The sequence below is a fragment of the Triticum aestivum genome, chromosome 5A (assembly GCF_018294505.1).
Source record: "Triticum aestivum cultivar Chinese Spring chromosome 5A, IWGSC CS RefSeq v2.1, whole genome shotgun sequence".
Taxonomy (NCBI): Eukaryota; Viridiplantae; Streptophyta; class Magnoliopsida; order Poales; family Poaceae; genus Triticum; species Triticum aestivum.
This window is the reverse complement of record NC_057806.1, coordinates 655,325,720-655,395,896: the sequence shown is the minus strand read 5'-3', so window position 1 is coordinate 655,395,896 and position 70,177 is coordinate 655,325,720. Positions and strand designations below refer to the sequence as shown.

Below are 70,177 nucleotides of genomic sequence, written 5' to 3'. Positions count from 1 at the left end.
CGTCACTCCTAGCCTGATCGGCTAAATCATTATCATGCTAATTTTAACTATGCTACCTGGTCCTTAATCCCGGAGCACAACTTTTGATGATGAGCTAAGCTTACGTCGATTTACTTGTCCTATCGTTCCACCTCGAACAACAAGTTTGATTCCAAGTTGGTGTCGTACCCAGGGTTCCAATAACCTTTCGCTTCATCATTCCTTTGACTTGATGTCATCGCCGACCGATTACATATTCATGAAACCTCTCGACAAAATTTGTCATGATCATCATCAACATTCTGAGTTCTTCCATGATATCAATGGAATTCTTGATGATAAGTGCCATCCTCGTTCCTTGGTAATTTGAGTTACCATCAACAACATCCTTACCTTCCTTTCATCACAAACTTTTTCATGTTATGGGTGCAACTTGCTATCCAGCTCGTATTATGATCTACCTTGAAGTATTGCTGCCTTTTTTTCAAGGATGTTGTGAGAATTGCTCCACCTCTTGAGGATTCTCGATATAGTAATACTTCTCGCCATCTCCATTCGTTTTCTGATCCCCGTGTTGTTTCTACCCTGAATACCGACAATTGAACTATGATGCGTGAATTCAAAACTTCTAGCAATCCTATTGCTTTGGAGTTAATGGTCGATAGTTCATTCTTAGACTATTGATTATTGAATCACCATTCTAACATTGATCATGCTACCTAAGCCCTTATTTTGGGTGCACTTTTCAACCGATGTTTAACTGTGTATGTTTTCCTTGAGCATACCTCATTATATCAGTTGATCTGACAAGTGTTACCTCCTTGTTCATATAATTGTAGAAATCCATCCTTTGGAAATCTCGATGATATGTCGCCGAGTCCATCAGCCACCTCCTCATCCTCTCCTTGGCTTAATGATGAACCCTTGTTCGGAACTCGTTTCCATAGTTCATTTTCCGAGAATCCTATAATGACATCTCGTCAATTTGTGTTGCACCTTTTCTCCTCAGGCATACTGAGTCTGAGTTATCCTGACACCAATCAGATTTGAATCTCGGTCAGATATAATGGTTGGAACATATTTCCAATAGTTATAACATTGGTATTTATGTGACCCGGTAAGGGGATGTCGTGCCTAACACACCTGGCCGGAGGCCCTATGGTTATAGATTCCTTGTCAGCAAGGTTATCCATTCTTCCATGAGGAAATTGTAAGACTTATTCTACAAGTTATTCCTGATAGATCCTTTGTGTTTCCAAAGTCTGACCTTTGCCTGAAGACCATGTCAATGCTATCTCAAAGCATATATATGTTACTCCAATTTTCAACAAGAACATTTAAAGCCTAATGTTAAATGTTTCCTGCTCAATTATCCAAACACCGATGTATGGGTAATGTCTTGAAATTTCTCTCCCCTTACCTAAAGAGTTTTCTACATTATATCCTGTCATGGGTATCGTGCTCTGTTTGTCCTTGAGAAGGTATACCCTGAAATATGTGTCAAACACATTTTCCTTTCCATTGTTCTGTTTGATCTGATGATCATATTTTCCTTTCCATTGATTTGTTTAACCTTCCTTGTGATCCATATGATCTAAGCAGTAATATTCTTCTGCTTATGTAAACACCTTGGTGTACAACCGTGTCACTAAGACCCTATTGCATTTGTCGATAGCATTCCGGTAACCACCGATGGACGAGAACTTTGCCTATTGGTCTGCCTCGTTCAACGAGCAAGAAAATTGTTCTCTTCGTCCCTCTCCCTTGGTACCGATGTTGACGTCGACATAACTAACAGGCTTTTCTCTGACCTGCATTGCTATCATGATCGTGCATGATCACAACGCCCTCCTTAATTTTTTTAAACCCACGTGGTGGGCCCATAACCCTCAGCTCCATAGGATCGTAACCTGACTCTCCTGTACACCCCTGTTGCTAAAGTTATTTCTCGCGTTGACTTCGTATGTAATTCACGGGTTAGCTTCCTAGAGATGATCTATTCTGGTATCGGTCGCAATACTTATTCTCGTTGCTCTGGACCCCTTTCACACTTTGTTTCAGGCATCGAACGATTGCCTGCCCGCTCAAAAACTTCCCATGATACCTCCTTACTTTGCTCTCGATATTTTCTTAAGTTTCAAATTCGAGAGTTACTTTCCACCACCTTCCTTGATATTATTATCCAGATAAGCAACCTTATAGAGGTCTGTTCTTTCATAGATACCCTTATCCCTTTCATAGGTACGATGGAGTTCCTGAAGAAAGGATGACGACTTCATCATGAGGAACTGAAGCACAGAAATGGAGACATCAACGTAATGGATCGATCTCTTCGAGGAGAGCAACCAAGACCGAGAAGAACCGTTAGAATTTCACAACCACAACTTCCCCCCTTACACCACCTCTTAAATCTCGGGACGAGATTTCTTATAGTGGAGGAGAATTGTGACGCCCGGATAATTAGGCTACATTAATCACACGTTAATGATGCCACGTCACCTCGGTTACTGTTGTTAATCTCGCGATGGTTCAAAAATGATTCAAATTCAAATTTAAAATAAAGGAAAACCTCAAAAGTTTTCAAAAATGTTAAAACCAAAATGTTTGGGTTGTGCCAGATAATGCATACGTGATTATGATGAAGAATCCACATTATTATATAATGTATAAATGTACTAAAATGATTTAAACGGTAGCCAAAAACATTATTTAAATGCCTTTGGTATTTTTTCAAATACTAAACTATTTTATTTTGGGTTAAAACCTTTTGTGGTAGTGGGTTATTCTGAAACATTATTCTAGGAGCTATCATCATATTTTACTAAACCAAAATAAAATTAAACCAGTAAAAGGAAAATAAGGAAAAGTAAATTGAAAAGTCAAAGCAAGGTAAAAAAGGAAACAACAGCCCCCTATAGTCAACTGGACCTCAGCCCAGTCGGCCGGCCCAGCTGACCAGCCGGCCCACCCTGTGCCTGGCCTACATGCCCCCACCCCCACGAACCCTAGCGCACACCCCCCACTCACCCCGCATGATCCCCCCCATTCTCTCCCACGTCTCTCTCCCTCCCTCCCTCGATCCTGATCGGGATCGGGGTGCTCACGCCCGCCCTCGACACGTCCCCGGTGCCATCGCACTCGCCCCCAACGCCGCCGCCTGGTGACGCCCTGGCCTCGTCGCCGGACCTCGCCGAATGCCTCGTCCTCGCCGCCCTCTCCCGGCCTGCTTCCTCACCCTCCGGCACCGCGCCCGTCTTCCCCGAGCTCCGCAGGACGTCGCGCTCGTCGCACCGACGCCAACCGCCGCCGCTGCATCACCGCCTCGTCCCACCAACACCTCGCGGACGCCATCTCTCTCCTGGAAGCCACCGCGTCGAGCCCTAAACCATGTTCTTCGTCTGCCTCGTCGAGCTTCGCCGTCGATTCCGGCACCTTCGAGCCTTCCCCGAGCCCACTAAGCACATCTGCAGGCTCAATGTGAGCTCCACCACTTCCCCGTTTATTCCCGAGCTCGGATTCGAGATCGAGCACCCTCGCCGCCGTTTCGTAGTTGTCATCACCGCCGCGACCGAAGCCGCAGTCGCCCTCCTCCCATGCCCATGGCCGCCATCGCCCGGGCGCTCCCCTGCCCCCCCCCCCCCCCCGCGCAGCCTCCCTGGTCGCAGCTCCCCGCAACCGCGCATGCCCACGCGCCGCCCGTGACCGCACCGTCCTGCTGCTGCGGCCCGCGCACTATCTGCGCCACACCCTCGCCTACCTCTGTCGCCAGTCCCACCTCGCCCCTCTGCGCCGCCTCCGGCCACTGGTCCCCCCCCCCACGGCTCCAGCCGCGCCGTGGCCGCCGGCGCTCGCCCTCCTGGGCGCGCGGTTGTTCCCCTCCCCTGGTGGCCTCGAGCACGAGCGCCCGCAACCAGCGCCCGCCCCGTTAACCGCTGCCCGAATCCACTATGGCCCTTGTGCCTATGGCACATGGGGCCCGCCCCTAGAACATTAAAAAAGAGATTAAAAAAAGAAGAAGAATAAAATTAATTAATTAAACAATTAACCTAATTAACTATTGTTAATTAATTAAACAATAATTAGATTAGTTAAACCTTAATTAGAATAACCAGAGTATGACATGCGGGACCCACATGTCAGATTGACCCAGTCAACGCCCTGTTGACTGCTGACGTCATGATGACGTCATCATACACTATTCTGGATAATGTTAGAATTAAATAGATAAATAAATTCAGAAAATTGATTAAATCTTTAAAAATTAATATAAAATAAACCGTAGCTCAGATGAAAATACTTTGTACATGAAAGTTGCTCAGAACGATGAGACGAATCCGAATACGTAGCCCGTTCGTCCGCCGCATATCCCTAGCATAGCGAACATGGAACTTTCCCCCTCTGGTTTGTCTGTCCGAAAACGTGAAACACCGGGGATAATTTCCCGGATGTTCCCCCCTGCACTGGTACCATCTCATACCGCGCTAGGGCACCCCTAGCACCACTACTTGTCATGTCATGCATCTCTATGCATCTGTTTGCTTAATATTTATTGTTTCTTCCTCCTCTTCTCTCGCTAGACACCGAGATCGACGCCGCTGCTACCTAGTACGACTATGGTGTTGACGACTCCTCTCTCTTGCCAGAGCAACCAGGCAAGCCCCCCCCCTTGATCACCAGATATTGCCTACTCTTCTCTATACTGCTTGCATTAGAGTAGTGTAGCATGTTACTGCTTTCCGTTAATCCTATCCTGATGCATAGACTGTCCTTGCTACTACTGTTGTTACCTTTTACCTGCAATCCTAATGCTTAGAATAGGATGCTAGTTTATCATCAGTGGCCCTACCTACTTGTTCGTCTGCCATGCTATACTATCGGGCCGTGATCACTCGGGAGGTGATCACGGGTATATACTATATACTTTATACATGATACATGTGGTGATTAAAGTCGGGTCGGCTCGTGGAGCACCCGCGAGTGATTCACGGATTGGGGGTTGAAAGGACCTTTGTCCCAATGGCCCTCTGTGTGGATCTTTGTGGGGAAGCGACAGGGCAGGTTGAAACCACCTAGGAGAGAGGTGGGCCTGGCCCTGGTCGGCGTTCGTTGTTATTTCAAGATAACACGTTTAACGAGATCTTGGTATTTGATCTGAGTCTGGCCACTGGCCTATATGCACTAACCATCTACGCGGGGACAGTTATGGGCACTCGACGTCGTGGTATCAGTCGAAGCCTTCGTGACATCAGCGACTGAGCGGCGCGCGCCGGGTTGGACCGCGTAATGCAACTTCCTTTGTAATGGAGGTTGCTAGGTCTGCTCTCCGGCCGCCCTCGCAACATGCAGGTGTGCAATGGGCGATGGGCCTAGACCACTGCGCCATAGGATATAGACCGGCATGCTGACCTCTCTGTTGTGCCTAGGTAGGGCTGCGACGTGTTGATCTTCCGAGGTCGGGCATGACCCAGAAAAGTGTGTCTGGACAAAGGGGATCGAGCGTGTTGGGAAATGTGGTGCACCCCTGCAGGGAAGTTGATCTATTCGAATAGCCGTGTCCCTCGGTAAAAGGACGACCCGGAGTTGTACCTTGACCTTATGACAACTAGAACCGGATACTTAATAAAACACACCCTTCCAAGTGCCAGATACAGCCGGTGGTCGCTCTCTCACAGGGCGACGAGGGGAGGATCATTGGTTAGGATTATGCTATGCGATGCTACTTGGTGAACTTACCATCTACTCTTTTCTCTTGCTGCAAGATGGAGGTTACCAGAAGCGTAGTCTTCGATAGGACTAGCTATCCCCCTCTTATTCCGGCATTTTGCAGTTCAGTCCACATATGATACCCTTATTCCATTTGATACCAATGCATACATATGTATTGTAGCTCCTTGCTTGCGAGTACTTTGGATGAGTACTCACGGTTGCTTTGCTCCCTCTTTTCCCCCTTTCTATACCCGATTGTTGCGACCAGACGTTGGAGCCCAAGAGCCAGACGCCACTGTCGATGACGACTACTACTACTCGGGAGGTGCCGACTACTACGTGCAGCCCGCTGACGGCGACCAGGAGTAGTTTAGGAGGATCCCAGGCAGGAGGCATGCACCTCTTTCGATCTGTATCCCAGTTTGTGCTAGCCTTCTTAAGGCAAACTTATTTAACTTATGTCTGTACTCAGATATTGTTGCTTCCGCTGACTCGTCTATGATCGAGCTCTTGTATTCGATCCTTCGAGGCCCCTGGCTTGTAATGTGATGCTTGTATGACTTATTTTATTTGTAGAGTTGTGTTGTAATATCTTCCCGTGAGTCCCTGATCTTGACCGTACATGTTTGCGTGTATGATTAGTGTACGATTGAATCGGGGGCATCACACAAGGCCTCTCAAATAGTGTATCATTTTCAATTGCTTTCTAATGATCATTTGTTACTAATAATAAAGTGGCTTAATTTTCACATAGAAAACATAAGCAAAATATGGTAGGACCCGATAAGTACTAGTTGGATTTAATACTTTTTATTGATATTTAGAATGATATGCCTTTTCTTATTTATCCCACAAACAATATTCAAAAATTGACAAAAATTAGATAAAGAATATAGAAAGATCTTCTATGGTACAAGAGATGGCATTTTTGTCTTATGACCTAAGTGTTTGAACTCATCTCGCTGGTCGCCCAGGTTGTCCTTGGGTCGGGATCTGACTGGTATGAAGACATCAACAAGTATATATGTTGTTGGCAATAACTAATTTAATAATAGAATACTCATGATCACACATCTTCAAATAAATAAGCCAGCATGACATATGTGGGTCGTGTCCATGTTGAAGGTGTGGGTTTGAAGTTTTTCTTTGGGGATGATAGTCCCAAGTTTAATCTTTCATTGGACTCCATCATGATCTACACACTTTTAGTGATCCATTCATATGGGAGTAGCATACTTCAAAAAACACTTCCCAATATTATTTAATTTAAAAAGGTTATCAGAATAATTCCTTACATCATATGCCACGCAGGGCGAAAAACCAACTGAATTTCGCAATCTCATGTGCCACCCCATTGGCCTAACGATTGATCTTGGTCAACTTAAAATTTGGAGAAGTTTTGATAGGCTTCGCGCTCCTTATTCATATAAACTAGATGAGATCTGTCAAGATTATCATCTGCTAAGAAGGAAGCCAAAAACAACAATCAATTTCCTAAAAGAAAAATCATCTTATGGAGGATGAATGAAGGATGATACCAATATAGCGATCGATGAGGCACATCCCAATAAAATCCCATGAAGATATGAGGACGTCGCCAAAAGAGTGCCCAACACAACCCTCACACTCGCAGCGCCAATGCTCTCCACATAATTAGTGTCGACATTGATCTTAATAAGACCAGAAGAGGATGGGTGCCACACTACATGTTTTCTACATGGAGTGGTGTGAGGCCTTAGCCTGGCCTCTAACCCCTTACTTTTGTTTTTTCAATCCATGGAGACGACAACTACATTCACTTTAAGTAGGGCACCATCTAAGTCCATGGAGACGACACCGTATGGATTGTGGTTTGGCAAGAGACCCAAGTTATCGTTTCTTAAGGTTTGGGGATGTGATGCTTATGTCAAAAGGCTTCAGCCAGAAAAGCGCGAACCCAAAGCAGACAAATGTGTCTTCATAGGATACCAAAAATAGACAGTTGGGCATACCTTCTATCTCAGATCCGAGGGCAAAGTGTTTGTCGCTAAGAATGAGTCCTTTCTCGAGAAAGAGTTTTCTCTCGAAAGAATTGAGTGGGAGGAAGATAGAACTTGATGAGGTTGTTGAACCTTTACTTCAACCAGAGAGTAACGCAACATAGAAATATGTTTCTGTGGCACCTACTTTAGTTGAAGAGGAACCTAATGATGATGATCATGAAGCTTTGGATCAAGTTACTGTCGAACCTCGTAGGTCGACAAGGGTATGTACAACTTCTGAGTGGTACGGTAACCCTGTCTTAGAGGTCATGTTGTTGGACAACGGTGAACCTACGAGCTATGGAGAAGCGATGGTGGGCCCAGATTCTGACAAATGGTTAGAGGCCATGAAATCCGAGATGGGATCCATGTATGAAACCAAAGTATGGACTTTGGAAGTATTACCTGAAGGGCAAAACGTCATTCAGAATAAATGGATCTTGAAGAAGACAGATGTTGATGGTAATGTAACCATTTATGAAGCTCAACTTGTCACAAAGAAGTTTCCGACAAGTTCAAGGAGTTCACTATGATGAGACTTTCTCACTCGTAGTGATACTAAAGTCTGTTGGGATTATGTTAGCAGTTGCTGCATTTTTTGATTACGAAATCTGGCGGATGGATGTCAAAACAGAGTGTCCTTAACGGTTTCCGTGAGGTAAGGTTGTATGTGATACAACCAGAAGGTTTTGTCAATCCTAAGGATGCTAATAGGCATGCAAGCTCCAGCGATCCTTCTATGAACTGGAGCAAGCATCTCGGAGTTGGAATATACACTTTGATGAGGTGATCAAAGCTTTTGGGTTTGTACAAAGTTTGCAAGAAACTTGTATTTACAAGAAAGTGAGTGGGAGCACTACAACATTTCTGATAAATATATGTGGATGACATATTGTTGATTGGAAATGATGTAGAATTTCTGGAAAGCATAAAAGATTGTTTGAAAGGAGTTTTTCAAAGGAAGACATGGGTAAAGCTGCTTACATATTGGGCAACAATATCTATAGAGTTAGATCAAGACGCCTCATAAGACTCACGGAGCACATACGTTGACATGATTTTGAAGGAGTTCAAAATGGATCAGTCAAAGAAGGAGTTTTTGCCTGAGTTGTAAGGTGTGAAGTTGAATAAGACTCAAAACTCAACCACGGCAGAAGAAAGAGAAAGGACGAAGGTCGTCCCCAATGCCATAGCCATAGACTCTATACGGTATGCCATGCTGTGTACCGCACCTGACGTGTACCTTGACACGTGTCTGGCAAGGGAGTACAAGAGTGATCCAAGAGTGGATCATTGGAGAGCGGACAAAATTATCCTTAGAAGAATAAGGAAATGTTTCTCGGTTATGGAGGTGATAAAGAGTCCGGCGTAAAGGGTTACGTCGATGCAAGCTTTAACACTAATTTGGATGACTCTGAGTAGAGTTTCTCGGTTATGGAGGTGATAAAGAGTTCGGCGTAAAGGGTTACGTCGATGCAAGCTTTAACACTAATCCGCATGACGACTCTGAGTAGAAAACCGGATACGTATGGTGGAGCAGCCGTTTGGAATAGCTCCAAGTGGAGCATGGTAGCAACATCCACAGTATGACATAAAATTTGCAAAGTACACGCGGATCTGAATGTTGCAGACCCATTGACTAAAACCTCTCTCATAAGCAAAACATGATCAAACCCAGAACTAATTGGGTGTTAATCACATGGTGATGTGAACTAGATTATTGACTCTAGTGCAAGTGAGAGACTGTTGGAAATATGCCCTAGAGGCAATAAAAAATTAGGGAAGGGGGGCGGCGCCCCCCTTTGCTTCTCTTCTCTCCCTCTCCTTCCTTCCCCCTTCCTCCTCCTAGTAGGACTAGGAAAGGGGAGTCCTACTCCTACAAGGAGGAGGACTCCTCCTCTCGTGGCGCGCCCCAAGGGCTGGCCGGCCTCCCCCCTTACTCCTTTATATACGAGGGCGGGGGCACCCTAGAACACACAAGTTGATCATTGATACCTTAGTCGTGTGTGGTGCCCCCCTCCACCATAATCCACCTCGGTCATATCATCGTAGTGCTTAGGCGAAGCCCTGCGACGGTAGCATCATCATCGCCGTCATCACGCCGTCGTGCTAACGAAGCTCTCCCTCGACACTCAGCTGGATCGAGAGTTCGTGGGACGTCACCGAGCCGAACGTGTGCAGATCGCGGTGCTGCCGTACTTTCGGTACTAGGATCGGTCGGATCGTGAAGACGTACGACTACATCAACCGCGTTGTCATGACGCTTCCGCTTATGGTCTACGAGGGTACATGGACAACACCCATCCCTTCTCATTGCTATGCATCACCATGATAGATCTTGCGTGTGTGTAAGATTTTTTTTTTGAAATTACTGTGTTCCCCAACAATTAGGAGTAGAGATGATCATGCATCTTCGAATAGATAAGCTAGCACAACGTTTGTGGGTCATGCCCTTGTTAAAGGTGTTGGTTTGAAGTTTTTCTTTTGGGATGATACTCCCAGGTTTAACCTTTCATTGGATTCCGTCATCATCTACACACTTTTAATTATCCATTCATATGGGAGTAGCATACTCAAAAAACACTTCCTCATATATTATTAAATTAAAAAGGTTTTCGGAATTATTCCTTACAACATATGTCACGCAGGGCGGAATATTAACGGTATTGGCCTCACGGTTGATCTTGGACAACTAAAAATTTGGAGCAGTTTTGATAGACTTGACGCTTCCTTCTTCATATCAACGAGATGAGATCTCTCAAGATTATCATTTGCAAAGAAGGAAGCCACAAATGAACAATCAATTTCCTAGAAGACAAATCATCTTATGAAGGATGATACCAATATAGCAAGCGATGAGGCACATCCCAGTAAAATCCCATGAAGATATTTGGACGTCGCCAAAAGAGTTCCCCGCAACAACCCCCCCCCCCCCCCCCTCACTCGCAGCGCCAATAATCTCCACATAATTAGTGTCGACGTTGATCTTGATAAGATCAGAAAAGGGAGGTTGTTGTATTACATGTTTTCTAACCGGAATAGTGTCAGGCCTTAGCCCAGCCGGAACGAGATCCTCTAACATCACGAAGAGATGTTAGCGAAAGCTACAGTACCCTGACATCCCTTCTTCACATCTATATGATTAAGTCTAAAATGATTTGAATTAATTTACAAATTACAAATCTACTTTATACATTTACAATAATTACATACAAACAAAATTATGGTATAATAAAATTAATTTCGAATTTTATTTTCTATGAACAGTAATTACGCACATTGTCTTTGCTACCGTGCCCGTGACATCCCTTCTTCGTTTTGCACTAGGATTGCATTGTAGCTTCGTGACATCCCTTCATGATGTTAGAGGATCCGTTCCCAGCCCAGCCACTATCCCCTTACCTTTGTTTTTTCAATCCAACCCAGCATACTTTTCATTTGTCTGGCCTCCCATTGTTTTTGTTATGGTTTGTCCCCCGTGATAGGTTGTGGTATATGTCGGGGAGGTGGCAGTATCTAAACAATGCAACAAGAAATCAATTGCCCTGGTTGTCTCTGTTTTTATCACTGTTTAAGATATCTTCCTATATTCCGATAAATCAGCCGATTTATCGCTTACCGTTGTCTGGCCGATAAGATAAATTGGCCGATAAATCAACCGATATGGCGATAAATCGGCCGATATGCCGATAAACCGGCCGATTTACCCCTTATCATGGGTCGACCGATAAGTTCTCGATAAGTGATATCTCCAACATTGGTTTTTATTTAGTTTGCATATTAGATTTATCTAAAGTCAAACTTTATATACTTTCAATAACTTTATAGAAATAGATATTAATACATACACCACCAAATCAATACCACTGGATCATGATTGCATATATTTTCACATCATATAGATTTGTTGTTGTAAATGTTCATATTATTTTCTACAAATTGGTCAAACTTTATAAAGTCTGACTTCAGTCAAAAATAATATGTGAAGTAAATAAAAACAAGGGAAGTATGAAAAACAAAAATGCGGCCCGAGGCCAGCGAGCTAGTTTGCGGTCAACCACCCTTATCATCGCTGCTCGGCAACACGAAATCCGTCGCATGGCTAGTTAAGATAGTTGCAACCAGACCCAACAAGGAAGGTTCGGGTCTACTCCCTCCATTTCAAATTACTCGTCGCAGAAATATATCTAGATATATCCATTTTTGCGATGAGTAATTCGGAAGGGAGAGAATAGCTGTGACGAACAGAGTGCAGGAAGCACGTATGGTGATAGCCAAGAGGTAGCGGCAGATTTGAGCAAGGGTGGCAGTGGCAATGCAATGATTGATATCGTCAAGGGAAAAAGAATCGTACGGAAATTGAAGCTTGCTTTCATAGTTGACTTGTGTGTTCGTACATGTAAAAGGAGCTGCAGTGGGTTACGTAGGCAGCGTAGAGGTAGAGTAGAGCGCGTAGCCATCCATGCGTTTGACCTCGATCAGCTTCGAGACGGACAGCGGAAACGTAGAGGCGAAGAAGAAGCCGCCGTCCCACCCACCCACCGGAGTTAACACGCGCGCACGGAGGCGCCCGAGGAAACCGTTGTTTTAGGTGGCCGGCTGGCGATCCCCCCCTCGACGTACCGTACGTACGTGCCGATCACCCGGCCGCCACATGGCCAGCCATGCAGGCCGGAGCGTACGGCGCGGCGGTCTATCTAGCTGGGCTACTCTACTGTCTACCACAGCGCGCGCCCACCGCGTACGGCATGGCCCCGGCGGGCCGCTGTCGACCGCCGCCGCGTTCGCGACGATCGAGGGGCTCGGACACGCCCACAGACTTGAGCGAACATGGGGCGCATGCATGCATGTACGTGTGCATGGCGACGTGGCCGCGCGCACACCGATCCTCCCGGTGGACGCAGCCGTGAAGTTTCTCGTGCCTGTCGCGGCGGGGAGTGGGGGACGCCGAGCGCGAGTCACGCTCCGCGTTCGCCCCGCTCGTCACGCCGCGCAAACTGCCCGACGGCGACGGCGGCCGCGAATGCCGGCCTTCGTGGGCTGCCTTCTTCACTGCCCGTCAAGAAAACGAACGGGCACGGACGATGTGGCAAAATCAATTTCACTGCCCGTACGTACGCGCTCGTGGATTGCGCACGGACGAAGGCGTCCCGGCGCTACCGATCCTGTCACCGCTCACCAGTACTCCATCACGTATCCTCGCAGTACCAGTACGCGTATCTCCTCGGATCCAATTGAAGGCATCCCGTTCGAACCATGCCGTGCGAGATCGATACTCTCCTGACCCCATTTATGCGCGCAGGCGTGCGTCATGCACACGCAGTAAATAGGGGCGCACGGAACGGGTGCCATGTCCATGTGTGTGTGGTGCGATCGATCCATCCCCGTGGTGCGGCTACGAGGCGATCGGCCTGCGGTGGGGCATGCGTGGTCGAGGCGATCACGCAGGCCGCCCGGGGTGGACGTGGTGCGTATGTACACTCGTACGGACAATGCCGAGGTATCCTAGGGCGCGTACGTACGTACGTGCGCCTGCTGCGGCCTCCACTTTGCCGCATGCACCCTACCTAAGACGTGCTTGGCAAGGGCGCACCACCGACACCATGCAATTCCGTCTTACCAACAACAAAATGTACTGTCATTTTACTCACTGTGTGTATGAGCACATTTTTCCGCCCCAAGTGTGAAAACATGCTCTATTCGAAACTCAATTTATGATCAAATTTTTTTGAAAAAAAGAAACAAATGATGCACTATTTTTTTTTTTTTTTGGTTGAGACCCCGGGAGAGCGTACATATGCGTGTACCGGGCTCGCTCGATCGCAATCAAGTCTAAGCTCTACCTTTTTGGCACCACTCAATCGCGTGCCCCAAATGTACGTCTACCGCTACTGTTGGCATTGAACGGCTGCACGGGCATATTGGTTCATACGCCAACCTTATTTTGTTAACCAACCTGGTCCACGCTGCTGCTACCGCTACATGTCACGCGGCGCCACCCATGGCCGCTCGCTCACATTTGTCTGTCCACCGAGCAAACCATGATCAGTATGCATGTGTTGCCATCCACATTTGCACCCCTGCCAGCTACCCAATCATCGTCTTTTAGTCTATGTGTGTATCCTGTTCACGGCTGTTTTTTCTTCACCGCGGTTCCGTACACATGAATTGTGGACGCTGTCCGGCAAGAGCATCTCCAATACTACCATGCATATACACTGAAACATGTGAACTGAAATGAATGAATAAACACACTGAAACATGTGTGGTTATATCTGGCTCAGGAAAAAGTTAGAACATCTATTTGTGAGCGGAGAAATTATTTTTATCCCAAGACACAAAATCTAGAAATTTGGGTTTATCACACGGGGACCCAACAAATTTGGGTAGTCACTCACATTTTGCTAGCAAAGACCCATACCTGGGTCCAACCTATCACAATGCTCATCTGACACAAAATCAGTTGCACGAGAAGTTTCATCGATGTCGTGTCGTTCCACCCCGCCTCCGTGTCGGCCAATTTCGGCTGTGGGCCGCCGCTCCCAGTCTGTCAGCCACCTTGAGCCCCATCCCCCAATCCCATTGCTCAGGCTGCCCCCCCCCCCCCCCGCCCGCCCACCATGACCGCCATCGTTTCACGTTGATTTAGGCTCTCCACCAAACCCGTCGCCAACCAAGATGGTCACCCCCTCCCCCCTCCATATGGTCAAGTAGGTACTAAGAAGGATGTTGAGAGTGCATTTGAGATTTTGCGAATCTATTTTGCTATCGTGCGAGAAACCGGCTTGATTTTGGGACCAACATACGCTTTATATGATCATGACTGCTTGTGGGATTTTGCACAATATGCAAAATTTGGACTACTCCTACTATGTCTTCATGGGAAGGGTAGTGAATCCGTGTAGGGGAGACGTCGGTATTTGTTATTTTTTCAAGTTCACCATGAAATTCAAGATACAAATATTCATGGCAGTCTTCAACAAAATCTCATCGATGAGTGGTGGAAGTGGAATGGGCTACAAGGCCGCTATTCCTACTTCCATGTTCCGTGTTATGTTTAATGCACTATGTTTTATGTTTGATAAACAAGTGAGTTGAATTCAGGTTGTGGATTGATGAACTATCTAGTAATCAAGTATTAATCAAGTATTGTTCATGTTTTATTTGTGTTGGATCCACTTGACATGCGTTCGGTATTATCTGAAGCATCGCATATCTATAAATATAAATAAAAGTTGAAATATGGGTATGTAGATATGGATATGCTGTAAAGGCATAAATGTTTTTCCCTACCCAATCTTCTCTCCCCGGCCCGTGATGAATTTTGGCAGCTAAATTTTTGATGTGCTCTTTTTTAACAGCACGTGTAGGTGGGCAAAAAAAGAAAAACTCTGGGGCCGATCGAGGCGGCAAAGGTCCTTTGGTGCCACGGTGGCATTTCCTCTGGTTCCATGGGCTGCCGGGAACACGCTGCAGACTTTGCAGTCAGCACAAACGTACGCACGTACGTACGTACGTCCGACAATTATTTGGTGAAGATATTCGGGTGGAAGGACATCAACGTGCGTAGGTAAAAAAATACTAGTAAAAATTAAAGTTTCTACTGGATGAATGGCGTGATGATTGAGTAATACTACAAGCTCTTTTCCCTGCCAAAAAAAAAGGGAAAAGAATGGGCAGTGCTAAAATGATGGAATTCTTACGGGAGAGGATAAGATGGAGAAACGAATACCGCAGACAGCATGATGGCGTGGCGTGCTCATGGTTTTGCCCAAGCACACATGCATGCATGCCATCGCCATGCACTCGCCCGAGTAAAATCCTACTACTAGTATACGTACGTATCCGTATGACCACGCCACGCGATGAAGTACCGGCAGGCGCCGGTACGTACAGTACGCGCGGCGCGTGGCACGCGTGGCGCTGTCAAGCAGTACTGTTCTGAAATCTGAAGCCCAAACAGTGGCAGGTAGTAGCAGGGAGGAGGAAGAAAGAAAAAGGCAGAGGTCCCAACTGTGCTTTCCATGGTAGCACGGCGGCCACGAAGCAGCAGTAGCTGCGCCCGCCATCAATGGCTAAAACCAGCAATAATCACGCACTTCCGAACGGAGAAACGCCCGTCCAATTTCCCTTCGCCTCGCTTTGCTGGAGCGTGTGTGTACATTTTCTTTCCGAAACTCGTTTCTTTTCTTCGCCCGGCCCGGCCCGCCGCCGATGGGATTGGATTAGCCCCTCCCCCGGCTCGCCCGGCGCCATTATTCGGTCTCCCTCCCGCCCCTCCATAAGTACCCCGCCCCGCTCGCTCCCACTCCTCAACTTCAACCCCCCACACCACTCGCCAACGCCTCCGCCCGCCGTCCACTCGCCTTCTTGCTCTGCCCACCGCGAGCGCGCCCGGAGCGACGATGGCCGCCGCAATGCCACCGCCGCCGCTGCCCGCCCTCCTCGCGGCGCTGCTGCTGCTCCTGGTGGCGCTTCCGCCCGCCGCGGCGCGCGTCCCCGGCGTGTACACGGGCGGCGACTGGCAGAGCGCGCACGCCACCTTCTACGGCGGCAGCGACGCCTCCGGCACCATGGGTACCGTTTCCTTCCTCCCTCCACCGGCGGTTGGTTTCCGCCATCATGTCTTCTGATCTCGTGTTCTTGGTTCCCGCCATCTTGTCTTCTGATCTCGTGTTCTTGATCTGGCGTGGCAGGCGGCGCGTGCGGGTACGGGAACCTGTACAGCCAGGGGTACGGGGTGAACAACGCGGCGCTGAGCACGGCGCTGTTCAACGAGGGGGAGAGGTGCGGCGCGTGCTTCGAGATCCGGTGCGTGAACCAGCCCGGGTGGGCGTGGTGCCTGCCGGGGCGGCCGTCCATCGTGGTCACCGCCACCAACTTCTGCCCGCCCAACTACGCGCTGCCCTCGGACGACGGCGGCTGGTGCAACCCGCCCCGCCCCCACTTCGACCTCGCCATGCCCATGTTCCTCCACATGGCCCAGTACCGCGCCGGCATCGTCCCCGTCTCCTACCGCCGGTAACTTTCCCTCCATCCCTCCCTCCCAAATCTCCCGCCAACTTTCCTTCCTATCCTGTCACTTCCCAATTTTTTTACTGCTCCGGAGTCAAATGCGACGCTGTTTCTTGGTCGTAGTATAGTGAGAACGCGGCCAATGGGGAGAGCGCAGGCCCTGCAGCGCGCCCCACTTTACCCGGCGCAGAACAGCGACATTCCTTTTCTTCGCGTCTTTTAAGACGCCCGTCCTTCCATTCCACAGGAAAAAGGAAAAAGAAATGTGCCCTCCGTCCCGTCTGATAATTAATTTCTCTTATTATCCTCGCCGTCGCTTGCACAGTACTAGTACTAGCATGCGAGTAATAAAGTTCATTATATGGACAAAATCTCCTAGTAGTAGTAAGTTCAACTTTATGGGCAAGTATTATCCTCTACTGGTGAAATTGATACGGTAGTAGTAACATGGGCTGTCTCTATTCCCTCCCAAAAATAAAATAAATTGATGATACGGTAGATATGTATGGGTGGCACGGCATGGCGATAAATCTTGCCGCTTCTTCTACTAGTAGAATCGGTACTATGTATAGTGAGAACGTGGGCATGTCCGGCCGCCATTACTTGTGCGTGTCGTGGTACGAGTAAAAGCGGCCTTGGAAGCGGCGGGCCGCGCTGGTTCCAGCCAACGCCTCCGGCCGGCCGGCGTCATGTGCTTTGACGTCCCTTTCGTCGTCGTGTCAAAGCGGGCGTTAATGCCGCTCAGTCTTTGTCACGTTTAGCTTTAAATTTGTCAGCAGTAAGCTGGTGATCTCGACGCTGTTTTTGTCATGATCTCCGGTCGGTGGATCGACAGCTCCGGCGCTCATGCGTGTCCGTCGTGGTTGTGGCACGTATAGTAGCTGTGCAGGGCACAGGGCGCACACACCGAAACCTTTGACCTTTGGTTTCTGGCCGTCGATCGGGCTCCTGCTGCGAGGAGGGTGCGCCCCGTGACACTCTCCACTGCTCCCTCGTCCGGTCTGGTTTCACTGACAGTCTGACATGGAACGCCCAAGGCCAAGGCCATGCTTCGACTCACCCGGGGGCCGGGGCCATCTCGTCCTTTGGCCCTGTCGTCGACCACGCGTGAACCAGCTCGCCCTGCATTGCTCGGTCGGTGGGTCGGTCGTCCTCGCCTCTGCGACACTCCGCCGCACCGTCCCGGCCGCCCACTACCCTGCCCTGGCACCACCCCAAATTTACCATCCTACCCCCACGACCAGATTAACTATGTACTATATCTGTGTGTGTGATGTGCTGATGATTTGGCTAACGTGTGATGGATGTTGTTTGTGCGTGTGTGCGCAGGGTGGCGTGCCGGAAGTCGGGCGGGGTGCGGTTCACCATCAACGGGTTCAGGTACTTCAACCTGGTGCTGATCACCAACGTGGCGGGGGCCGGGGACCTGGTGCGGGCGAGCGTGAAGGGGTCCAGCACCGGGTGGATGCCCATGTCGCGCAACTGGGGCCAGAACTGGCAGTCCAACTCCGTCCTCGTCGGCCAGCCGCTCTCCTTCCGCGTCACCGCCAGCGACCGCCGCACCTCCACCTCCTGGAACGCCGCCCCCCACAACTGGCGCTTCGGCCAGACCTTCGAGGGCAACAACTTCAGGGTCTAGCTGCCCTTCTTCTCCTTCTCCGGCGCCGGCGATGGATGCGGCACATGGACGTCGTCTTATATACTACTACATACGAGTACTAGTGAGCGAGTAATTACTACAGTGAGTGGGCGAGGTTGGTGTGTGGCCTGCGAATGCAGATGCAAGGTGCAAGCAGGTTGATACTACTCGTAGTAGGAGTCTATCTATCTAGTCTTAATTAGGGTGAAGCTGGGAACTGAAGGGTGGTGGTTGTGTGGAGCGGCGGCTGAAGTGGCTGCAAAGCTGCAGCTGAAGATGGGAGCGGCGAGTGTAGCCCGCAGCTGCTGCTTCTCCGGTGTCCTGTGCCCCGTGTCGTGTCATCTTTGTCTCCATGGCACGCTGCTGGCTGTTACTAGTACTATTTATCATGTCAATCGATCAATCATGGACCTGATTTGTATATGTGTCTATCTATCAACCAGCTTGGTCGCTGGGGTTGCAAAGAAGGATAATACTATTACCTCTCTCTGACATGTGCGTGTGCACCAGTATGTATGTGTATGTTTGAGTCTGAGTCGGGCAAATTTGCAGCGCCGTGGCCATCACTCAGTCCTCCCGGGACAAACGCTGGATGGGAAAAAACGCGTGCAAAGTATGAAAACGGAGGTGAAAAGCGAAGGCACCACCCTGAGTTCCGAAAGCGAACCCTTCGCGCCTTCGCTTTTGCTCGGACGAGCACGGAATGGCGCCAAGGACGAGCCATGGCGCGCCACCGGCCAAGCATGCCGTTTTCACGATCGGCATCATGGCTTTGCAGCAACCACGTCCTGCTGCTGGCATTGCCGTTGCCTGTCTGGCCTGACCTCGTCGCCGGGAAAGGCAGGAGCAAGTTTGCAGATCGTCCACGTAGTATCCGAGTCAAACAAACAGGGACGCCGTTGCTCTCACCGGTGATATCTGCTGACGCCCAGCAGGATCACACATAACCATCCAGGAGTATGTGTCAAAGTCAAAATGCACGGCAGCAGCCAGTAGTGGACGACACATGCAAGACAGTGAGTACTCGGCAGCATGAGCTCCGCTGCCAAGAATTCAACGACACACAAATACATCCATGTAACTGGCGTACTCAGGACATTTTCAGACCATCACCCTAGCTAGCTACTTTCTCCGTCCCATAATATAAGACACTTTTTGACACTACACTAGTGTTAGTGTTGAAAAACATCTTACATTATGGGGCGGCGGGAGTAGATAGCACAGGTTCAGACTCTGGGTTGTTGTGAAGTACGCGTGCGTGTTCACGCTGGGCGGTGTCATTCTGCCGGCGGACTTGGGCTCTTGATGCTTCTCTGCTGCCGGCTTCTTGCCTGGGTCACTGGAGTCTTGAACCCCTTCCAGGACAGAGACCACGTAATCCATGGTCGGCCTCATATTACGTTCGACGTGCAAGCACGCGACAGCAAGGTTGCCGATTTTTCGCGCCCCGTTGAGCGGGTATTGGCCTCCTAGCTTTATATCAACGACACGAAAGATCTTGCGCTTGCTTGTGAGATACGGCCGGGCCCATTCAACAAGACTGCGCTCCGCCTGGGGACGGTTCGCGTCAAGTGCGCGACGACCACACATCATCTCTAGAAGCACAACCCCGAAGCCATATACGTCGCACTTTGCAGTAAGATGGCCTGAATATGGGTAAATTAGTTGAATGGATGTTAATCACATGCTGAATATGAGCTCCTGGTAATAATATAAAAAGTAGGTATATGTTCTTTGCCAAGAACGCAGCATTGCAACATTTGTTCGGTTAAAGTACATTCAGCTGAATTCAAAATGTAAGAAGATGAGCTGAAACTACTGACCGGTTAAATGAATGTTTACCACACGCTGAATATGAGCTCTAGGTAAATTTTACAAAAATGTCAATGTATACTTCTTTGCCAAAGGGTAGCTTGCAACATTTGAAAGCAAATTAAATTGAGTGTAATTCAAAACATGTCATTTGATGGAACAAATTATGGTTGAAGGTAAAAAACTCATAAAACATTTCCCGATATAGTCTGCGTATTCACACCATTGTACATAGTTCACAAAGAAAAGGTATGAATAAATCATAAATTTCATGATGGCACTGGGGCATTAGATATTCAGTATCAGATCCTGACACTGAATGCATTTCAACTGCATGCGTAGCAACTTCAAGAAAGTAATGTTGTTCCAAAAATGGTATCTGCGCAGCAGCAGATTGACAGAAGACGAAACAACTTGTACATTTTTAATTAACTTGTACTCCCTCTGTAAACTAAACTAATATAAGATCGACTGCTATTAACTAGTGCACTAAAAGCTCACTAACACTCAATTGTTCCAGTCATATGCCAGATGTTTTATATCCAAAAGACAAGCAAATGCGCAGAATACTGGCTTCATGAAACACAAAATTGCAAGTCAAAAGTTACCTGTTGACACATATTCTGGAGCTGCATAACCATATGTTCCCATTACCCTTGTGGTCACATGACTGTCTTCACCAACAGGACCATCCTTTGCCAATCCAAAATCAGAGAGTTTTGCAGTATAATCCTGGGCAGTACAATATGCATTCATTTAAGTAGAGAGATCAGATGGTCATAGAGGTTAACTATGCTATATTGACGATTCACTTTTACTTACGGTGTCAAGGAGAATATGAGATGGCTTAAAATCCCTACAGATAACGTTAACCTCCGCATTGTGAAGGTAGGCTAGTCCTTTTGCAGCTCCAAGTGCAACCTTCATCCTTATGTTCCATGAAAGAGGTTCAAAGCCTCCTACATCAAGGATTCATATATAACAAGTTATAAGTAGAAACAGTTTTACAGCGATGACATATGCAAAACGAATAAATGCTCCACGTCCAAGTGTAGCTTACTCCTGAAAAGATGATTGTCCAAGCTCCCACGTGGCATCCACTCAAACACCAGCACCCGATACTCATCATCTATGCAGTACCCGATTAACTTCAGAAGGTTGGGATGGCAAAGCCGACCTAGGTAATTAATTTCGGCCTATAAATGGACACATGAAAATGTGAGAAAATATCCATTTTTTTTATTAACACTCATGAAGCTGTGTGTAAATGAATGCAGAAACATCACATAAAGGACGGAGGTGCGAACCATGGGACTTATAAAGTTGCAAATAGGGAATTCAAATACATCACGTAACTATGGCCATATTCGAAAGTGAACTTCAAATAAACATGAATCAACCATGATATCGGCAATAGTAGCAGTATGGATAGTTGTATAGTTTCTTTGACTTCTTTAATTTTTGGCTTCCTTTTCTGCTTTTGTTTGTTGGCTGTAGTTTGACGTCATTTGGACATTTTCTTCTAATACAAAATGATGTACACTTAGGTGTGTATTCGAGAAAAAGAAAAACATGATATCAAGGACAACAGAATGAAATAGAATGCCCTTTATGCTCACCAACCACTCTCCGTGCCCTTGAAAGCCCTTCGGGTTGAGTTTTTTCACAGCAACAGGTATTCCTGTACCAGGTTGGCAAGCTGACAATGTACGCTCATCAAACCATCCTTTATAGACAGATCCGAACCCTCCTTCGCCGAGCATGCTGTCAGGAGAGAAGTTCCTCGTGGCAAACCTGAGAGCATTATAGCTGAAGGCCTTAACTTTGGCTGACTGCACGATTTCACATCCAGTGTTAGCACTTGAAGAAGTGTTCGCACTTGAAAAGGTGTTCACGCTTGAAGGTTTGGAAGCTGAAAAAGTTTGACTGCTGCCGCCAGTAAGCCTGGAAGCCAAAAAAGTTGGACCGCTGCTGGCAGTAAGACTACTCTCATGTTTACGACGACTCCTTGAGAACATTCCTGCAGATCATGTCTTCAGTACAGATTCTTCTGAATGATACTTGCATATAAAAGTTACAAAATCAAGACACTATTTTAAATGGAAGTATTATCTGATGAATAAGTTTTTGCATTGATCTATCCCAGGTACATGGTGTGATAATCATGCATTGCAGGTTCTGAATGGTTGACTCTACCTTTTTAAAGGAAATTTTGCACAACAGCTAGGGACTGGATGAAGAAAGCAATCGTTAGTTGCCCATTATCTGAACAATATGAGCCATGAGAATGCAAATCAGCCATTGCCATCTGTGCCACACAAATCTAGCAATTATTAGTTAACTGGTGTTCCAGAAGTTAATGTGAAGATTGTTTCAAACAGCATAACAAGCAACATAGCAGGAAGCCAGGAATGTTGATTCCTGCGAGTGGTGGTATGCTCCGGACCCAAAAGATAGATAATTATCTGCATCGAGCACTATGGCAAAACGAATATGGTTGAAAACAGAGGGGGTGCCCTCCAAGGTGAGCGGCTTCAGGGCAGCCGCGACGAAGGTGCCGGGGTAGACTCGACACAATGGTCCTCCTCGAGCAGATTGTTAGCTCGTATGACTGGCGGAGAGCTCACCAGTGTTGGATGGCGCAAGGTGGTGCCACCAGGGGAGGCTGTCGCTGCCTTCATAGGCAGCTTTCAAGGTGGTCTGGGGTCCGGTTTTCATGGTGGGCCTGGCCCTGGCCCACACAGAGAGGATTCTCCAGCCATATCGCCTATCAGGGGGTCTCCAAGGTGGCGCAGGCGGCGACTCCAGTAACGTAGAAATCCTGATTACGGCAACTGATTAGCGTCAAAGAAAGACAGGTTGAAGAATCAATCAACTGAAGGGAGGAAAAGTTCATACCCGCTATCAGGTTGCTGTCTGTTTTCATCTTCCCCTTCGTACTCATATTCTGTGTTTTCCTCCAGGATCTCACCTAGTTCTTCTATAATCGGTCCTGCATGCCTTGGTGGCGCCATAATTCTATCTTCGTCCTCAAAGAACTTCCAGTTCACCAGTTGATCGTTGATTTTCGGGTTTTTTGGATCATTCCTAACATAAATCCCCAAGGCAGACTCTGTGCCAGTAGCACCTGCACCCACAATTTTTGCGGAGATCTCTTTAAGCCCTGCCAGGTGCTCGATGCAGATAGGTGCAGCACCATGCTGCACTTCCTGGGCACTGAAGACTAGATTGAGCTTCTGAAGATTAGGCATTGCACCAGCCTCAAATTTCAGCAAAGGTTCACTGCACTTCAACGTGAAGTACTTGAGAGCTGAAAATCCTGCCTTGCCAAAGAAAATCCTCTCTGCAGGTGCTGCCTGGACATATAGCGAGAGAGCAGTGAGGGCAGGCAATCCTTTCACGATATCAATGTCACTGTTCGAGAATTCTCTAACTGCTACCTTTAGACTGCAGAGTTTGCTGAGTGTTTCCAACCACTTTGGGAGGCTCGGAAAGATGCAAATCCACGGCAGTAACTCAAGTCTCTCAAGATGGGCTGGAGCAGGGGACACGCTGCTCAAGCCATGGCAGGAAATACTCATCCTCGAAGTATTTACGGGGGATGAGCCTAAAGATGTCAGAGTTAGAGATTTGAGGTTGCTGAGTTTCTCGAGAACTGTGCCCAGGTATTTCATGTTGTCCTCCAGATTATCAACTTGGTGTACTGTAGAACAGGTGAGATGAAGATCCTGGAGGTTAACCAGCCCGCCAAGGTCCCTCACATTAGCCTGGCTTGGAAGGAGGAGGTGCCGTAATTTCTCCAGATTTCCAATATCTGATGGAACTGCAGATAGTCTTCCATCTACTTGCAGCGTCTCCAAGTATCGTAACCCTTGAATCTTGTCTGGCAAATTGACAGTGATATTACATTCAACCTGGATATATCTCAGTCGACAGAGTTCACCGATTCCAGTGAGGTCAAAGCTCATCTTGTCTTGATCAGCCCAAATATGAAGAATTAGAACTCGAAGAAGGCCATAATCCGGAATGGAAGGTACACATCCAGAGAATCCACAGAAGAAAAGCGATCGGACTTGGGACATTCTGATGCTTTCCGGTATCTTCGCACTTTTTGCACCTCCGAACTGGATGGACGATCGACGAGCCTTGTCAGGAAGCCCTATAGTTGATTCAAGATAGTTCACAGTAATGATGAAATTATCCTCCATGGATTTGTGCCTGATAAGATCCAGTACCATGTGGTTAACTGTACATGACAACACCTCACCGTGATAGTTAGTGTCTACCGGTTGGATCATGCCTCTTCTGAGAAGCTCGTTAAAGTAACCATGCTCGGCGTCACTGACAAAACTTTCAGCAACCCATTGCTTCTCCAAATCATCCTTATTGATCGTGTAGCCCTCTGGATACATACCAACATAGAGCAAGCATGTCTTCAAATGAAGTGGAAGCTTATCATATACAAGGATTATAACATCTTTCATCCCACTGGAAGTAGGATTTGTCCTCAAAGTGGAGGGTAGAGAACTTTCTACCTTCTCCCACTGCTGAAATGCAGGGTTTGGTTTGCTTGGGAGCAACAGGCTTGCTATATTTAGAGTTGATAAGGGTAAACCACCACATTTCCTGATAATCCTATCCACAACTACTTCGAACTCCTCAGGACAACCAGTTTCACTTTCAGAGCCAAAAACAGTATCGAAGAATAATTTCCGAGATTCACCATTATTAAGAGGTTGCAAGTTAAATATGTACTCTGACTCATAACCAGAACATGCCAGTGCTACATCTTCAATCTGTGTGGTTGTCAGTACTCTACTGCAACAATCACCATAAGGAAAAGCACGGCTAATAATATCCCATACTGATGCTGTCCATAAATCATCAACAACAATGAAGTACCTGAAAGATATTTTTGTTCATATTGAATATATTTAGTCAAGCTTACACACACAAAAAAAAGGGTAAGGAAACACAATCAATATTGATATGATTTATCTCTGAAAGGAATACATGAGAAGAAGGATACATAAAACTAAGAAAAGAGTAAATAGTGGTGTTTCTGCGAAAAACATCGGATCTCCTAACTTTTGCAGTTTTCCAAATAGAGAGGATAAGGTAATGTATCTCTCCGTCCGAAAATACTTGTCGGAGAAATGGATAAAAAATAATGTATCTAGAAATAAAATACGTCTAGATACATCCATCTCACCGACAAGTATTTTCGGACGGAGGGAGTATATGAAAAAGGTGGGTCCATGAGTTTAGATAAGATAATGTATGTGTATATCTCCAAAAAATGCCATACAATTTATAGGTATACATGTACACCTTTACAAGAAAAAGGGGACAAATAATGAGTTCTTTTTGTGGCCGCTGGTACTGGCTTGTCCATGGTCAGATTTGATGGCTGTCTCCGGAGCAAGCTGGAAAATTTTGCATCTTTCTCTGGCATCATCCACACGGGCCATTAAATGCGAGAAATCTTGCGCAATCTGGGGCAGGCGCCGCTTCCGCTTACTGGTAACTCCGAATATGGCACTAACAGGAGCACTTCTGCCGCCGCCGCCGCCGGACTGTATAACCTCGTCGAAGAAGTCCTCCGTGTCGTAAGCAAGTTCCCGGACCTCCTTGGCCCACCATTTGGGCGTGAAGCCAGGGTCCAGATCTGCCTCCGGCAAACCCTTGAGGTGGTCGCACAATCCTTCTAGGCCCTCTTTCAGAAGCCGGACCCCGTTCGCACTGAGCCCCTCCGGCAGAGGCTGTTGGGAAGCATCCAGCGAATGGAGTCGCCGGAAGAGGCGACCTATGGGGCCGAGCGAAGCAGTGACGGGATCCTCCATTTTCGCCTCAAGCGGAGCGGAATCAGGATCGTCCTCCGTCTTCACCGGAAGCCAGCAGTTGGCTTTGCATCCCCACCTGAAGTATGCATCTGCCTAACTAATTGTTGCCATGGATGAGAAGTTCCTCTTGTTCTGAGAACATGGATGAGAAGAATATCGAGAAGCACGAGAAAGCATGCCTGGCCGCGAGGAATCGTGACCAATGGTATGGAAATGGAAGTCTCAATCCCGACGAGCAGGATGTGGGGGTACTTCTCTGGTGGTTGGCCTGGGAAAACAAGCACCACACAACCCACAAAGAACAAGCATGTTGCATACGGCACTTGTTAACATCAAAAAAATATGGAAAAAGAAAAAAATATGGACATTTCTTATGCTGTACCTATAAAATCAATCCACAAATATTTGCACCACCTTAGGTTAGGTTAATGATGCAGACGGGTGACCGATTGCTCGCCCTCATCGCTCGTATCGGTCTCAGGCCACGCGTCCAGTGGAACTCACGCAAGTAGAGCCTTATCCTTCTCACGTCCACATGTTTTCCTCTCACGTGCCGCACTGCATCTTCTTATTTCACGCAGCACCGGTCCATGCGATGCGATGCACCCTAGTATCACATCCTCACGCTCTCTCATAAATCATCCTCCGGCAAGCTCTGGCCGGTCAGCCGCCACCTTCGGGTCTAGGGGCAAACTACTGCCAAGGGTAAGGGAGGAAGACAACCACTCAGGTGCTTTTCAGGGGTAGTTTGTGTTGTGGGAGGCAGGCGGCGTCATCTGTGCCGCGAGCGGGCCTCAACTCTGTTGCGAGGGTTGCGACGCCTTCGGCGAGCTCCGTGTCACATCTAAAATTTTCAAATTAGGACGTGAATATAACATTCATATGCATAACTTGGTTTCAGTGCATTTTGGGAATTTTTTTTTGAATTAATTTGGCTATTTTAGAAAACCCTAAATTGATTTTGGGATTTATTTAATAGCCATATTAAATCCATTTTGCATAAACTAAAAGCTCAAAATTTGCATCATGGTTGATTTTTTCTATGATCTACATGATCCCTAGTATTTGTTTAAGTTTTATTAAGTTTAAAGGATTTTAATTAAAATGAATCTGAGCCAATTCAAATCTTGTAGAAAAAGAAAAAGAAAAAAGAAAGAAATAGAAAAAGAAATCCAACCCAACTTGCCGAGCAGCCACTTGAACACGTAGCGCTACTTTAAATCACTGCATATGTGTAGTTTATAAAAAGGAAAATGTTATTGCTCCTTCTCTCTCTCACTTCTTTTGGTGCCTCTATGGCACGTCATTTTCAATTTTTTTACACCTCCGTGTTGCATTTGTTTTTTCCTCTCAAGGTAGAAGCAACACCTTACAATGGTGATCTGTACGCTTTTCTCAACTTCATTTAAATGCAAACATAGCTCTAGCTATGACCATGAAAAGAAAACTATATATGATGTCTTCGACATAGCCATGAAAAAACAATGATCTATGTAGCATGTATTATGATGAACCAAAGCATATGACAATGAGAACTCATACCTAGTCATGTAACATAAATGTTGGTAGTGCATGACAAATTATTCTGAATGGCTATGAAAATGTCATAAATAGATAGGTATAATGGTTGTTTTATGGATATGCTGGGTTTATGTGTAGGAGGACAAGAGGAAGGCCTCCATGTGGTTGGATATACCAGCAAAGAATGCAAAACATATATAGGGCATGTTTGGTCAGAGGCTTGGAGCAAAATTGTCGTCCCGGGCTTTGTTTGGTTGGTGGCCTAGATAATCTGACTCTAGGCTGGCATGCAAAAGCAACTAATTATACGGTAGTACTGTAACACTATAATATCCTCTCAAGCGCAAACCAAACACCACGTACTCATGCCTAACCAAGCAAAAATCTCATCTTTGTCAGCCTACTCTGAAGCAATACCTTTCTCCAGGCATGAACCCCATGTCTCAATCCAAACTGGCCCATAGTCATTAGACACGCACATGTCAATGAGTAAGGATACACATACGGGGAAACTCGGAAGGACGAGTCCAAGGTGCACATGTATGAGTGTCCAGGGGCTCTCGAGTATCGCGCCTCATCGAGATCGAGTAAACACTCGTTAGGGGCACGGACGACTGCAACATTTTAGGGATGAGGCAGTTATGGGAATACACGATACACTTAACCGCGCCACCTCCTAATCGTATCAGGTCTAATGAGGGGTATTTGAACAAACCACATATGCCCTATATACATATAGAGAGGTTGACATGCTTGGTAGAAGGTAGGTTTAACTCAAGATCAAACTTCCCCATATTTATTGAAGATAAGACTTTTCAACGCTTTTTTTTCAGTGGCATGATGTGTCTGATGACTTTGAGGTGTGTGTGTGTGTGGTGATTTTGTCAATCAAAAGATATATCAACCCGGTCTCTAAGTCTTGGAGGTGCCATAGGGATAGGGGTGGGTGTGCGTGAGTGTTGTGAATGTCTATGTGTCCTTATAATGTTTCATCTGGAAGCATGCAAATGATGGGATTTACACGGCGGCCACTGCGTACAAGGCTCAATTCCTAGACATGACTATCCCCCCCTTGGATCGCATGGTTTGGAAGGCATGGGCACCTTCAAAGGTTAAGTTTTTTGCTTGGTTGACGTTGCAAGATATGATTTGAACCGTCGATCGCTTGGAGCGACGAGGTTGGCCAAATTGTGGCCTTTACAAGCTTTGCAATAGGGAACATGGGGAGCCCGTCTTTTCTTCATGTGCCGCTACACTATTCGGTTATGGAAGTCTCTCATTAAGAAGCTTGGTCTCGCGCACATGGATACATCCGACTGGTCCATGTACGATTCCATCTATGAGTGGTGGGACAAGAGAACCGACAACTGCAACCCTAACTGGGCAAGCTATATGGCCTCCCACACCATGCTCGTCTCGTGGACCATTTGGAATGAAAAAAATGCACAGGTATTCCGCCTCAAGAGTGCGTCACCAACCATCCTACTCACCGCCATCGTCGAGGAGGCCAAGCTTTGGATGGCCACGGGCGCAAAGAAATTAGAGAATATTTTTCAGGGCTAGTAATAGTCATGCCGAAATTGTATGGGTGTGTTGAAAACCTCTAAACTCTGTTATCTCCTTATTTAATAGATGAGGCAAATTTTATGCGTCCGTTTGAAAAAAAGGCATTTCTCATTATAAAAATACCATGCACTGATTTTTTAAAAATAATTTCAGTGCATTTACCAAAGAAAAAATCAGTTTGTCCAGAAAACCTAAGAATTACCGTACACCTGCAAATGGTTTTCTTTGCAATTAATTATTTTCATATGTAAAAGGATTTTTTAGGGGAATATGTAAAAGGAATTTAAAAAGGCTAATCCACACACTTCTAAGTCCAAAAAAAAGTCCAACCGGACGTGCGCCCCTATCCAGTCTCTACTCGCTCACTGGACCAAAACTGCTAGTCCACCCTTTCGTCTTTTCCTCCGGCGCCCGAAACGGCCGCCGCCTGCTCAACTCCGGCCGGTGCAATTTCACCGACGGGGAACCGTTTGCTGCATCCACTGGAGATGCTCTGACAACGGGTGCACAACTAGCCTCATAGGGCGAGAGAGGGGTTAGCAACTTAGCATGTAGACTAGCTAGCTAGGGATATATTGAGATGGAGGTTGCGGTGGTCGTCGGCCCGATAGTGAAGCTGCTGCCGAAGCTCCTATCGGTGATAGATGGCAAAAGGAAGCAGCTGGACAACCTGGAGGTGGACGCCGGATTCATCCGCCGCGACCTGCAGTCGATCCAAGAAATCATTGGCCGCTCGAGTGGCGGCAGATCCATCACGGACCTCTGGGTCCGAGATCTCAGGCGCCTGGCGGACGACATGGAAGACTGCATCGACCGCTTCCAGGTCGGGAAGATGGGCAGAGTCCGTTTCGTCGGGAAGATCGGCAGACTGAAGAAGAGGTCAAAGGAGACTCTCGAGCAGCTGCAGAACTCCATCAGCATCACCGGAGCCGCCGCACCTCCGGCTCCCGCCGGCGGGGGCAACGATCAGGATCCGGAGGGGCAACTACTTGCTCTGCTTCCGCGGAGCCCATCGGAGGGGAGGCTCAAGGTGATTTCAGTCGCCGGATTCGGTGGAGCAGGTATGACTCGCCTTGCCCACAAGGTTTACAGCAACAGGGATGTGCGCAGCCAGTTCCCTCTGCACGCCTGGGTTCGTGCATCCCCGGGCATGAGTGTGCACAAGCTTCTTCAGAAAATACATGACCAACTGCTGCTAATTAGTATTGCCAAGAATCATGGTGCCACTGCCTCCAGCTCCAAAATAATACCACAGGTCAACGGAGAAGCCGAAACTGACCGCGGGCTCATCGGATTACTCAAGACCGGAAGGTGATTATAGCTTAACTAGTATAATGCCTCCTGACCGATATAGCTAAAGATTACCTGAAGGTGATTATGTAGCTTAACTAGTACAATGCCTCCTGAGCAATATAGCTAAAGATTACCAAAAGGTGATTATATAGATTAACTAGTAATGTTTGCTTTCAACAGTGTTATTATTGTGAACTTGTTGGAGACATGATTCTGTTAGAATATCCTCTTTTGGGAAAATGAAGTAAATAGGGCTATTGCCGAGTGCAAATATGTTTTGAAAGCAAAACTGCGGAATGAGGAAAATTTAAGCTCTAAAACATACATGCGTTGATTCTGATAAAAGTAGATTGATGGAATGTGGTCTAGGACTGTAGGTTAAACTTGTTGAAGGATTTCCCGTTGAATTCAATCTTGAGTATACTGACTCAATGAAGTTCACAAGTAGGAAACAGAGAGCTAAATTGGTGTCAGCATTTCAAAATTTCAGTAACTTATGATTGGAATCGACTAGTAAGATTGCAAGCAAATATTGATAGCTGCAAAACCTGCAACAACAAAAAAAAATCATGATTTTTATTTTCTCAAAGATTCATTCATTATGTATCTTGTAGGTATTTGATTGTGATTGATGGTGTGAATACACATGAGTTGTACGACGTGCTATCTGCCTTCTCTTGGGCTGATGGAGTGGATTGCAGAATTATCATGACGACGGCCATTCAGCTGCCAGAAGCGACATGCTGCAGATGTGGTAACGGTTCATCACTTGCTATGGATAGCACAAGCCAGGTTTTCATTGGAGAGCTGACAGAGAGTGGATTTGTGGAGGCCTGCCTCCATCTTCGTGATGACACTATAGAAAGAATTCGGCGCGGCAACAACGAGATCCTATCCAGTCCTGTTGTCCAGGACTTATTGCTGTATTTCTGCATGTTCCCACGCGATCATCCTGTCAGGAGGAATCCCTTGATAAGGCTATGGCTGGCTGAAGGACTTGTGTTTCCTCAACCAGAAACAGAGAGTTTTTCCCAGGATGTTGCAGCCAAGAATTTGGAGAGCCTCATCAGCCGCAATGTCATCCAGCCCATTCAAGTGAGGAACTATGGAAATGTGAAGAGATGCCAAACTTTTGGGATGATGCTTAACTCCATTTCCAGCAAATCCAAGTCACAGAACTTCATCACCATGCTGTGTGGTAGCGGCCAGACGACGGAGAGGAATCCACCGGGCAAAGAGATTCGCCGGCTTTCGCTCCATCTTAACGGTGCGGCAAATGGGCCACTTAATTTGCCAAAGGAGTTATCTCGTCTCCATACTCTGGCAGTATTCCCTGATGATGCAAATGTCTCCAGGCATCAAGCTAATTTGAATTATGCCAAATATAAGCTACTGCGAGTTTTGGATCTCAAAGAATGTGCCGATGTGAAAGCAGAACATGTGGGCAAAATATGTGACCTGTTGCTGCTCAAATATCTGAGCCTCGGGGACAGTATTGACAAGGTTCCGAGGAAAATAGCGAAGCTAAAATGGTTAGAGACTCTCGACATGAGGAGAACCCAGGTAGTGACGCTGCCAATTGAAGTCCTCCAGCTCCCCGGGTTGAAACACCTCCTTGGAAAGTTTCAGCTAGTTGAAGGCGACTGCACACAGAAGAAGCTAGAGAAGCTCCTGTCAAAAGATATTGAACTGCATAGGCTTTCCGGATTTGTCACAGACAAAAGCGAAGGGTTTGCGCAGCTGATGAGTCGCATGGGGAAGTTGAGGAAGGTGAAAATATGGTGCGATTCCACCGCAGATGTGACGAAACTGGTTCATGTTTTAGGAGCCACAAAGAAATTCATTGGCGGAGGCCTGGATATGACAAGAGTCGATCGTTCTTTATCTATCGACTTCCAAGGATGTCCAACAGAATGCTCAGAACAGTTCATGGATTCTCTGAAAGCTACAGGCCGTCTTACCTCGCTCAAATTGCGAGGCAAGCTGACACAACTCCCTCAGTTCCGTGCAAAGCTGAATTACATCGAAGAGTTATGCCTCTCAAAGACTAGTCTGAGCGGTGACACAATCCTGAGTAGCCTGTCTGGACTGAAAATGACACTGAAATATTTCAAGCTGGTAGAAGATAAGCTTGGTCACTTGGTCATAAAACCAGAGCATTTCCGAAGCCTGAAGGGGTTATGCCTCGTGGGCGAGCAAAGTCTAGAGGACATATCAATCCAAGATGAAGCTATGCCCTACCTTGTGTCACTTCATATACTTTGTGAAGCTCAGGGTGATCTTCCAGGCATCGACATCACACGCATGGGAAGGCTAAAAGAAGTCGCGCTCCATTCCGGAGTACAAGATACGATAAAGGATGGATGGCAAGCAGCTGCAATGAACCATCCTAATAGGCCCAACGTTTTGTTTATCCATCATGCTAACTCCTTGCCTAGAGACTCTCCGCCGTGCGAAGCAACAGGGGAGATTGTAAATCGGACCAAACCTATTGGGAGAAAATTCACCTCCTCTATCATGGGGGGCATCTTTTCTCGTGCACGGCCAAGATCCTGACACACTGAAGCAAGTCGCATTGATCATGGTTAGTTTTGTGTCTATTTCCTCCTGACTATCATTCAGGTTGTACTCTCAGTACAGTTTCCAGGTATGATGATGTTGGTGCACATTGATTGTCTACAGAGCAAAGCTTTTGCATCCATTCGCTGATCGATGATGTGTGTGCTGCATGATGTGACCTCCATGAGGCGTGGCTTCTCTGCGAGGTGGCTGCAGGCAGTGAGTACAGTGGGATGATGCAGCCTCTTCATGGGTGATTGATGATGTCCTGATAAGCAATTTACAAGCGAATTCCGCTGATAACGTTTCATGGCAAAACAGAGTAAATACAGGTACATTGTGTAGAGATGTTGCTAATTAGAGAGTTTGTTAATTTGATTCGACAGACTGGGTTTATACAATGGAACAGCCACACCTCTCTATTTTGCAAATGCATCGAATAAAGTAAGTATTCACTTGTACTATCAGATGTATCGATGTAGTGACATTACTGTGTCTTTTGTTGTCTGCAGCGCAAAGTTTTGAAATCATTCTCTGATCCGTGGAGCTTTCGGTTGGATGCATGGTCCAACTTTATGCTGTTCTATGATGTCTCCTCCAATTAAAAATGCACTCTTCTTCTCACGGCGTGATTACAAAGGGAACGTCATAGGCAAAAGGGAGGGCACAAGCAACATAACAGTTGAAGGAAATTTCAACTATCAGATAGCCTATCATGCCCTCTGCCATAAAACCTTTTGTAGCCAGGGAGGGAGGGAGATGGTGTATATTTACTTGTCCAAAAAAAGAGGGTACAGTATAATTTTTCGGTCTCAAGTGCTGCAGTGCCTGCTATTGTTGCACTACCATGTTACTGATTTTTTTTTTAAATTGTGAGGCTTCAAAAGGTCAGGAAACTTATTCAACATGGACTTATTTGTCGGTGATTGCAGCTATGAAGATTGATACTTCCCATATCTCTCTGCTTTTTTTTTTACAGAATGTAATGCTCCCTCTCTCTCAAAATGTAAGACGTTTCTTGACACTAATAGTACAAGAGGGAGTACGTTATATGATGGTAAAATCAAAAGGCAAAAGCCAGGCGCGAGCAGGCTGCTTTAGGCTCATGAATGAATGATTTGGCATGTTCGGGCGCCACCGCCCATGGAATTGTTACGAGGCGTTCATGGCTTGCAGCGTTCTGCTGCTGCCCTTGCCATTTCTTTCTGATCTGATACGGCTGCCGACTTGCCGTCCACATCCCCCGGAAAGCAAGAACAAAGTTTGCACATCGCGAGCGCCAAAACAAACAAGGACGGCGTTGCTCTCACCGGGGAACTGACGGCTGGGCTGGGAGTGAAGGAAGTGGATGGCGGCAATGATCGCCGGAGCGCCGAGCTCACCCCCAACATACTCCTATCATTTCCGAACCCTACCTCCCGCTCTCGGAAGCGCTCTTGTTTGCTAGGCTCTCTGTTTGGCTGAAAATCGGTGCTGCAAACATGTGATCAGACGCAGGTACTACTATATGACAAAGCAGACGGATATTCTAATGTTCAGGCCACTAACTGTAAAATAATGGAGCTGGCATTGAGAAAAGTGGATTTGAAGTCTCAACTCTCGGCGAGTATGGGGGTCTGATTTATCACATCTCTCTCCCGGACGCGACTAATCTGCACCCGAGCTCATATGCTCCCGCATGAACAGTAAAATCGAAAAAAATTAATTTTTTTTTAAAAAATTCCAAATTTTTTTTGAGTGAAACATTGACAAAAGTTCTAAGTGCCTGCAAAAATTCGTCATGAAATCACATTCCTAGAAGGCGTGGCAAAAAAAAACAAAAAAAGTACTCTGAAAAAGCTACTTTCAAACGCATTTTGAAGCACTGAATTTGTTTTTTTGCCACGCCTTCTAGGAATGTGATTTTATGACGAATTTTTGCAGGCACTTAGAACTTTTGTCAATGTTTGTCTCAAAAAAAAATTTGGAATTTTTTTGTTTTTTTTTCGATTCTACTGTTCATGCGGGAGCATATGAGCTCGGGTGCAGAATGGACTTTTCGCTCTCTCCCCCTCCTTTTCTGTTCTCAGGAACGAGATCCTGAGATCTGAAGAGCAAGCTGCAGCCGCTCGACTCACGCGATTCCTCCGACTAGCCGGCGACTAGGATCACCAATCCTCCCACCAGCCGACTAGCTGCCGTCTTCTTCCCACAGCTTCTTCCACTCTGCAGAAAGAAACATCTCTGCCTACCACTCCCTGAGGTTACCATCTGCAAATCTGTCTGCCGCCACCTCTCCCGCTCCTCTGATTAGTAGCGGCGATTTGGAGCGATTATCCCGAATCAACAATCTTGCAAAAGGCTTCTCCAGGTAATCATCACTAGTACTTTTTTTTCCCTTCCCCTTGAGAAGTTTTTTTTTTGTGAGTTACCCTTGAGAAGATAATCTCTTCTCCAGGTAATCACCACTAGTACTTGTTTTCTTTTTTCCCCTTGAGAAGATATTCTCCAGATATTTAACTGGCTGCTGCTATAGATCGGTAGTTTTGAGATTAACTACCTGCTTCCTAGTCCTTTTGGACATTCATCCAGCGCAGGCCAGTTGCATCATGCAGCTCTATGTTTGCTTCAAACTTATTGCAGTTACCTATGCCGTTAAGTGCGTGTTGGGTTTTGTGGAGGAGCTATGCTTGTGCTTGTGCTTGCTCTGTTTCGCAACATTTTTCCGGGCAACTGGGTTGTTGAATTTTTTTTCTACTCATAAAATCAGAAGATTGTTCTCTATTCCATAGCTATATCTTTTGTGATTACTTGAGCAACTGGGATGCTTGATCTACTGGGCCTCCCAAATAATGTGCTCGCTCTTGTTTCAGGGTACTCTCGCCTCACCTAACTGTTAATGGGTCGCCAAGCCAGTGCTGCAAGAAATGACCTCGAGCACATGCTATCTCACGAAAACGAACAACCAAAGGCCTTGCCATTATCACTTTTGGAAGATATTACAGATGGTTTCTCTGAGAACCGTCAAATTGGCAGCGGTGGGTTTGCGGTGGTTTATAAGGTAAGGCAACTCTTAACTGCCCTCGGTTAATCCGAAGACTGAAGTTGATGTTAACAGGGCATCTTGTGACTTATAGGGAATGCTTGAGAATGGGACCGTTGCTGTGAAGAAGCTGTTTGAAAGGCTTGATATTCCCGATAATAAATTCAACGAAGAGATTCGCTGTTTGATGAAGGTGAAGCACAAAAATATAGTACGGTTTCTGGGTTATTGTGCTAACGTACAAGGCGAAATGGTAGGCTACGATGGAGATTTTGTCATGGCAGATGTACGTCAATAGTACGGTTTCTGGGTTATTGTGCTAACGTACAAGGCGAAATGGTAGGCTACGATGGAGATTTTGTCATGGCAGATGTACGTCAAAGGTTGCTCTGCTTTGAGTACGTACCTAAAGGAAGTCTTGATGAGTATATCAAAGGTAAGATCATGTGGCCTGCAACTTTTGTTTCATTTTAATGAATATATATATATGAAAGGTAGGATCACGCGGCGTGCAACTTCAGTTTCCAATTTTAATGTATATATTAATGTTTATTTAGTTCTAGCAGCCGACAAATGTAGTGACACTTACGGTGTCATTATATCTAGTATTACAAAACTAAGCACTCCTGCCTTCAAATATGTCAAGTACTAAAACCACACTTTCTTCAATTATCCCTCCATTATAGATGCATCTTTTGGACTTGGCTGGATAAAGAGCTATCAGATAATAAAGGGAATTTGTGAGGGTTTACATTACCTTCACGAGAATCATATTGTTCACTTAGATCTCAAGCCCGCAAATATTCTACTGGATGACAATATGGTGCCGAAGATTACCGACTTTGGCCTATCAAGGTGCTTTGATGAAAAGCAAAGCCGAGCTATTACCAAAAATATGTCCGGAACGTGGTAAGTTGGCAAAGCCTCTTGAATTAATCTTTTTTTATCTCAGGCAGAAACTGCACTATTTTCCCTTTTTCCCTCCATTTATATGACTATACAAAATTTCGTGCAGGGGGTATATGCCACCAGAGTTCCATAATGGAGACATATGCATAATCACATACAAATCAGACATATATAGTCTTGGTGTCATAATTATGGAGATGCTGACAGGAAAAAAGTGGTATCCTGCATATCCTGATATTGATGATGTAAGAACAATATTCGCGGTTGTTCCATGATAAAGGCTAGAACTCTATTAAAAAAGGACAAACTTTTGATTTTAAAATAGCAGTATTTCGCTTTTACTTTGCATATAAGTGTTACATAGTATCATTCTTTAAAGTAGATGTAGTAAAGTATCTCTAGGAAGATATATATTTCTTCCTTTTTCTGAACGAAACATGAAAATGCTATTTATATGGTGCTAGATCTTACAAGGCTCCACGAAGTCATATCTAAATTCATTAACGCCACCTTTTTTGTGCACATGGGGAAGACGTCAGAGAAGATAGGCATGACAAAGAGCACATATCTACAATTGACACGGTATCCAGGAGGAGAGTAAGATACGCGATAAAATTATATTAGAGAGAGCATTAATGTTCCAAATACCTATTAATGGATCAAAGAAAAAAATGAATATAATAGGATGATTTGTGGACCTAGTTAAATAGAACGGTTGTATGTTGGTTTTACACATCTATTTTCAAGATGCACAATATTGTAGCTATACTTTATTTTTACTGCTACATGTGTGGATGGTCTAGATTCTAGATGGAGTCATAAGTACAATCCCTTATTTTTTGGAGGAATTTTTTTGCTGCTCAATCCTGAATCAATATGGGTTTTACATTACTTTCATTTTTTAATGGATTGTAAAGTCATGATCAAATGACAATACTTCACAGACAGATTTGTTGGGCCATGGGAGTGCACAATGGTGGTGTAGTAGGACCTGAGTTGGTTACACTCTAGCATGGTGGGTTAGCTTAGGTGTAGAGTAAGATTGCTAGTTTTAGAATAGTGTCACATATACATACCTAGGCATAATGACCCTCTTTAAAGCAATATAATTATAGTAGAACATATTTCAAGAACCCATGCATATTTTACCATTATTTTAGTCTACTAGTAAATGCTAGAGTTATACCAATTTACTTTAGTCATACATATTATGGTTTCAACCAGAAAAGGTTACTTACGAACTGGTTGTTAAATGTTACTATTTATGGTTCCATATTATGGTTTCAACCAGAAAAGAGTACTATTTTAAATATGGAGCAGATGAGATGTTTTAGTGTATGAATGTATGCACATGGAGTTTCAGTAATAGTAGAAGAGCTGAAGATACGCTCCACCTCCTGCGGCGCTCCCGCGAGCGACCGGGGGGGGGGGGGGGGGGGGGGGGACCCTAGCCGCCTCCCCTCCTTGCCGCCGTCGGCGGTGGCGGGCCTCTTCATCCTTTCGCCCGGCGGCGGCGGGCGTTGTGTCGTGCTGACGAGGGGCGCGGCGACGCAACGGTGAGATCGCGAGCACGTGGCGGCGGCGTGGTGGGCTTCGCGGGCGTGCACGCTTCCTGGGCTGGGGTGGCGGCTGGGTCTGGCGCGGCCAGATCTGCGGCTCGCCGGCTTTGGACGGCGCGGGGCTCTCGCCGGCGGGGACACGGTGCATCTGTTATGGCTCGCGCGGCTGCCGGTGGCCGGTGTGCAAGGCCCGGCTTGGCGCCTCGTGTGGTCATCTCCAAGACGGATCTGTCCGTCCGCGCTCCTCCTCGTCGGCCAGATGTCCGGCCGGCTCCTCGCATGTTTGACTTGGAGGTCGTGGTGGGGCGTTGCAGGGGCAATGTGAGGAGGCTGGCTGGAGGGATTGGTGGTCTGCCCACCCGTCACCGGCGCGGGGGTGTGCCGGTCGAGGTCTCGCACCGCTCCGCCCCCTCTTCTTTTCCCTGGCCTAGTTGCCTTCGGTTTCATCTGTCGAGGAGTTGGCGGCTCCAACGATGGTAGGGGTCTGCTGCTGGTGGTGATTCGTTCCTTTGGGCGGTCGTTGGGGGTGTCGGGTGGCAGGGCGGCGGCTCTGCGGTGGGAGCTTCCGTGTTCGTGAGCGGAGCTCGCAGCTCGGGTGTGGACTGGCGACCTTGGTCGCGTGGGCGGCGGGGTGGCTCGGGCTCGGCGACCCGTGGTGATCGGAGATGGAGAGGTATACCGGGGTGAAATCCTTGTCTGACCGCTGTCAGACCGACGGTGGCGTCGTCCGGGGGCGTCGTCTCCTTCCTGTAGGCTCCGTCGCGGTCTCTCCTAATTCTCTATGGCGCTCCGAATGAAAATCTTGATCTTCGGATCGGGTGGTGTCGGCGCTCCGGTGTCGTGCCCTTCCTGAAGACACTACCTTGGAGCTTGCGGTACCCGTCGGCGGTCAGCTATGTTCTTCACGGTGGCCTGTTCTTGGTGGAGGGCTCCGTCATCTTCGTAGTGATGCTTGTTGTACATCCGTTGTTTGCTTCGAGTTGGCTTAGCTGATCTCCGGCACCTTTGTATCTTGCTTTGTGTGTGTGTGTGTGTGTGTGTGTGTGTGTGTGTGTGTGTGTGTGTGTTTGGGTGCTGTGTTGTATGGTTCGGTTGTATGAGGGTCGATGCTTTATATATAAAGCGGGGCAAAAGCCTTTTTGGGTAACGTATGCACATACATAATGGGTCACTATACGTGGGTGTAGAATTGCCATTCTTTCTTTGCATATCTAACACACTTAAGTTTCCTATCTCAATAGGTACTTGAAAGTTGGAGGAATAAGTTAGGGAACTCTCAACGGAGCATACAGTTGAAACAGATACGGTTATGCACCGAGATAGGGATAGAGTGCATTGATGTTAACAGAGCAAACAGACCAGATACATCACACATAATCAATAGGCTTGGTGAAACAGAAAATAAATGCATGGTAATTGGCATGAGTTGTTCAATATTTGCACCTGTGACTTTATTCGTGGTATGTATAACTAAATTTAATGCCTATTTCGAGTATTTTACATGTGTAAACTTTTGCCTTGAAGGAAAATCTAGAGGATGCCACCAACAACTTGTTTCTGAGGAGGAAAAATGTTCATCTTATGAATGATAGTACCAAGAAGAATATCATCGTTGGGCAGGGGATAGCTACGAATCTTCATGCGGCCCAAGAATGTCTCAATGATAATCTTCATATTGTTGAAGTCGAGTCGGGTCCATCTATGTCTGCTGATGATTGTAACATTCAAGAGGCCAACAAATGTCTGTGTGATAATCTTCATACTGTTGTAGCCGAGTATGCTCCATCTATTTCTACCGAGGATCGTAACCTTCAAGAGGCACTTCAATTCATTAAGGTTGATCCCGTGGGAGTAATTGGAATATGGGGTCCAGGTGGAGTGGGGAAAACACACCTTTTGAACAATATCAAGAACTCGCTTGATGGAGACTTGACCTTTAACTATGTTGTACAAGTGACGGCTTCAAGGGGGTGTTCGGTGGAAAAGATCCGAACTGACATTGCACGCCAACTCGATCTGAAGTATGATGGTAATGTGCAATCTCAATGTCATGCCATCTTTGATTTCCTGAAGAAGAGAAGCTTTCTTATACTATTGGATGACCTTTGGGACCAAATAGATCTGCAGGCAGTTGGCATACCATATCCCCTGGGAAGTATAGACCAAATCAGGAGAAAAGTGGTGCTCACAACAAGATCAAGAAAAGTTTGTGGTCAAATGGAGGTGAGAAAAGAGCTTAAAGTAGCTTGTCTCCAAGAGGAGGAGGCATGGCAACTATTTCAAGATAAGGTTGGCCATGAAACTCTTTCTTATAGTCCTCGCGTTGATGCTCTCGCAAGAGAACTTGTGATGGAAATGAAGGGCCTGCCATTAGCTTTGATAACTATTGGAAAGGCAATGTATGCGAAATTTGATATGGCTGAGTGGGAATATGCCATCCAATATATGAAACGGACATGTTGCGATAACGATGACCCCTTGGATATGGAAAGAGTTGTTTTCAGCCAGGTCAAGTTTAGTTTTGATAGTTTACGAAACAACACTTTGAGGGATTGTTTCTTGACTTGTGCACTATGGCCAGAGAATCAAAAGATTCCTAAAGTAGAGCTTGCTAAATGCTGGATTGGCTTAGGTCTAGTGTTTGAGTCAGACATACAATGTTCCTACACAAAAGCATATAGTTTGATGGGAGAGCTTTCAGCTTCATGTCTGTTAGATGGATGTGGAAAGTTGTATGATTTTGTTAAAATGCATGACGTGGTTCGTGACATGGCTTTATGGATCTCTTGTGGATGCAGTGAGAACAATGGCAAGTGGTTTGTTCGTGCAGGAGTTGGCCCGGATGAAAAATTTAGCATTCCTTGGAACCAAGTTCGATGCATCTCATTGGTCCAGAACCATTTGTTGGAATTTCCCCTGTGTGACTCGAATCCCCGTTACATGAGTATCTTATGTCTTGGAAATAATCAGTTGCATGAAAGCATAATAGCTGGAGAAATCAAGAAATTCGCTTCACTCACATATCTGGATTTGCGCTTTAACCGTCTGAGCCGAATACCTGAAGAATTATGTTCCTTGCCAAACTTGGAACACCTTGATTTGTCGGATAATCTTGATGTGGATGAAGTGCCTCACTGCTTTGGAAACCTCGTTAAGCTCAAGTTCCTGTACCTAGAATCGACTAGCATACAAAGGATACCGGAGAGGGTCATATCTAGCCTTAAAGCATTACAGCTAATAGACATCAGAACTGATTTTTTTAGTCCAGTTTCTCACGAACTTCTTTCTAGAATGCTTCGAGAGCTGGGCACCCTGCCCCACTTGAAAGCAGTTGGTATCATTGTGGAGTATAAAATACTACAATTAAGAGGAGGCGGTGACCTCCCCATCAGGTATTTAAATCTGCGGGGACTAGAGACACATGCACTCAACTTCTCTGATATTCTATCACATGACTTTGCACGAAGGACCTTGTATGAACTGCGAATTCAAATGTGCAAAATGAAGGAAATAATTTTAAGTCACGAGTTTGCACAACCAAGCTGCTGTTTTGGTACACTCAATCAGATCCTTTTGTTTCATTTGTCAGACTTGAGAGAGATAATTTGGATGGAAACATCTCCAACATCTCTATTTCCAAGGCTCACTTGTTTGACGGTGTTGTTTTGCGGAAAGCTAAATGACCTCTCTTGGGCGATGTATCTGCCTTGCCTCGAACAACTCATAATAGGTGGTTGTTCTTTGATGCAGCAAGCATTTATGAGGGATCATGGTGATAAAAATTGTAGCGAACAAAACAGCTCTAGTAAGACATTTCCCTGCCTCAAGTATCTGAGAATTTCGAGGTGTGTATCGCTGGTCAATATTGGCGATCCGGATGTGACATTCCCATCCCTAGAGCGGCTGGAACTTAATGATTGTCAAGAACTGAAGAGGCTTCCTTTCAGGACAAACAGCTTGCCACGAAAACTGCAGGTACTCGAGATTGATGTTGAATCATGGGAAAGGTTGGAATTGGAAGAAGGTGCCAAATCTTTCCTGCAACCCAGGCTTGAAATTGTGGAAGATGTACCATGAACAAGAATGGACAACTATATCATTGTCTCGTCTCAAAGTGTTACGGTGCATGTTCTTTACACACTGCCATCGAAAACGCATCTTTTAGCTCCTGAGTTGTATTCATGATTTCGTTTAACAATTCTTGATTCTTGATTGGCAGGAGTATGTACTCCTTCCGATTCATATTACTACAAAGTTGTACTAACTTTGTAAAAATTTAGCCGACTTGTCCGGAGGTGTTCTAATTTGTGTGCAATCTGATAAAACAAGGTATGTACTAAATGTCTCTGAATCTCTTGTTTGCAGCTAATGCATCCCTTTTACAGTCGATGTGTGCAAGCCATGATAGGTACTATACAGAATAATCCCAGTGGAGACTGTTCGGTCTTCTACTGCCTGAATTTTCAGGTCCAACAGTACAAATAGGATTGTCTCTTAAGTTTTAGTAACAGTCAAAATCTCTCTACAGAAACTGTTGTACATGTTTCACGAGGTACCTGACAGATATCCCGTCCCTGACTCTACTGGAGCACGACGGAGGCGAGGAACCTCAGGGCGGCGACGGCGCTGACGACGGAGCAGCACAGGTGGACGGGCACCTCCTGCCTCGCCTTGGCCTCCTTCCTGCCCCTCTTGGCCTCTTCCATTTCCTCTCTTGCTCTGCTGAAGGAATTTGGCTGTGGCTGAGTCTTTGTTGGGCACGGACAGGCTCTCTTGGGACTGAAGGAATGTAGTCCTTTGACAGAATTTTTTACAAGACCACCATGGTTTAATTGTGAGCACCGTGCGGCCTCCGACTGCCTGAATTTTCAGGCCCAACAGTACAAAAGAATAGGATTGTTCGCTTCAGTGTCAGTAGTCAAATCTCTGTACTTTTTTTGCTCCTCTGTTCTAGTGGGAAAACTGTTGTACGTTTCAGGAGCTACAGAACCACAGATATCTGACCCTAGCGTAGGACGACGGAGGCAAGGAAGCTGAGCACGGCGACGGCGGCTGACGGCGGAGCAGCACAGGTCGACGAGCACCTCCCGGGTCAAGCGGCAGCTCAGCATCCTCCCGCTCCGTTTCCGCGGTCGTTTCTTTTTGTGGCCTTCATTATTGACCAATCTCTACCTTGAAAGTTGAAAGGGAGCGTGCATCCACTCCACTCCAGCCACAAAAAAGGATGCCTCCCTTGCCTAGTGCAACTTGTTGAAAGCTCTCCGGCGGCTTCACTTCCTGGCGCCTTGCTCTCCTATCGCTGATTCTTCTGGCTGGGTTGCTTCTTATCACGACTGCCGCGCGATTGCCGCTTTGCTCTTCCACTACTGTCCGCGACTCCAGTACTCGTTTTGGTTTTACTTGCGCGATTCTGGAGAGGGGGCATAACTCGTTTGTGATCAAGCTCATCTTTCTTGAACTGATTTCTGGAAAGACAGGAGATCCACGGTGAGTACTTCTGATCTTATAATCTTTTTGTTGGCAGTCGAGTCGTTGTTGCTAGCCGTGATTTTCACCGACTCAAAAATCTAGCCAATGTTCTCAGGTTGATTACCACGGCTGCTTGTTCCTCATAGTTAAAGTGGCTTACAGATGCTCTTCTTGCATCATCGATAGCTGCGTGTTGGGTTCCTTTTGGACATTCATCCAAATGCATGCCTGATGCATCATGACAGCTCTATGTTTACTGTTTATTTGCTTCAAACTTATTGTACGTAGTTACCTATGCCATCAAGCGCGTGTTGAGTTTTGAGGAGGGGATATGTGTATGCTTGCTCTGTTTCATAACATTTCCCTGTTAGCTGACATTCCTGTTTTGCAACGTTTTCCCACTAAGCAGGGCCGGTCCTGAGATTTCTGGGGCTCCGGGGCGAGATTAGAATCCAGGGCCCTTAATATAAACATCAAAAGAAATTCAATATATGTATATGTGAATCCTTAGCAGTAAACATTTGAAATGCATCCAAAATCAAATAACGAATATTTTTGCCTTATAATTTTCTTTAAGATTCCTATATCCAAATTCGTTGGTTGATGATGCATGGTATCAATATCAATCTCATTCATATTTTATCTAAACGCATAAAGTTACCAAACGATTTAACCTCTCTTGGGAGACTTTACAAACCTCACATCACTTTTCCTCAATATATAGCTCTGTAAAAGATGCACATGTTATTTCCAGTAGGGCAATAACCACATAAGGTAGAATACCTCAGCTATTATCAACACACCCAGCACCTCCTTATACATGCCCTTGATAAAAAAAAGTTGTTCTTAAGCATTAGAACCATCTTCTAAGCCCTAGAGATAACATGGATAAGGAGTTAAGTTTCATTAACTATATGAGAAAACCATTGAACAGGAGATTCAGTAATTACATGATATCATCTGCAGATCCAAATTTGATCATGGAGATATAAGTTCAAATCTTCTACAGGGAATGCATCATCTAAATGCCTTTGAAATATGGCTTTTGCACCACCACTACAAAACCATAAAATTGATCATCTAGTAGAGTTAACAGAATATACCAGTTCATAAGGAATTCAGCGCAACTTAGTGGTAAATCCTTCTTAGACATCATCCCATGCTCCTAATTTTCTAACTGAACCGTAACATCACAGTTTCTAAGTTTTGAATGCCAAAAGAATCTCACTTATGGTGATTATATTTTCCCATGTTGGGAGCAAGGAGAGGCAGTGCTCTCAAAATAAGTACAAAACCACACAAGATTCAATAAAAAACGTGTGAAGCGATCCTTACCAAAGGCTGATTACAAGCCAACTGGCCCTGACAAGGGAACAAAGAATGTAGTAATTGAAAAAAAAATTCTCTATTCTATAGCTGTGTCTTAAAAAGAGGAGACCAGTTAGGACTACCCCTGGGCAGCATATTTTTTTTATAGGAGAAGCAACCTGAGCATCCGGCGAGCCCAAGTCTCAAACCTGGGAGAGCAGCTTGCACACCCGCACAACCTGCCAACAACAGAGCAACACTATGTTCATAGATGTGTCTTTTTCATGATTACTCGTGTCTTGTGACCTCCTAGTCCTAAATAACATGCTTGCTTTTGTTTCAAGGGTACTACTCGCCGGACGTAACTATAATGGGCCGCCAAGCTAGTGTTGCACGAAATGACCTCGAGCATATGCTATCTCATGAAAACGAGCTGCCAAAGGCCTGGCCATTATCACTTTTGGAAGACATTACGGATGGTTTCTCTAAGAACCATCAAATTGGCAGCGGTGGGTTTGCAGTGGTTTACAAGGTAACACAACTCTCAACTTCCCTGGGTTGATCTAATAACTCAAGTTGATGCTGACAAGGCATCTTGCACTTGCAGGGAATGCTTGAAAATGGGACTGTTGCTGTGAAGAAGTTGCTTGAAAGTCTTGATATTCCTGATAATAAATTCAATGAAGAAATTCATTGTTTGATGAGGGTAAAGCACAACAACATAGTCCGGTTTTTGGGATATTGTGCTAACATACAAGGCCAAATGGAAAACTACAATGGAGATTTTGTCATGGCAGATATACATCAAAGGTTGCTTTGCTTTGCTTTGAGTATGTACCTAAAGGAAGTCTTCATGAGTATATCAAAGGTATGATCATGTGGCCTGCCACTTTTGTTTCCATTTTTAATGAATACATTGAAGATTATTTAACTCAAGCAGCTCACGCATGTAGTATCACTTATCTTGTGGTATTTCATTTATAGATACATCTTCTAGACTTGACTGGATAAAGAGCTATCAGATAATAAAGGGTATTTGTGAGGGTTTACATTACCTTCACCAGAATTGCATTGTTCACTTAGATCTCAAGCCAGCAAACATTCTGTTGGATGACAACATGACACCAAAAATTGCTGACTTTGGTCTGTCAAGGTGCTTCGATGAAAAGCAAAGCCAAGTTATTACCGAAAATATGGCTGGAACATTGTAAGTTGGCAAAGCCTCTTGAATCATTTATGTCTTAAGCAGAAATTACACCCTTTTCCGTTTCCCTATTCGCTGACATGACTACAATTTTTTTGAAGGGGGTATATGGCACCAGAGTTTCATAGAGGAGACAAATGCACGATCACATACCAATCAGACATATATAGTCTTGGTGTCATAATTATAGAGATGCTGACAGGAAAGAAGTGGTATCCGGGATATCCTGATGTTGATAATGTAAGAACAATATCGACTGTTTCATGACAAAGGCTAGACACCCCCACCCCCCTCAAATAAGGATAAACACTATGCTTTTGAAATAAACATATTTTGCTTTTAACTTGCAATTTTTTAGGGCCTTACACAATATCATTCTTCGAAGCATATGTGGTAAAGTATCTCTAAGAAGATAACCTTTATTTCTACCTGTTTCAACGGAGAACGAAAGCGCAATTTATATGGTGCTAAGAACCCACATCTAAAATTTGTTTATGCCACCCTTTTTTGGTCTATACATGGCGAAGAGAGTAAGGGAAGATAGACAAGACAAAGAGTAACACTATATCTGATACAATATCCACAAGGATTAAGATATTCGATAATATTATATTAAAGAACACATTAAATCTTCTAAATGTGGTTAATAAATGACACAAAAAATGGAGGCAATAGGATTTTTTTAATATAGTTAGATAGAACAAATTTATGTCGGTTTTACATCTCTATGTTCAAGACGCGCAATATTGTAGTTGCACTTTCTTTATTTTGGTTTCTACACCGGGGGGGGGGGGGTGATTTAGATGTGGTTGAGTACAATCCCTTATTTTCTGGGGATATTTCTTGTTGCTTGAGCTTGAATTGATGTGGTCTACGAGTCCATGTATTTTGTTGGTTTGTATACACCTCACAGTTTCTTCTTTGTGGTTTTATAAGATGCTCTATTAAAAAATGTAAGAACTTACAGTTTAAAACAGTCAACTTGCACCAAACCAACCATGTCCAACTAGTAACCTGCCAAGCCAATTTCATCATTGGAATATGGCACGATTTTACTGCTATGAGAACATCTGTAACTTTGTATGTTCTAGCTTAAAATAAGGACGGGTAGGGATTTAATTTCTGATCTCATGCAGTTTGTTTATTTGCAAGGTGAACTATTGATGTGATTGTGAAGAATTAAAAATTCACTCCTTCATCATATGTATTAGTTAGATGCGAACTAAGACGTGGTCATGGTTACAAAAAGATATGGTTAATAATTTCTAAATGGAAAATGACAACAATTCTTGGGCATATTATTTTCTCTATGGGGTGGAAAGTGATGGTTTAGTAGGACGTGATGGGTTGGTGGGTTGGCTTGGGTGTAAAGTAAGATAACTCCTAGTTGTAGAATAACATCACATATACATACCTAGGCATAATGACACACTTTAAAGCCATAGCAACACAGTACTCCATATTTTACCATTATTTTAGTCATAAATTTTTCATACATATTATTATTTCAATTAAAAAGGTATCTTTTGAGGAATTGGTTGTTAAATGGTATTATTTTCTACACGAGACGTGCAGATGACTCTAAATCTTAATCTGGATACATATTGAAAGTGGGAGCAATTAGTTAGAGTAGCTCTGTGCAGAGCATTGTTGACATAAAAATTTGTAAAATACTTACGGATCTGAATATGGCAGACCCGTTGACTAAAATTCTCTCACAAGCAAAACATGATCACACCTCAGTACTCTTTGGGTGTTAATCACATAGCGATGTGAACTAGATTATTGACTCTAGTAAACCCTTTGGGTGTTGGTCACATGTCGATGTGAACTATGGGTGTTAATCACATGGTGATGTGAACTATTGATGTTAAATCACATGGCGATGTGAACTAGATTATTGACTCTAGTGCAAGTGGGAAACTGAAGGAAATATGCCCTAGAGGCAATAATAAAGTTATTATATATTTCCTTATATCATGATAAATGTTTATTATTCATGCTAGAATTGTATTAATCAGAAACATAATACATGTGTGAATACATAGACAAACAGAGTGTGACTAGTATGCCTCTACTTGACTAGCTCGTTGATTAAAGATGATTATGTTTCCTAACCATAGACATGAGTTGTCATTTGATTAACGAGATCACATCATTAGGAGAATGATGTGATTGACTTGACCCATTCCGTTAGCTTAGCACTTGATCGTTTAGTATGTTGCTATTGCTTTCTTCATGACTTATACATGTTCCTATGATGAGATTATGCAACTCCCGTTTACCGGAGGAACACTTTGTGTGCCACCAAACGTCACAACGTAACTGGGTGATTATAAAGGTGCTCTACAGGTGTCTCCGAAGGTACTTGTTGGGTTGGCGTATTTCGAGATTAGGATTTGTCACTCCGATTGTCGGAGAGGTATCTCTGGGCCCTCTCGGTAATGCACATCACTTAAGCCTTGCAAGCATTGCAACTAATGAGTTAGTTGCAGGATGATGTATTACGGAACGAGTAAAGAGACTTGCCGGTAATAAGATTGAACTAGGTATTGAGATACCGACGATCGAATCTCGGCAAGTAACATACCGATGACAAAGGGAACAACATATGTTGTTATGCGGTCTGACCGATAAAGATCTTCGTAGAATATGTGGGAGCCAATATGAGCATCCATGTTCCGCTATTGGTTATTGATCGGAGACGTGTCTCGGTCATGTCTACATTGTTCTCGAACCCGTAGGGTCCGCACGCTTAAGGTTTCGATGACAGTTATATTATGAGTTTATGAGTTTTGATGTATCGAAGGAGTTCGGAGTCCCGGATGAGATCGGGGACATGACGAGGAGTCTCGAAATGGTCGAGACGTAAAGATCGATATATTGGACGACTATATTCGGACATCGGAAAGGTTCCGATTGATTCGGGTATTTTTCGGAGTACCGGAGAGTTACGGGAATACGTATTGGGCCTTATTAGGCCATACGGGAAAGAAGGAAAAGGGCCTCAAGGGTGGCCGCACCCCTCCCCTTGATCTGGTCCGAATTGGACTAGGGAAGGGGGGCGCCCCCTTCCTTCCTTCTCCTTTTCCCTTCCTCTTTTCCTATTCCATATGGGAGGTGGAATCCTACTAGGACTAGGGAGTCCTAGTAGGACTCCACACTTGGCGCACCTCCTCCTAGGGCCGGCCTCCTCCTCCCTTGCTCCTTTATATACGGGTGCAAGGGGGCATCCCAAAGACACAACAATTGATCATTGATCTCTTAGCCGTGTGCGGTGCCCCCTTCCACCATAATCCTCGATAATATTGTAGCGGTGCTTAGGCGAAGCCCTGCGACGGTAGAACATCAAGATCGTCACCACGCCGTCGTGCTGACGGAACTCTTCCCCGACATTCTGCTGGATCGGAGTCCGGGGATCGTCATCGAGCTGAACGTGTGCTAGAACTCGGAGGTGCCGTAGTTTCGGTGCTTGATCGGTCGGACCGTGAAGACGTACGACTACATCAACCGCGTTGTGCTAACGCTTCCGCTTTCAGTCTACGAGGGTACGTAGACAACACTCTCCTCTCTCGTTGCTATGCATCACCATGATCTTGCGTGTGCGTAGGATTTTTTTTAAATTACTACGTTTCCCAACAGAACCATCCTCTCTTATTTCTCCTACCGCCTCCGTATTACACACTCCCAACAACTCACCAACCCCTTCTCCTATCCCTACCCCGCCACCACCACCTCCTATACACCGCACTCGTCGCACGATGGTAAGCTACCCGGTCCCATCGATCGTCTTAATCTTTCGGTCATAGTTGGCTCCCCTCTTCCACATAATTATCTTGTTGCTCTTCGTGATCCTTCATGGCGTCAAGCCATGCAAGACAAATATGATGCTCTCATGACAAATGGCACTTGGACTCTTGTTCCTCCCCCTTTGGGTGCTAACATTGTTAATGGAAATGAATATTTCGCCACAAATATAACTCCAATGGGTCTCTTGCTTGTCATAAGGCTCGTTGGGTAGTGTGCGGATTTACACAACAAGCCGACATCGACTACGACGAAACCTTCAGCCCTGTTGTCAAACCTTCCACCATACGTGTTGTTCTTTCTCTCGCGCTTTCTAAATCTTGGCCAATTCATCAACTAGATGTAAAAAATGCTTTCTTGCATGGAAATCTCAATGAAGAAGTCTATAGTCAGCAACCATCTGGATTTATCGATGCTCTCTTCCCTACACATGTCCGTCGTCTCCAAAAATCTCTCTATGGTCTCAAACAGGCTCCACACGCATGGTGTTGGGGAACGTTGCAGAAAACAAAAATTTTCCTACGGTTTCACCAAGATCCATCTAGGAGTTCATCTAGCAAAGAGTGATTAGATGCATCTACGTACCTTGTAGATAGCGAGCGGAAGCGTTCAAGGAACGGGGATGATGTAGTCGAACACGACGTGATTCAAATCACCGATGATCTTAGCACCGAACGGACGGTGCCTCCGCGTTCAACACACGTACGGAACGGATGACGTCTCCTCCTTTCTTGATCCAGCAAGGGGGAAGGAGAGGTTGAGGGAGATGGCACCAGCAGCAGCACGACGGCGTGGTGTTGATGGAGCTGCAGTACTCCGGCAGGGCTACGCCAAGCACTATGGAGGAGGAGGAGGTGTTGGAGAGGGAGAAGGAGGCAACCAAAGGCCTGGGGTGTCTTTGCTCCTCCTTTTCCCCACTATATATAGGGCCAAGGGAGAGGGGGAGGCGCAGCCCTTGCCCCTTCCTCCAAGGAAGGGTGCGGCCAAGGGGGGGAGGAGTCCATCCTCCCCAAGGCACCTCGGAGGTGCCTTCCCCTTTTAGGACTCTCCCCTTTTTTTCTTCTCTTGGCGCATGGGCCTCTTGGGGCTGGTGCCCTTGGCCCATGTAGGCCAAGGCGCACCCCCTACAGCCCATGTGGCCCCCCGGGACAGGTGGACCCACCCGGTGGACCCCCGGGACCCTTCCGGTGGTCCCGGTACAATACCGATAACCCCGAAACTTGTCCCGACGCCCGAAACAGGACTTCCCATATATAAATCTTTACCTCCGGACCATTCCGGAACTCCTCGTGACGTCCAGGATCTCATCCGGGACTCCGTACAACATTCGGGTTATTGCATATACATATCCCTACAACCCTAGCGTCACTGAACCTTAAGTGTGTAGACCCTACGGGTTCGGGAGACATGTAGACATGACCGAGATCGCTCTCCGGTCAATAACCAACAGCGGGATCTGGATACCCATGTTGGCTCCCACATGCTCCACGATGATCTCATCGGATGAACCACGATGTCGAGGATTTAATCAACCCTGTATGCAATTCCCTTTGTCAATCGGTATGTTACTTGCCCGAGACTCGATCGTCGGTATCCCAATACCTTGTTCAATCTCGTTACCGGCAAGTCACTTTACTCGTACCGCAATGCATGATCCCGTGACCAGACACTTGGTCACTCTGAGCTCATAATGATGATGCATTACCGAGTGGGCCCAGTGATACCTCTCCGTTATCCGGAGTGACAAATCCCAGTCTCGATCCGCATAAAATAATAGATACTTTCGGAGATACCTGTAATGCACCTTTATAGTCACCCAGTTACGTTGTGACGTTTGATACACCCAAAGCACTTCTACGGTATCCAAGAGTTACACGCTCTCATGGTCAAAGGAAGAGATACTTGACATTGGCAAAGCTCTAGCAAACGAACTACACGATCTTTGTACTATGCTTAGGATTGGGTCTTGTCCATCACATCATTCTCCTAATGATGTGATCCCGTTATCAATGACATCCAATGTCCATAGCTAGGAAATCATGACTATCTGTTGATCAACGAGCTAGTCAACTAGAGGCTTACTAGGGACATATTATGGTCTATGTATTCACACGTGTATTACGATTTCCGGATAATACAGTTATAGCATGAATAAAGACAATTATCATGAACAAAGAAATATAATAATAATGCTTTTATTATTGCCTCTAGGGCATATTTCCAACACATGGTTCCAACGTTTTGCCACCTATGCTCGTTTCATTGGATTTATTGAATCTAAGTCCGATGCATCTCTTTTTGTCTTACATCATGGCACAACCACTGCCTATCTTCTCCTTTATGTAGATGATATTATTCTTACTGCTTCTTCTCAAACCACTCTTCATCAAATAATTGTTCAACTTAGCCGTGAATTCTCCATGAAAGATCTTGGTCCTCTTCATCATTTTTTTGGCATCTCCGTCACCCGCACTCCATCCACTATTCATTTATCTCAACGTCAGTACATCATCGATATTCTCCGTCGTGCCGGCATGATTGACTGTAATCCTTCTCCAACACCTATAGACACCAAATCCAAACTTTCTGCTTCTGCCGGTGCACCGGTCTCTGATCCTTCTCAGTACCGTAGTCTTGCTGGGGCACTCCAGTATATCACTCTTACCCGACCAGAAATTTCATATGCCGTCCATCAAGTATGTCTTCACATGCATGATCCTCGAGAACCACATCTTCTTCTAATCAAACGTATTCTTTGTTATCTTAAAGGAACACTTGATCTTGGTCTCATTCTTCATTCCTCCTCTTCACACACTCTTGTTGCCTATTCGAATACTGATTGGGGTGGATGCCCGGATACTCGCCGCTCTACATCCGGTTTCTGTGTATTTTTGGGAGACAATCTAGTCTCATGGTCTTCTCGCCGACAGCCGATAGTTTCTCGCAGCAGTGCCGAAGCTGAATATCGAGCAGTTGCTACAGCCGTAGCCGAGACTTGTTGGTTGCGTCATTTGTTACTTGAGCTAAATTGCCCGCTTGACAGTGCCACCGTCGTCTACTGTGACAACATATCTGCAGTATACATGTCTGCAAACCCAGTGCAACATCGTCGTACTAAACACATTGAGCTGGATATAAATTTTGTTTGCGAGAAAGTTGCTATTGGAGCCCTGCGCGTACTACATGTTCCATCTTCATCACAGTTTGCGGACATATTTACTAAAGGATCACCGAACCCATTGTTCCTCGAGTTTCGGTCCAGTCTTCACATCGGCGACGGCATGTCTCCACGTTCAGACTGCGGGGGCGTGTTAGATGATTCTACGTATCCCCAACCGGATCGACCACGTGTTGTAATTGATCATGTATAGTTGGTTACCATATACGGTTAAAACCGACGTGATGAACTTGCGATACAAGTTTTGTAACCCTGTATATGTACCAATCAATGAGATCAATCGAGGCGTGCACTTTAGCAGCCGGATCATATTGCATTACACAAATGTGTGAAGCGCTCTGGCTACTGAAGCCTGAAGCCATGTCTTTGCTGGGCACAGTGCCACTCAGTTTCACAATTTGAGCTAGTATCGGCCTAGTGGTATTTTCACTATGCTTTGAGACCTGGCATAACTGTACTTACTTTGAGAAGGATACCTTTCCCCGGTGACTATTTTGACAGAATTTTTTAGACGACCACCATGGTTTTAATTGTGAGCACTGTGCGACCTTCAACTGCCTGAATTTTCAGGCCCAACGGTACAAAAAGAAAAAGGATTGTTCGCTTCACTGTCAGTAGTCAAATCTCTGTACTTTTTTGGCTCCTCTGTTCTAGTGGGAAAACTGTTGTACGTACATGTTTCACGAGGTACACAGATATCCGGCAGGTCCTTGACTCTACTAGCGTAGCACGACGGAGGCGAGGAAGCTGAGCAGGGCGACGGCGCTGACGGCGGAGCAGCACAGGTCCACCACCACCTCCCGCCTCGCCTTGGACTCCGCTGTTTTACTCTATTTTTTGGGGATCCGTTAGAGTTGCCCTTATTCTTCTAATTACCTATGCCCTATGCCGTCAAGTGCGTGTTGAGTTTTCTGAAGGAGCTATGCTTGTGCTTGCTCTGTTTCACAACATTTTTTCCTGTTAACTGGGTTTTGTTATTTTGCAATGTTTATCCATTCAAGGAATAAGACTGTAGTTATTGATTTTTTTTGCAATGTTTATTTTGCAAAAAAAAATTGAACTAAAAAAAGTTATTGAATTTTTTTTTCTACTCATAAAATCAAAAGATTGTTCTCTATACCATAGCTAAATCTTTTGTGATTACTCGAGCAACTGGAGCGCTAGATCTTGTGGGCCTCCCAAATAATGTGCTTGCTCTTGTTTCAGGGTACTCTCGCCCCACGGAACTGCTAATGAGTCGCCAAGCCAGTGCTGCACGGAATGACCTTGAGCACATGCTATCTCATGAAAACGAACAGCCAAAGGCCTTGCAATTATCACTTTTGGAAGATATCACAGATGGTTTCTTTGAGAACCGTCAAATTGGCAGCGGTGGGTTTGCGGTGGTTTATAAGGTAAGGCAACTCTCAACTGCCCTCAGTTGATCCAAAAACTGAAGTTCATGCTGAAAGGCATCTTGTGACTTGTAGGGAGAGCTTGAGAATGGGATCGTTGCTATGAAGAAGCTGTTTGAAAGGCTTGATATTCCCCAAAATAAATTCAACGGAGAGATTCGCTGTTTGATGAAGGTGAAGCACAAAATTATAGTATGTTTTTTGGGATATTGTGCAAACATGTAAGGCGAAACGGTAGGCTACGATGGAGATTTTGTCATGGCAGATGTACGTCAAAGGTTGCTCTGCTTTGAGTATGTACATAAAGGAAGTCTTGATGGGAACATCAAAGGTAAGATCATGTGGCCTGCAACTTTTGTTTCCATTTTATCTATCTAACATTACAAATCTGAGTAGGAGGCAACTGCACCGTGGCTTGGGACGCGGTATGCATGCCCAAATGGGCAGGTGGATTGGGGATCCCAAACCTAGAGTGGCTCAATAAGGCTTTGTGAGCAAGGTGGAGCTTGGTTGCAAAGGGCGGACAGAAGCAGGCCATGGTCCGAGTTCTACATCCTGCGGCGGAGGCTTTGGAATTGGTATGAGCAGCGGCTTACAATATGGTGGGCAATGGCAGATCTACGTACCCTCTTCTGGGAAAATAGATGGATCAATGGTTTGAGGATTCAGGAGATTGCACCGATGGTGCACGAATTGATACCGGATCGGACCAAGAGATCAAAGTTGGTTTCTGATGCGCTGCTAAATGACAGCTGGGCAGGCGACATCGGCCCCAACTTATCACTCCAAGCGCTTCAGGAGTTTTTGCGGCTGTGGCCGCTGGTCACTCAACTAACAGATGACGTCGAGGACGTGGTGACATGGTCGTGGGAAAAGAACGGCCAGTACTCGGCTAGATCAGCTTATGCGGCCAGATTCATGGGGCTTGTGGTCTCCTCGACATCGGCATTCACCTGGAAGTCGAGGGCACCCTTGCAGTGCCGTTTCTTCGCATGGCTAGCCCTCAAGAACGGATGCTGGACGTCCGATCGTTTGGCCCGCCGCGGACTACCACAACAAGACACATGCCCCCTATGCAACCAACATGAGGAAACTATCCAACATCTGCTTGTGAACTGTGTCTTTGCAAAGCAGGTCTGTCATTCGATGGGGGAGAATCATGGGCAGGCTAGAATTTGAACCCCCAGATGGTGAAGGCCTCGACGAATGGTGTTCTAGACAGGATCAAAGCCCAGTGCACCGCAAATTGACTCGGGTAAAATCCCTCCTTGGGATGTGGATGTTGTGGAAGCACCGGAATGACATCGTGTTCAACGGTGCCACACCGTCTCTACCTGCAATTTTGCTTAGAATTAGAGAGGAGGGAATTCTATGGGCGAAGACTGGCCTCATGAAAGGCAACACCTTTGCTTTTGAGGCGGATGACGGTAGGCCAGACACCTGAGGTGTAGTAGTAGCTAGTTCGTCCGGTGGTGTCGGATGACCCCGATATGTAATTATTGTTGTAACCGTGGATTTAGGAGGCTTCCCTTTTCTTCTTTAATGAATGATATGCACACTCGTGCGTATTCGAGAAAAAAAAGTATTTCAATCTTCATATATGTCAAATATGAAGATGGATCGGTGGAAGACGGCGGCGGCGATCTCTGAGAATGTGTCGGACCGGTGTGTGCCCCAGACCCAGTATGAGTCTTGGTTGGGGCCTTCGGCTTTACATGTTAGGATTTGGTGCGAGGTCTGTTTGATATTCGGCTCGGGCCGGGGGTCATCCTCCTTTTCCAAAAAAAATATGTCAAATATTAACACCTTACTTTCTCAATTCTCTCTCCTTTATAGATGCATCTTATGGACATGACTAGATAAAGACCTATGTGATAGTAAATGGTATCTGTGAAGGTTTACATTACCTTCACCAGAATCTTATTGTTCACTTGGATCTCAAGCCCCCAAATATTATGCTGGATGGCAATATGATGCCAAAAATTACTGACTTTGGGCTATCAAGGTGCTTCGATGAAAAGCAAAGCCGAGTTATTACCACAAATATGGCTGGCACATTGTAGGTTGGCAAAACCTCTTGAGTTATCCTTTTTGTTTTATTTAGAAATTGTTTCCTTTTTCTTTTTCTCATACGTTTATATGACTAAATTTTTATGCAGGGGATATATAGCACCAGAGTTTCATGGTGGAGACATATACACGATCACATACAAGTCAGACATATATAGTCTTGGTGTCATAATTATAGAGATGTTGATAGGAAAGAAGTGTTATCTAGCATATCCTGATGTTGATAATGTATGAACAATACTTGCGACTATTCCATGATAAATGCTAGACCTCCCTCAAAAAAAGATAAACACTAGGTTTCAATATGGCATATTTTGCTTTAACTTGGCATTTTTTAACTTGGCATATCGTTCTTCAAAGCATATGTAGTAAAGTATCTCTAGGAGGATAACCTTTTATTTCTCCTTGTTTCAGCTGAACATGAAATGGCAATTTACATGGAGCTAGATCTTACTAGGCTCCACGAAGCCATATCTAAAATTCATTAATGCCACCTTTTTTGGTCAACATGGTGTAGAGAGGAAGAAAAGATAGAGAGAGCAGAGAGTGACACTATATATCTACAATTGACATGGTATCGACAAACAGTAAGATAAATGATAAAAATATATTAGAGTACATGTACATCTTCCAAATGCGGATTAATGAATGACAGAAAAATGTAGGTAATTCGATGATTTGTATACCTAGTTAGATAGAACAGTTCCATATATGGATTTTACATATATATTTTCGTTACGTCCAATATTGCTTGCCATAAATAGAAGAGCGTGATGTGGTTTGGTGGTGTGGTAATGGCGGGGGTAGGGGGGGGGGGGAGGTGTGTAGGTTATTCGCTCCGCGAGTCGCCTCGCCTCCTCTCTCTCTCTCTCTCTCTCTCTGCGTGTCATCCGTTCATCTCCTAGCTGTTTTCAAATCAGCTCTTTTTTTACAGTAACTTAGGAGATCAGTTGTCGCTCATGCACGGTGCACCCAAGCTCTTGCAGTTCGGCCGACCGTCCATTCCGCAGCTGCGTGCACCCAAGCTCTCGCAGTAAATTCTAAAAAAAATAAAATAAATCTCGTTGTTTAGCGACTGACGCTACGGGCCATGAACAGGATATTCCAGGCTCAGGGACGACCGGTCAAGACCCAGCTCCGCTTCCACGATTGATCTTTTGTGGCCTCCATTACTGACTAATCTCTACCTTGAAAGGGACCGTGCATCCACTCCAGCCACAAAACAGACGCCTTCACTGGATATATTGCTGCTCATATCCTTCCTACTGCCACTTGTGGAAGCTCTCCCCTGCCGCTTTGCTCTTCTTCTTCTATCGCTGATTGCTTGCTTTGGGTTCTTCCACTACTGTCTGCAACTCCAGATCTCGTTCTAGTTCTACTTGCGTAATTCTGGAAAGGGGACATTGCTCGTTTGTGATCTTTTCTTGAAGCAGATATCTTGAAAGACAGGAGATTCACAGTAAGTACTTCTGTTCTTAAATTCTTTCTTTACCCGTGTTTAACGTTATCATCTGTTAGTTCTATAAATTTTTGTGTGTAAACATTGCTCCTTAACTAGTGTATGTCTATCGTTGGAAAGGTATCATCTCTGGGTGAGTGTTGGATGGGTCTGAAATCACCTCTCTCCCTCCTCTCTTCGCTGTTTACAGAAACGGTTTTTCTTGTCGCCCTAGTGCGGACATCTAAACTCCTCTTCACTAGGCAGCAAAAGCTTCTCCAGGTAATCACCCGCCAATACCGTCGGGAAGCGCTAAAATGGGTGACCCCAGATCTAGGAAAATCCAACCGGCAAGGCGTCCTCGGTGAACAGAGCCACGAACAGCGACAACCCATTGGAAGAACTGGGATGTGGAGGGCTCCAATGTCACTGGAGCCGCGATGCCACCTTCGTTGGCGAGTGCAACGACGACCAAACTCCGGGTGGTGGAGATGGTAGGTGTGGCGTTTGGAACTACATGAGGCGGGACGGGGGGTGTCGAGCGCGCTAGAGCTGCAGCCTTCGATGGTGAGCAGTTGAGGGCGGGCAGTGGCGAAGTCCAGTGCGAAGACGCGGAGTAGAGAAGTGGGCGCAGGGGCCAGCCCTGCAGGCTGCCGCCACTGCCAGATCTGGCGATGACCAATGCAGATGGAGAGGGGGCCTGCAAATCAGTGGCGGAGCTAGCGACATATGGCTGAGGGGCCAAATGACAAAATATATTTTTTAAAGGGGTCAAAAACTACATTTCTCTCAATTAATGGCACCCAAATACAGAGCTTCTTCACAAAAAGTCCAAGAGCTGAGGGGGCCATGGCACCTGCAGTAATACACATAGCTCCGCCAGTGCTGCAAATAGAAAACCTGGCTTAAGCATACTTTCAAAACGGAACGAGTATGTCCCAAAGTCAGTTCTTCACGCCGTGATCTCCTTTACTATGCTCCTACCTTCACCAGCAAGGAGGGGGGGGGGGGGGGGGGGGCGAGGATTCGAACTCACGCCGTCCACGTACTGCACGAGCAAGCTAACCAGTTGAGCTACTAGCTACAAGAAAGATACAAATTGTACCGCAAAACTCTTAAGAAACAATGGAAGCCGCGCGGTTCCAAAAAAAAAAGCTGACAAACAATAAAAATAAGTTTCACGAATTTGTTTAAAAAAAAGGTTCATGTATTCAAAAAAGATCACTCGTTTCAGGAAAAAGTTCACAGATTTGAAAAGTACATGGAATTTTAAAAAGGGCACTAATTTCAGGAAAATTCACGGATTTGAAAAGGTTCATAAAAATTTAGAAGAAGTTCACGAAATACATCAGACTTCAAGAAAATCGAAAAAAGTTCATCGAGTTATTATAAAAAGTTCATGAATTAAAGTTCATAAACCTCAAAATTAGTTCACATATTTTTTTTAAAAATAATCCATTTATAAAAAATTCATCAAAAAATAGTTTTGATTTTGAAAAAAAAAGTTCTTTGATTTTGCAAAAAAAATTCATCAAAAAATAAAAATATCATCAATTTTGAAAAAACGTTCATCAATTTTGAAAAAAGTTCATTAAATTTTAAAAAAGTTCATTGATTTTGAAAAAGAGGTCATCGATTTCGAACAAAAGTTCATTGAATTTAAAAAAAACATCAATTTTGAAAAAGTTCATCGATTTTGAAAAAAATCATTGAATTTGAAAAATATTCATCAATTTTGAAAAAGTACATCCAATTTGAAAAAAAGTTCATCAAATTTGAAAAGAGTTCATTGAATTTGAAAAAGTTCATCAAATTTTTAAAAAAGTTCATCAATTTTAGAAAAAGTTCACCTAATTTGAAAAAAGTTCACACATTGAAGAAAAAAACAAGAAAATAAAAAGGAAAAAGAACCAGAAAAAAAACACCCTGAAATCAGCGAAGCAGTGAAAGCTGGTTTGGAGTCTCTCGCGGCCTAGATAAATAAAAGGGTGAAAAGAAGTTAATAGACACAAACAGAATGGTGTCCTTTTGGTCAGTGCACTGCTCTCTCAACCAGAAGATCATAAGTTAGAGCTCGCACATTCAAAATATGATTTTTGCTGCAGTATTGAACATAAAGAAAAAGAAAGAAACAAGCCAGCCAAGCGCGGGGCATGCTGCATGTGCAAAGATCACTCCAACCTTTTTAGGTTGTGACAAGTGGCGCGCTGCATGTACGCCACTTGTCGCAACCTGAGAGTTTTGATTCGTTACTCAAAACGTTTTATCTTTCGAACTGTGCGTCCAAATCTCGAATCGCTTTCGTCGTTGGATTTCTCGCATCGAGATCTTCAAAACTAGATCCTATGTTAATAGGTTTTGACGAACTTTTTTTCATGAAAAAAATCGGACGAAAGAACTGAACCGGAAGCACGGGTTTTTTTCCTTTCTGAAAGAGGCAGGCCCGTGCCTCTCACGAAATCACAACCATGTCTCTCGCGGAAGCAAAACCATGACCCTCGTGGAAGAAAAAAAAAGAGAAAACACGTTTTTTTTTCTATTTCCGAGGAGGCACGACCATGCTTCTCGCGAAAATCACAACCATACCTCTCGCAGAAGCAAAACTGTGACTCTTCCGAAAGGAAAAAACACGTTTTATTTCCGTTTTCGAGGGGCATATCCGTGACTCTCGCGAAAGCACAACCGTGCCTTTCGCGGAAGCAAAACTGTGATTCTCGTGAAAGGGGAAAAAAAAGAAAACACGTTTTTTTTCGTTTCCGAGATGCACGGCCGTGACTCTCGCGAAAGCACAATCATGCCTCTCACGAAAGCAAAACCGTGACTCTCGCGAAAGGAAAAAAATAGAAAACGTGTTTTTCTTCGTTTCCGAGAGACACGGCCGTGACTCTCGGGAAAGCACAATCGTGCCTCTTGTGGAAGCAAAACCGTGACTCAAGAAAGTAAAAAAAACAAAAAACATGTTTTTTTTCGTTTCCGAGAGACACGGCCATGACTCTCGCGAAACAAAACCGCGACTCTCGCAAAAGAGAAAAATAAAAAACGTATTTTTTGCACAAAAAAAAATATCCAAAAGCTAAGGAAGACCAATGAAAAACCGTAACGTCGAAAAAAACCCTGAAAAAGATCGTTTAAAAAGCCGAAAACACGTGCGAAAAAAATCCAAAGAAAGCGCTCGAAGCGTGACATGTGACGAACGGCTGAGAGCGCGTCAAGTGGTGCTGATCATTGTGAGGCTCCTGAAGGAGCACTCATTAACTAGTTGCTCCCGCTCAAGGCGCCCGTTTGGAAATGCCAGCAAGGGGGTGGTGGCTGGTGAAGTGGCTGTGGCAACATCGTAGCTGGGGCCCAGGCAGCCCAGGCAATGGCCTGGGAAAAAAATCTCGGCCTTATATTTAGAAAAAACAATTGGCCTGGGGCACAGCCCAATTCCTACCTCTCTTGCTGGGCCGTTGGCCAGCCCAACACCCAGATTAGAGAGAAGCAGAAGCGCGTGTGATCCTAGAAAAAAAAAGCGGAAGCGCGTGTGCGTGGTTCTTCGCCCGCGGAGAGTTTTTTGACGAGAAAAAAGGGAACCGGCGACTTGAACTTTGGTCTTTGGAGGTTGTTTCCCTTAATTTTGTAATTCTGCAGAGAACTTAAATGTGGAAACTGATTTAGTAAAAAAAATTCAATATAAGTGGCTAAATGACCGTGCGTTGCACTGATTTGCATTTCAAAATTAATCTTCTAAGGTTTAGCTGATTCTATCATTGAAGATGTAATCATGGAAAGCTCGGAGCAATCAATCATTTGATTTCGTACAATATTTCGTATCATCTATGTTATGTATGGTCTTTTAATATCGACACAGATCTTTGGAACATAGGGGCCAATGCACCTGAAATGGAAAAAACCATTTTAGAAAAATCAAAAGGAGTCGAACATTTCTGAAACTTTTCTGTAACAACCATGGTCTATCATAATACTCGTGTTAAAAGTCTCATAGAGGAATGACTCTCGTGGTATCCTGGGTGGGTGAAAAAAGCAAACCTGGCACTATATAAAAGTTACTACTCATGGGTTTTTGTAATCGCAAATTTGTTTTCTTGGCCCTGGTGTCGGTCGAAGCTATTCCTTCGCGAACATTTTCATAAGACCCATTGGCTATTTCCGTTTTAATATGTCTTATTTTATTAGTTGAAACATGATTGAACAAATACTGCAATTGAATATTGTGTTAAGAGTTCTTATTAGTTATGCAACATAGCATGACTTCTGTATGCCATGAAACTAGTTTTTTTTTGGGGGGGGGGGGGGGTGGGGGGGGATTATTTTTCGCCCTTAGTTTCTCGCCCGGGTCAGTCAGCCAATCTTGGCTCCGCCATTGTTGTGGCGGTGGCCGGTGGGGGTGGCCGCAAGTCACATCGGAGAGACGAAGCAGGTGCGTGTGATCCTGTCAAGATCTTGTCCGAGAGGATAAATATTAATGTGGTGACTTGGGAAGATGATAATCATGCTTTACCAGCTACAATATGATTCGGATTCTTAGTTTTTTTGGGGGGGGGGGGGGGGGGGGGGGATTATTTTTCGCCCTTAGTTTCTCGCCCGGGTCAGTCAGCCAATCTTGGCTCCGCCATTGTTGTGGCGGTGGCCGGTGGGGGTGGCCGCAAGTCACATCGGAGAGACGAAGCAGGGGCGGGTGATCCTGTCAAGATCTTGTCCGAGAGGATAAATATTAATGTGGTGACTTGGGAAGATGATAATCATGCTTTACCAGCTACAATATGATTCGGATTCTTAGTTTTTTGGGGGGGAGGGGGGGGGGGGGATTATTTTTCGCCCTTAGTTTCTCACCCGGGTCAGTCAGCCAATCTTGGCTCCACCATTGTTGTCACGGTGGCCGGTGGGGGTGGCCGCCAAATCGCATAGGAGAGACGAAGCAGGGGCGGGTGATCCTGTCAAGATCTTGTCCGAGAGGATAAATATTAATGTGGTGACTTGGGAAGATGATCCTAAAGCATTAGACGATAATCATGCTTTACCAGCTGCTACATACAATATGATCCGGATCGGTTGATGTGCATCGTGGTCGTGATTAAGATAGCATAGTGGCCGTTGCACATACTAACTTTTACTTCCAAGTTGGGTATATAGAATAGTAACACGCAGCAAGTCCTAGAATCTGGTCAAGCAGACAAGAGGTGGTATATGAAATTCGTACGCGTTAATATATACCTGGTGGTTGTCTGATTCTAGGATATATGTGTGCGCTTGCATTCCCAGACAGCATTTAGAGCTAGAAGACTAGAACACTTGATAGAGGAGAACCAAGCTGCTTGGTTGAACAGACCGCAAGCAGAATGGAGGTGGTGGTAGGGGCGGCTTGGAGGGCGGCTTCGAGGGTGGTGGTGCAACTTGTGCGTGGAGTCGTGGTGGTCTTGAAGGATGCACTCCAGCTGCAAGGTGCTCGAGGGCTCGACCTTGAACGGCCAACGAGCGGAGACACGCCCTTGCACCAGGTACCAGAGCTGCCACTTAACATCTGCATGGTAACCGAGATGTTCCTGCAGATCCTTGCCACGGGGCTCGGCGCCCTCGCCTTGGTCTGGGCGACCGTCGTCCTGCTCGGCGGTTTCTCCACTTCCCTACAGAAGGCTGATTTCTGGGTCATCACCGCCATCGTCTTCATACTCCCTCTGGTCCTTTTTACTCTGCATATTAGAATTCTTTAAAGTCAAACTTCACAAAGTTTGACCGTATTTATATAAAAAAATATCAACATCTGCCATGTTAAAGTTATACAATATAAAACTTTAAGTCATGACACATCTATTGATATTGATTTCAGATTGTGAATGTTGGTACTTTTTTCTATAAAGTTGGTCAAACTTTACGAGGCTTGACTTTAGTCAAATCTTATATGCGAACTAAAAAGGACCGGAGGGAGTACAAACAGCCAGGTATACCTCCTCAATCCCCGTCCTCTGCTTATCACTCTTGACTAGCCGTAATATAAAACAGATCCAGTACAGTAGGAGTAATTAGTTTGTCTCTGTTGAGCCACAGGGTCGTGGGCATAAATGTAAGCCCCGAGGCAGAATTCTTCAACCAAGTTCCACCAGCATTCCTCGAATTGGGCGCCGAGCACTACACGAAATGGGGGCGGGGGAGGCCGCTGACTGGCCGAGCAACTGGCCAAAATTTCGTTTACTATCTCATGCTGGCACTTGGAAGTGCGAGGGATTTCATAACCATTGTGGCCTTCTTAGCAATATTGGTCCTTGCGGTCCCGATGATCGCAGGGCTAGGCTGCATATCACTTTCCATCTATCGTCTCATTGCCATCCTGTCGAGACACCATGACAATTCCAATGTGTTTCGTGCACTTATCTTGTTCTATGCTCTCGTGCTTCTCCAAGGTGGATTGTTCATCTTGTGGTTGTTTCTGAGGTTGTATCGCTCTTATCTTGCAAACCACGTGAGCTTCAAGTATGGACTTGAGGATAAGAGAGAATTGATTGACAAATATATGGACAAAACCTTGAGCATGGCCATAAAAAATGGGGTGTCAAGTACAATCAACAGGAACCTGGCTTCCTTCGCAGCAGAAATGATGAAATCTGAGTACAGTCAGGACCGCATTGATGCAGTTTTGGTGATGCATAGATTGACATCCCAAGAGGACCATAGAACAAGAACACTATCCCAGATACAATCCTCACCGCTCTGTGTTTCTAGGCTGCTTGACATGGTTACCTCAAAGAGCCGCACTGATCAGAGGACAAAAATATGCATCGCACAAATTGTGGCACATCTTGCCAGCAACAGAGTCCATTTCAGGAGCAACAGAGTCCATTTCTTCCATGATTGATCCCTACTTTACGAAAATATCAACACCGGCTACCAATGTCAACATTGACCATCAGACAGCTATTGACATCACAATTGACCAGCAGGGGGCTATTCAGTCAGCCAGCACTGCCAATGGAGGAGAAAGCAATGGATCTTGTATTTTTGTTAAGCAATTAATGGAAAGGGTAGCTCGGCAGAGAGCAGAAATCATCAGAAATAGACAGCAAAGAACTCTTCAATCCTCCAGGACTACCAGTGGAGCTGAAAGCAAACCTCTAATTATCCATGGCCTGTTGATTCTTGCCAAGCTTGCAGTTAACCCGGACAACTGCAAGCACATATATGATTACAAGGGTCTCTTCTCCAAAATCATATCCCCAGTAAAAAATAAAGTGTATGAGATCCTCAGAGATGATGGTATCACCATGGAAATAACTGAGAAGGCACTGGAAGTGGTGAGCATGCTTGTCAGTGGCACAGATGAAACCAATGAAAAGATACGCCAAGATATTTGTAGCAACGGGATAGTAGCGCACAATATTTGCTCAATCTTGGAAAAGGACCACATGTACGACAAGCTAAAGGTTCCAGCAACAAAGATCCTTACGGAGCTATCTTTGGATACGTCCACTCGAGCTACCCTTGGACTTGATGGCGTAGCTGATTTCATTAACGACTTGATGGACATCTTCTTTGATGCTGCTAATGAGAGTGAAGGACTCAAGAAGACCGCAGGTGAAGCATTAGCAGTACTGGCAATGGACAATGCCAATTGTATGACGATCATGAATTTCAGCACAGAGACAAATACTTCAGTTCAGCTTCTCACAGATATGATTCCTGCGGTAAACCATAGATTATATCAAACTCCCATAGCACAACTGCTGATGCAACTTTGTGCAAATTCTAATCCTGCAGAAAGGGAGGAGCATCTCGCATCAGTCAAAACAAATCTACATGAGGTAAGAATACATATAGATTTCCATATTATTTTTCCAATAATCAATTAGTACTCTATGCTTCACAGATACGAAAGAGCAGTTCGGAATGGTGAAGTCACTTATTTATTATATCTCATCTTTGTCATCAGCATCACATTTTTCAGATAGAGGATATAATTAATATGCGTGATGAAACATAACATAAATTTGTGAACTTATATCTAACAGTTCAGTAGACTTTTACTCGACCTAGGTTGATGTAGTATCTAAGTTTGATCTGACACAACAATTCGTAGTCCTAATCTTCATTGTAGTGTGCCACCATGAACCTGTTTGCTACAATCGAATTTCCAAACATCTAGAGAAATTCAAATGGGGGCTAGCATAGAGCAGAACCAAATGGAACCCAAAAGTTCGGAAAAAAAGATTTTGTTTTCCACTCGTGTTTTGGACTGATGCATGCCAAACGGAACACAAAAGTTCGTTGGGACCATGCGTACTCCATAGCAGAAATTCCAATAAAAAGGCATGAGCCTTAACAATTTTGTTTATCGAAAAAAGAAATGAGTAATGAATATTATCATACCTTGGTTTTTAATTACTCCCTCCGTTCGGAATTACTTGTCTCGGAAATGGATGTATCTAGACGTATTCATTTCTGCGACAAGTAATACCGAACGGAGGGAGTAGTACACATCATGAGTAGAATATGCACCACCATTTTTCTTTTTACTTGATGTAACATTGCTGTCGAAATATCGCACATGCACCCTTGTTCTTCGAATAAGAGGTTTTGTTCTTTACTAAATTGTTTTTTGGCATGGCAGGTGCTCAAAGTTATATGCAAGGAGAAAATGCAAATCAGGTGGGTTCTCCACAGCACAACTTAGGCCAGCAACAAGCAGCATACACAAATCAGGCGGGTTCTCCCCAGCATAACCTGGTCCAGCAACAAGCAGCAAATGCAAATGCAAATCAGGTGGGTTCTCCCCAGCATAACCCGGGCCAGCAACAAGCAGCAAATAATGCAAATCAGGTGGGTTCTCCACAGCACAACTCAGGCCAGCAACAAGCAGCAAACGCAAATCAGGCGGGTTCTCCCCAACATAACCCAGGCCAGCAACAAGCAGCGAACGCAAATCAGGTGGGTTCTCCACAGCACAACCTTGGGCAGCAACAAGCAGCAAATGCAAATCAGACGGGTTCTCCACAGCACAACCGGGGCCGCCCCCCATTTTCTCGGGCACTTTATCGCTTGAACAGTTTTCTCGGGGCTCACCACTCTCACGCTGCTAACAGAAACAATCCTAGTGACAATTTGCCGGCTGTTGCTCAGCTCGAAGGTGCTAAAAGAAAATCCCTGGCAGCCTTCTTAGGCCTTACATTGGAGATATGTGACAAACTGGAGATCAGTCCAGATGATTTTGATAATGCACTTGCGCTCGTTCCTCTTTCCATGGATGACTTTATGGATAAACTGAATCATATAATAGAACAGTGCAAGGGCCACTCTTTTGATAGCTTGGAAGGGAAGGGTCCCTCACTTGAGTATCTGATAATAATCAAGACAGTGACAAAGTTATGTACATGGATGATGCAACGCAAGCCAGACTGCATCAGAGTATTCCAGAACAAGAACACTAGCACAAAATTGCAAGGTGCCTTGGAGGATATGAGAGACCTGGAACTAGGTATGCTCCTTACCGGCAGTGCAAGGGACATGGCTAATTACCAAACCCTTTCAACCATCGTGGGTGTTGCACGGCAGATGATGGATGCTAATGTGCAAGTTTAAATAGGAAGGGGTGGATAAGTAGTAGTACAAGTGTGCTGTTTTCTTTCGGTGTCTATTTTTCAGAGAATTGTTTTCTCCATGTGTCTCCGCACGTGTCAAGAATCAAGATAGCTGCTTGATTTTATATCTTCCCAGTTTACAATCTGCTTGATTTTCCGTGGATTAATTGTGCTTGCCTTTTGCTGTGTTTGTCAAATAGCCTTTGTATGACCGTTATTCGCATTGTGGTACCGAACTTGTAAAACTAATCAGATTTGTGTTGTAGACTTCTGTAGGAGACTAGTCACAATGTGAGTAACTTAAGTAGTAACATCACACATTTCAATACAAGATTGCTTATGTGGCAGCTAATTAATGAGAAGAGAGGGGTTTGTGGTAACTTAGCTAGTTACCGTAACATCACACATTTCAAGGCATAATGAGTCTATAGCCTAATAAATGAACTCTTTCATGATATCACTTATATGTTACTACCCACTATGGAGGTAGTTATATAGACTAGTAACATCGACAAGTTACTACTCTATGTTACTCTCCACTGTGAGCAGTTGGATAGAGAGATGCATCGCACATTCATTAAGCAAGCACAACCGGGAAGAAAATATTAAGCAAGAACAAGATTAAGAACACGTTGCACCAGGTTTTAGCATTGTTAGAAATCACCGTTGCATGTCCAATCTCATTTTTATACCTCAGGCACCACCATCAACAAAACATCCATAGAAAAGAAGGGAGAAGGTACCATGTTGTTCTTCGAATAAAATTCCTTCAGTTGAAGCACTGGAACAGCCCCGGCGAGGGCCCTCCAGCGTTCGGCTGGGCTCCTTCCGACGAGTGGCTACGCCATACCACGACTCCCTCAGGCGCGCGCGGAGCGGCGCACTCCGGCTGAGGCGCCATCCGCCGCGATACGGCGCAGCGATAAGAGCACGATGCCGAGCCGCGGAGCCAGCGCCGGCGTCGAATCGGGCCGAGGCGGAGGCTGCTCCCAGCGCGCACGGTGGCCCTCGGCCCCGTCGCCTCCCCGCCCCTCACCCCAGGCGCACGGCGCAGCGGCGCCGCCTCGATCTTGGCGGCCGGCGGCGATGTGACGTGGAAAGAGCCCAACGTATTTTTGCAATTGAGCTGATGTTCCGTTACTTTTTTATCTATATCTATACTAATATAAAAAGACCCAAAAAAATATATCCGATTAATCTCGCCCATCAAATCATCTCAATCCAACGATCTAGACTGCTTCAATGTTAAGCACTCAACACGTTTAGCGTGCAATTAATTTCATAAAAAATATAATGCTAACACAAATAATATCCTGCTTAATATCCGCATGTACTTAATATTCTTTCCAATTAACGTGCATTGCACGTACAGATTGACTAGTTACTAGCAAAAGGGTGTGATGTAACGGATTTTTTTAATAATTTTGAAGGCCATGACGATATTTTGCATCACCAAGATTTACTATCACTCTCAATTTCGTGAAATTATGAATATTTTTTAAACTCGTGAACATATTTGAAATCATGAATATTTTTTAAATTCACGAACACTTTTACAATTTTGCTAACATTTTCTAAAATCAAGAACATTTTATACTATTTCCAAAAAGATATTAAACAATTTTCTTGAATCGGTGAACATTTCTATAATCGACACACATTTTTTTCGAAATTGGTGGAACAATTGTTGAAATTCACGAACATTGTTTAAAATGCATGATCATTGTTTGAATCAGCGACCATTTTATGAATGAATAAGCTATTTTGTAAGTCATGAAAAGTTTTTTAGTTTTTAGGGTATTTTTTATTCATGAACATTTTTTGAACTGGCAATTTTTTTCAATTTCATTAACATTTTCTAATACATGATTTTTTTTAAATCATGAACATTTTTTGATTTTCTGAACATTTGTTTTCAAAATTTTGAATATTTTTTGAATAAGGAAACATTTTTACAAAATCGGGAAGTTTTTTGAATCCACAAATTTTTATGATTTATTAAACATTTTATTTTAAAATTTCCATTTTAAATTGTTGGAACTTTTTTCAAGTCTGAAATTATTTAAAGTAGAAAAAAGGAAAATGGAAAAGAAAAAGGAAAAAAAATAAAAAAACAGGCCGTCCGAACATGGGCTGGCCCAAACGGGCACGCCGCGTCTTCTCTCAGCGCGCAGAGCGCGGAATTGGAGGTACCTACTGCATGGGCCGGCCCAGGTGGGGGATTCCCCGGGAAACTATCTGGTACTCCCACTCTTAGGGTACTCCCGGTGCTCCAAAACTCGGTAGCACATTTTAAAAT

General features: G+C 45.2%; 5 protein-coding genes, 1 long non-coding RNA gene and 1 pseudogene across 9 annotated transcripts; 5 read left to right on the top strand and 2 right to left on the bottom strand.

The window, feature by feature from the left end:
• Nucleotides 1–15,815: 15,815 nt before the first annotated feature.
• LOC123105679 (expansin-A7) lies at nt 15,816–18,852 on the top strand. The gene is made up of 3 exons (XM_044527791.1): nt 15,816–16,283; nt 16,403–16,727; nt 18,051–18,852. Exons 1-3 carry the CDS (start codon nt 16,112–16,114, stop codon nt 18,358–18,360), a joined length of 807 nt encoding a protein of 268 aa, XP_044383726.1. The 5' UTR covers nt 15,816–16,111; the 3' UTR covers nt 18,361–18,852.
• Nucleotides 18,853–19,330: 478 nt separating this feature from the next.
• LOC123101724 (uncharacterized) lies at nt 19,331–28,017 on the bottom strand. The gene is made up of 11 exons (XM_044523046.1): nt 27,954–28,017; nt 26,195–26,283; nt 25,510–26,108; nt 23,071–25,074; nt 22,800–22,993; nt 21,792–22,192; nt 21,233–21,368; nt 20,995–21,131; nt 20,781–20,904; nt 19,555–20,006; nt 19,331–19,402 (listed from the first exon to the last, which is right to left on the bottom strand). The coding sequence occupies exons 1-11, from the start codon at nt 28,015–28,017 to the stop codon at nt 19,331–19,333; spliced, it is 4,272 nt and encodes a 1,423-aa protein (XP_044378981.1).
• Nucleotides 28,018–29,436: 1,419 nt separating this feature from the next.
• On the top strand, nt 29,437–33,910 carry LOC123105678 (disease resistance protein RGA4). 2 transcript variants are annotated; one of them, XM_044527789.1, is made up of 4 exons: nt 29,437–30,413; nt 31,010–32,979; nt 33,078–33,286; nt 33,467–33,910. In XM_044527789.1, the coding sequence occupies exons 1-2, from the start codon at nt 29,683–29,685 to the stop codon at nt 32,949–32,951; spliced, it is 2,673 nt and encodes an 890-aa protein (XP_044383724.1). In that variant the 5' UTR covers nt 29,437–29,682; the 3' UTR covers nt 32,952–32,979; nt 33,078–33,286; nt 33,467–33,910. The 2 variants fall into 2 exon arrangements, with proteins under 2 accessions (XP_044383724.1, XP_044383723.1); XM_044527788.1 differs by having other exon boundaries at nt 31,010–33,286.
• A 1,104-nt stretch (nt 33,911–35,014) lies between these two features.
• Nucleotides 35,015–46,346, top strand: LOC123105677 (probable disease resistance protein At1g61300). Of its 3 annotated transcripts, XM_044527787.1 has the most exons (12): nt 35,015–35,304; nt 35,807–35,994; nt 36,071–36,221; nt 36,308–36,412; nt 36,663–36,885; nt 36,992–37,130; nt 39,686–39,856; nt 39,969–42,566; nt 42,664–42,773; nt 45,566–45,753; nt 45,829–46,089; nt 46,206–46,346. In XM_044527787.1, the coding sequence occupies exons 2-8, from the start codon at nt 35,833–35,835 to the stop codon at nt 42,519–42,521; spliced, it is 3,504 nt and encodes a 1,167-aa protein (XP_044383722.1). In that variant the 5' UTR covers nt 35,015–35,304; nt 35,807–35,832; the 3' UTR covers nt 42,522–42,566; nt 42,664–42,773; nt 45,566–45,753; nt 45,829–46,089; nt 46,206–46,346. The 3 variants fall into 3 exon arrangements, with proteins under 3 accessions (XP_044383722.1, XP_044383720.1, XP_044383721.1); XM_044527785.1 differs by lacking the exon at nt 39,686–39,856 and having other exon boundaries at nt 36,071–36,412; XM_044527786.1 differs by lacking the exons at nt 35,015–35,304; nt 35,807–35,994; nt 36,071–36,221; ... (1 more) ...; nt 36,663–36,885; nt 36,992–37,130 and adding an exon at nt 38,309–38,834.
• Nucleotides 45,592–57,143, top strand: LOC123101723 (cysteine-rich receptor-like protein kinase 10; annotated as a pseudogene).
• Nucleotides 57,144–63,519: 6,376 nt separating this feature from the next.
• Nucleotides 63,520–68,998, bottom strand: LOC123105676 (uncharacterized). Its single transcript, XR_006450975.1, has 3 exons — nt 68,622–68,998; nt 64,258–66,055; nt 63,520–64,002 (listed from the first exon to the last, which is right to left on the bottom strand). It is a non-coding gene; the product is annotated as an uncharacterized lncRNA (long non-coding RNA).
• LOC123105675 (uncharacterized) lies at nt 65,155–68,143 on the top strand. Its single transcript, XM_044527784.1, has 2 exons — nt 65,155–66,105; nt 66,912–68,143. The coding sequence occupies exons 1-2, from the start codon at nt 65,155–65,157 to the stop codon at nt 66,972–66,974; spliced, it is 1,014 nt and encodes a 337-aa protein (XP_044383719.1). The 3' UTR covers nt 66,975–68,143.
• Nucleotides 68,999–70,177: the final 1,179 nt, after the last annotated feature.

Bases quoted from the DNA above. Each gene is read 5' to 3' on its own strand.
- LOC123105679 (XM_044527791.1), top strand. From the start codon at position 16,112: ATGGCCGCCGCAATGCCACCGCCGCCGCTGCCCGCCCTCCTCGCGGCG. The intron at 16,284-16,402 runs GTACCGTTTCCT...CTGGCGTGGCAG, and splicing joins CGACGCCTCCGGCACCATGG to GCGGCGCGTGCGGGTACGGG. The intron at 16,728-18,050 runs GTAACTTTCCCT...GTGTGTGCGCAG, and splicing joins GTCCCCGTCTCCTACCGCCG to GGTGGCGTGCCGGAAGTCGG.
- LOC123101724 (XM_044523046.1), bottom strand. From the start codon at position 28,017: ATGTGCGTGTCTAATGACTATGGGCCAGTTTGGATTGAGACATGGGGT. The intron at 21,369-21,791 runs GTGAGCATAAAG...GTCCATTTATAG, and splicing joins AAGGGCACGGAGAGTGGTTG to GCCGAAATTAATTACCTAGG. The intron at 19,403-19,554 runs GTAAGATGTTTT...AATTCTTGGCAG, and splicing joins TACTCCCGCCGCCCCATAAT to CGGAGCTCATGCTGCCGAGT.
- LOC123105678 (XM_044527789.1), top strand. From the start codon at position 29,683: ATGGAGGTTGCGGTGGTCGTCGGCCCGATAGTGAAGCTGCTGCCGAAG. The intron at 30,414-31,009 runs GTGATTATAGCT...TGTATCTTGTAG, and splicing joins GGATTACTCAAGACCGGAAG to GTATTTGATTGTGATTGATG.
- LOC123105677 (XM_044527787.1), top strand. From the start codon at position 35,833: ATGGGTCGCCAAGCCAGTGCTGCAAGAAATGACCTCGAGCACATGCTA. The intron at 36,413-36,662 runs GTAAGATCATGT...CCTCCATTATAG, and splicing joins TCTTGATGAGTATATCAAAG to ATGCATCTTTTGGACTTGGC. The intron at 36,886-36,991 runs GTAAGTTGGCAA...AATTTCGTGCAG, and splicing joins AAAAATATGTCCGGAACGTG to GGGGTATATGCCACCAGAGT.
- LOC123105675 (XM_044527784.1), top strand. From the start codon at position 65,155: ATGATTGATCCCTACTTTACGAAAATATCAACACCGGCTACCAATGTC. The intron at 66,106-66,911 runs GTAAGAATACAT...TTGGCATGGCAG, and splicing joins TCAAAACAAATCTACATGAG to GTGCTCAAAGTTATATGCAA.